The following is a 72,089-nucleotide window of genomic DNA, read 5'->3' as shown; positions in this document are numbered from 1 at the left end:
TGGCAATCCTGTCCAGAATAAACGTCTGGATTACAGATATTATTATTTTCTTTATTCTCTAATTTGTGATTTAGTATTAGCAGTTTAAGGGATGCGGTGGCTCAGTGGGTTAGGACGCTGAGCTTGTCGATCAGCGGGTCGAATCCTGAGTGCCGCGTAACAGAGTGAGCACCTGTTACTCATCCCAGCTTCTGCCAACCTAGCAGTTCGAAAGCACGTAAAAATGCAAGTAGAAAAATAGGGACCACTACGGTGGGAAGGTAACAGCGTTCCGTGCGCCTTTGGCATCTAGTCATGCTGGCCACATGACCACGGAGACATCCTCAGACAAGCGCTGGCTCTTTGGTTTTGAAACGGAGATGAGCACCGGCCCCTAGAGTCGAAAACGACTAGCACACATGTGTGGGGGAACCTTTACCTTTTCCTTTATTAGCAGTTTAAGAATCAGGAACTGAACAATCATGGAATCTGGAACAATATGTTTTATGCATTTCCTTCTGCTTGTTTGTTCTAGTTCCATCATCATATTTTCCTTTTGCATTTCTATTGATTTTCTTACCTAGGCTGCACTAGCAGCAACAACAAAAAGATTAAGACATTGAGATAAAGAGTGGTAGGACCTACATGTAATCCCATAAGATTTATCTGTTGATAAATTGGAAAAATGTCCTGAATTTCAATCAGGACATACAGGTGAAACTCAAAAAATTAGAATATCGTGCAAAAGTTTATTTATTTCAGTAATGCAACTTAAAAGGGGAAACTAGTATAAGAGATAGACTCATTACATGCAAAGCAAGATAGTTCAAGCCGTGATTTGTCATAATTGTGATGATTATGGCATACAGCTCATGAAAACCACAAATCCACAATCTCAGAAAATTAGAATATTACATGCAATCAATAAAAGGAGTGTACATATAACAATATTGGACCTCTGAAAAGTATAAGCATGCATATGTACTCAGTACTTGGTTTGGGCCCCTTTTGCAGCAATTACTGCCTCAATGAGGTGTGGCATGGAAGCTATCAGCCTGTGGCACTGCTGAGGTGTTATGGAAGACCAGGATGCTTCAATAGCGGCCTTCAGCTCTCCTGCATTGTTCGGTCTCATGTCTCTCATCTTTCTCTTGGCAATGCCCCATAGATTCTCTATGGTGTTCAGGCGAGTTTGCTGGCCAATCAAGCACAGTAATCCCATGGTCATTGAACCAGGTTTTGGTACTTTTGGCAGTGTGGCAGGTGCCAAGTCCTGCTGGAAAATGAAGTCAGCATCCCCATAAAGCTCGTCTGCGGAAGGAAGCATGAAGTGCTCCAAAATCTCCTGGTAGATGGCTGCATTGACCCTGGACTTAATGAAGCACAGTGGAGCAACACCAGCAGATGACATGGCTCCCCAAATCAACACAGACTGTGGAAACTTCACACTGGACTTAAAGCATCTTGCAGTGTGTGCCTCTCCATTCTTCCTCCAGACTTTGGGTCCTTGGTTTCCAAATGAGATGCAAAAGTTGCTCTCATCAGAAAAGAGGACTTTGGACCACTGAGCAAGACACCAGATCTGTTTGTCTTTAGCCCAGGTAAGATGCTTCTAACGTTGTTTGTTGTTCAGGAGCGGCTTGACAAGAGGAATACAACATTTGAAGCCCATGTCCAGGATCCGTCCGTGTGTGGTGGCTCTTGATGCACTGACTCCAGCCTCAGTCCACTCCTTGTGAAAATCCCCAACACTTTTGAATGGCCTTTTCCTGACAATCCTCTCCAGGCTGCGGTCATCCCTGCTGCTTGTGCACCTTTTTCTTCCACACTTTTCCCTTCCACATAACTTTCTATTAATGTGCTTTGATACAGCACTTTGGGAACATGCAACTTCTTTTGCAATTACCTTTTGAGGCTTTCCCTCCTTATGGAGGGTGTCAATGATGGTTTTCTGCACAACTGTCAGGTCAGCAGTCTTCCCCATGATTGTGATTCCTACTGAACCAGACTGAGAGACCATTTAAAGGCTCAGGAACCCTTTGCAGGTGTTATGGCTTAATTAGCTGATTAGAGTGGGACACTTTGAGCCTAGAATATTGCACCTTTTCACAATATTCTAATTTTCTGAGATTGTGGATTTGGGGTTTTCATGAGCTGTAAGCCATAATCATCAGAATTATGACAAATCACAGCTTGAACTATCTTGCTTTGCATGTAATGAGTCTATCTCATATATTAGTTTCCCCTTTTAAGTTGCATTACTGAAATAAATGAACTTTTGCACAATATTCTAATTTTTCGAGTTTTACCTGTAAACCCCCTCTACTTTTTTGTTTACTTTTTTAAAAAAAGTAATGCAATTCTTTGAAATTAGTCAATAGGAATATAGTAAAAAGCACTAAGAATCTCCTTTCTTAACTCACTGGACCAGCTAATAGGCAACTTTGTCAGATCTTTATAGAAGTTTCACCTGAGAGAGAGCAGATTATGACCTTGACAAATATCTATTGTTATGGTACTTGGAGACCAATCTAGACCACAAAGCTCAAAAGTATGCCTGGTGGTGCTTCTTGTCATCATTTTTAGAAACACAATACAGAATAATATCAAATGTTATCAATTGAAAAAAATACATAAACAGATGAAATATATTTTAGAGATGCTTGAAAAATTCAACTTTTGCCACTGTAGAATGAAATCGTGTTATTTTTGTTTCCTAGTTTAATATAATATCCCCCATGTGTCTGCCTGGTTAAATGAGCTGACAGCACTGGCACGCTTTGCAATCCTTCAATTAAACAGTGCCAATTTTGGGGAACCCAGTAGATGTATCTTCTTTGTTAGGTGCCTACCCTCTAGAATGAGGTTTCCTTTAAGATCTGGATGGACATCTCAATGTCTATGAGGCTCTTCATGACTTGCTGTTCTCCAGACAGCAAGGATCTTGCTGTTCTCCAGACATTGGACTAGAGTAGTTGAAGACTGTTGTGAGTTTCGTTGTTGACCAGATTTGCCATCTTTTAAAAAATCTACTTTGTTATCGTTCTGCAGATTTGTTTTTGAATTGTATTCTGTTTCATTCTTTAGTTGTATCATGAGCTGCCCAAGTTGTTTGGAGTCTGGTAACACCTAAATCACCTAAATCAAACTGAATTCAAATGAATATGCAGTCTGAAAATGTGTAGTGCATAGGCTTCTACTCTTTCCACTTTCAATATAGGCTTAAAAATGCTCCATTTAACCAAAAATAAATTTGCATATTTATATTCTATAAGAATTAGGCTGCGAAGTGCTTCTTTTGACAAAAAACAAGTAATTCATTTGAGATAAATTGGTTGGAAACAGATGGCTATTTTCCCCCCCTCAAAATGTATAGGTTAATGAGGAAGTGAGATAAAACAAATGTGAACAACCTGGGACAAAGTATGAGTGCCCTTATGTAAAAGTGACAGAGATTAAAAAATAGCCTAATTTTGCCAAAATAAATAAAGTAGACTCAAAAGCCACATACAAAAAAGGGACAAGTTATAATAGATTTCATTCCATTGTAAAATCTCAGAAAAAGATCTCTTTCCTATGATAGATCAAGATATTTTAATGTCTTTTCTTATCAGAAGCAATCTACAGCTAGTTCTTTAACACAACTCAGCCCAAACTCCTATTCTGAGAATTCGGGGCACAGTAGTTATTAATTATCAACCCAAGAGATACATATATTTATTAAATGTATTTATTTATTTATTACATTAGGATCCATCCAGCTCCCAACAACTCTGGCTGTTTCACAAGTAACAAAATCTACAAAACTATACAATATGCAGAGCAATAAAAGAAGGTGAGATAATAACTGAACAGGAACAAAAAAAATAGACTTACAGAATACAGAATTTTGTCTCCCAATCTTCTCTATGTTGTTTGTAGAAAATTATTCTTTATAGCCATACATCTGTGTACTCTTAGTAGAAAAAAAAGAAGCAATATTTTTTGTTATTCATAGACCTAATTTTGTATAGCTTTTCAATGATTCTACAAAGGTTAAAATTTTAGAAAACATACCACCCACTCAGTAATTACATTTATGCTATTAAGTGTAACTGTGTTAATACAGGTATAAGGTTATTATAGCAATATAATGTATGCTATTACTTAGGCAGCTGACAAAGGCAGGTTAGCAGTCTGTAAGAACAATGAAGGACAGAAAACTTTAGATGCTTGGAGTAGTCTTTAAGATGCAGATCTTGGCATATATCCAGTGATTCTTCCATTAATACTAGTCTGGCACTGGTTCTACATCATGGATGTTATTCTGCCAAAGAACAAAAATTCTGCCATTCAGTCATGCCGTTAGTTCTGTTGGCTTTGTTCTGTATTTTCTACTACTCACTGTCTTATTGAGATTTGAATTTTAGCTTGATTTAATAGTTTTAATTATGTTCTTAGTGTAAACTGTCCTTTGAGAAGAGTTATTGAAAAGCTCTATAAAATTATGTCTGTGAAAAACAAAAGAGCATTGTTTATCTTTTCCTGTTTGACACAGCCTGTGTGTAACAGCTGCATGGTATGAATAGACTTACAGATACACAATCATGTGAAGTAAATGTAAAATGGCTGCTGTTGTAATGCAAGGACTTGCTACATTGTTTATGGTATTTCCTCTGAATGGGGTCAATTGACTAAAGGCATATTTGTGGTAGGCATATCAATATATAAGGATGAATCTCTTTCAAAACATAAAAGGACAGGAGCAGAAGTTGTTCACCTAGTTTAGGAATAGCATTATCCACCATTCCTCCTGCCAGGCTGCAAATACAGCATAACCAGCAAGTTCAACATCAAGCATAGAGATGACCAAATGTTTTAGGACATTGGTCCTTGAATAATATGCTATAGATCACATTCTAAAAAGTAAACAGCACTAATTAGGCAATAAGTACATTTGATTTTATTTCAATAACCTTAAAGGCCATTAGTATAATTGTACTCCATGTATTTAGTAATTCTCCTTTCTGTCATATTAATTGCAATGTTGTCTCAACTTCTGGAATGCACATGGATATAGAAGGTCTTAAGTTGTATCTTCCTCTTTAACCAGAATATATTGAAGTCCAGAGAGAAGACTGCATAGCCAGCAAATTTAAAAAAAAACACCAGGAAATTTTACTGGTTGTTCATGTTTATATACTTCAATGGTACTCCTCACTTACTCCTTGTATTAAAGAGGGTTGTCTTCAGTGTATCTGTGAACTATTTTACTTGAGAATTTAAAATCTTTTTTTGTTACATTTCAAAATTTAGTCTTAGAAACTGTTTATTGGTATACACAAGAAAAGCTGAGTTGGCAAAGTAGATTGCATAGTTCTTTTTTAAAAAATCAAAATTCTTCATGTCATCTAATTAAATGTCTAATAAGACAAAATACAATCTAACATAACTTTTACTAACAATGTGAGTGATCTTAAATTTGCTAAAGCACAATGGATCTGATTCCTGTAGCACAAATTCCTAAAGTCTAACACTTACAATTCTAAGTATGCAATGCAATATTCATAGGTGTATGATTAATGAGGATTCATCTACTGGGCAGCCGCGATATCATCAATTTGAAATTACCTTTGATGTAATAATGTGTCCAGCTCATAATGTTCAATTGAATTATTAATTAAACACAATCTCACCAAGAAGTTATTTTATGGCTTGGAATGTTAAATAAGCTTCTGAACACACTAAATCAGAATTCTGCATGTATACTCACAATATCAGTTACTTTTGTGCTGCAAAGATTTTTTAATGGTAGGACTCTATTTTGGTGATTGGTTCTTATTGGTTCTTCTGAATTATATGACTATCACTTAAGCATTTGTTATGGATAGATATATGCAAATGTATATGTAATAATATTTTTTTTATTTAAATAAGCCACCTAAATCTTTTTAGTAATTTTTTTCATGGTACTTCTCCTATTCACTTCTTGTAGGAGAAGAAGAGATAGAGGCTGGGGGGGGGAGTCAAAAGAGCAATCAATATAGAGTCATTATATTGCCACATATGATCCAAATTCTTCCTTTGAATCATGTTGACTCTTATCTAGTGCCAATGTAGTGCTGACTGCTACTCGACTAGATTTTTGTGTATAGACATGAGCAACAAATCTTAACTGAAACTTAATGTGTAGTCTTGATTCCTCCCAACTAACAGATCTTCCCTATTAGCAGGTGTTGGAATACAGCATCCCTTTTCCAAGCGGTTTTCCATTGTAATAGGAGCTTTAAGAATAAATGGCACTGGGCATTTTAATCATCATTCTTATGGACAAATCAACAATAAACATGCATTATGGCATTACTACAACAATGCAGCAAGGTTAAAGCAAAAAGAACATTCTTGCAGACTGTCAAGAATGTTCTTTTTGCTAAAGAAAAGGAAAAAAGCAGTGCTTCAGAACTGCAAATATAAAGATCTATTTCTTGCTTTTCAAAGCTGTCCACTACACTCCACAAAATATCAATCCAAACAATTCCAAAAACATAGAGTGATTTATCTTTTGTAATGAAGAGGTATCTAGATTTGTGAACTAAGATATATATCCTCATTCCACTGGGTTTTGCTTCAGATTTCTACAAGCCAATAAAATACAGGAGAAGATAATTAAATAATGGAAACTGTATAGATATGTAAAGAGTCAAGATATATTTTCATAATCTTAAGTTGCTTATTTCAGAATAAAAATATAATGCATTTAATAGTAGGGTGATTTGTTTTTGGTTTTTCAACAGTGTCTTTACTTAAAGTTGTCCATTTCAAACAATTTCAATCAATCAGAGAACTTGTTGTCCATCCCCCTGCTCAAGCAGGAGACCCTATACCAGGGGTGTCAAACTCAATTTCATTGAGGGCCGCATCAGCATTGCGGTTGCCCTCAGGGGGCCGGGTGGGTTTGGCCTGGGTGGGCGTGGCTAAAGTGCAAATGGCCTACTGGGTGGGCATGGCCAGCTCTACATCATTCACATTAAGGGTGCGTATGGGGGCCTGGGTAGGAGTGGGACAGATCTGAGGGTCTCCAGCAGGAGGAGGGTCTCTGGGCCAGGGCCAAGGCAGTGGGGGCCGTTCCCTCACTGTTTCCAGGATGGCTTCACGGGCCACATGAAACCACTTCACGGGCCGCATCCGGCCCCCGGGCCTTGTGTTTGACATGTCTGCCCTATACCATTTCAGACAAGTGGCTATCCAAAATGGTATAGGTCTCCTGCTTGAGGAAGGGGCTGGGCTTTCAAAGTTTTAAACTCTTTTATTTGGGCATTGAAATTTAAAACAATATTTAATATTCATTTTAAAGGTAAAGGTTCTCCTGCACCTGCATGCTAGTTGTTTCTGATTCTAGGGGCCAGTGCTCATCTTTGTTTCAAAGCCGAAGAGCCAGCGCTTGTCTGAGGATGTCTCCGTGGTCATGTGGCTGGCACGACTAGATGCCAAAGGTGCACGGAACGCTGTTACCTTCCCACCGTAGTGGTCCCTATTTTTCTACTTGCATTTTTATGTGCTTTCAAACTGCTAGGTTGGTAGAAGCTGGGATGAGTAACAGGCACTCACTCTGTTACGCGGCATTTGGGATTCGACCCACCAAACTGCCAACCTTCTGATCGACAAGCTCAGCGTCCTAACCCACTGAGCCACCACATCCCTTATTCATTTTAGGAGGATATTAATCTTATAAGGATGCTAGCTAATATACAACTTCCCCAGTACACATCTCTGAAAAAAAAATCAAGTAATTTTCTCTGATGTACTTTGCTATATAAATTTTCTCAAGGTACATTTACAAATATAATTTCACCTAATGTAACATTTAGTTGGTTTGGTATTTCATGTACCTGCTTCAGTTCTTGTATACAACTTTCAGGGAAGTGCACAGACAATGTAACTTATTCAGATTTTTTTTTACTAAAAAAATGAGCATCAGCAGAAGTTATTAAATGTTACTGCCCATGTTATGGTAAAACTTGTATGTCTAGATTTCACAAACCTGTTCCTATAGAATCAGTTATAGTTTTTTGTATGTTTGTATCTTACCTGGTACATAATAGAACCAATCTGGTGTTTGATTCTGAGAATCATAATGTGAAACATATCCTAGTATCTAATTAAGGTTGCCTGATATAAAATTTAACAGCACTCACCTAGGGGGGGAAATATGTTGAGAATTTATCTGTAAGATAAACACTGCACTGCTTAAGTGCAGTGGACCTTTATGTCATCGACTCTCCTAGTGATTCTATCAATTCAGTTTTCTGATGCAAGTAGAGTTCTATTCTCCTGTCCCCTTGATAGGCAATATATGGAAAGAAAAAAAGAAAGATTTGAAAATTACTTTTTTTAGTTATTAGGGAAATAAAAAGTTTTTCTCTCCCATCACAAAGTCTACAAAAATAAACTATCCAAAATGTAATCAAGCTATGTCTTCTCTATGTATGAATGTGTGTGTATCATCTTTTGAATATTCATAACCATATGGCTGTGGATGGATATTTAACATGAGAGTCGTGTATTTTATCCATTGAAAGAAAAAAGGCTCATTTTTCATACTTTAGACTTATCCACACAGTTCTGCAAACAAAAGAACCACTTAATCTTAATTACATCCCTTAATTTCCTCTTGCTTTGTTCTCAACCAAAGATGTAGTCTACAGGGAGGTATACACTTCTGAATCTACAGTTGAAGAAATGAAGTCTTTGGAATGCTTTGTTGTAGTTGAAAATCAATATTTAATGACATGTAAGAAGCATTGTCTACATATCAGTCTTTATCATGTTCACAATTGGGATGGAGGGATGCCTAGCAAGTGAGAATTTAAAAAGGCATATTTTGCCTAAAGCAGAAAGAAGCGTTTTTGCTGCAGCATTTTCACAGAGAACCATGCACAGGAGATTGGGAGCAAATGTTTCTTGAAATGATGGAAGACTCCAGCAGAATTGCACAAATGGGTTTCTTAGAAAACGTCACTGAATTGGTAGAGAAAGAGTGAACTAATTGAAAGAGCATGGATCAGCTTGACTGACCAAAGTTGCAATACTGAGCAGAAATGGTACAGATTCAGATTAAGTGGCTTTAAAAGATGTATTGATTACAGCTAGGCAACTTAGCAAAGGGAATATGTTGTCTCTTGTTTCTTTTCAGATGTACTTTATAGATGCACATGGCCAAATGAAGGAAGTGCTTCTCTATTGCTTTTTCTTAAAAAAAAAAAAAATTAATCCCCATTTATATCCCACCCTTCTCTGAAGACTCAGGGCGGCTTACAATCTAAGAAGCACAAATCAATGTGCTTAGCAATAGCCTTCATTCTATGTATATGCCTGCTTATTAGGGCTTTCAGGGGGCCCCACGCGGCATTTTTACAAAGTCAGCTTATTGCCCCCAACAATCTGGGTCCTCATTTTACCTACCTCGGAAGGATGGAAGGCTGAGTCAACCTTGAGCCTGGTGGGACTCGAACCTGCACTAATTGCAGGCAGCTGGTGTTACTTAAGGAGGCATTAGCCCACTGCTCCACCAAGAAAAAAAGTAGAAAAGAAAAAATAGATTAAGATAATAACAAAATAACAGAGTTGGAAGGGACCTTGGAGGTCTTCTAGTCCAACCCCCTGCTCAAGCAGGAAACCCTAGAGCATTTCAGACAACTTGTTATCCAATCTCTTCTTAAAAACCTTCAGTGTTGGAACATCCACAACTTCTGGGAGGCAAGCCATTCTGCTGATTAATTTTTCTGTTAGGATATTTCTCCTTAGAAGAAAAGAATTATACTCACAACAGTACTCTAAAGGTTTGCTACATATCTTCCAAAATTTATTCTAATTGTATCTTAATATGATGCTCATTTGGAGGATTTGGCAAACAATAGTTTAATTATCTCTTATTATATGCATAGTAATTGAAAGCCCTACAAAACTGCCAACTTTGATAAGAAAGCTATTGGTGCAGAAACAAATGTATTTTTGACCGATAGAGAAAACTTCCTGGAATAAATTGGCTGACCAAAACGCATGTCTACTCATGATTTAAATGACAGGGAGTAAATGCCATCTTCAAATTTCCACAGTGAAAATAAGACTAGTATTAAAATGATTGACTGATCAATGGGTTTACATAACTTAATTTACTATCTTCTCATCAGTTAGGATAAGTTATATATAAATTATTATGGTAACTAATGCATTTCTCTCACACATTGCTTCAAGTTGATTATTTTTGGATATTTGCTGTTTTATGATGCCATCTTAAATGTTTCTTGACTATCCCTATTCAGTTTTATTTAGAACATGCCCTATGCCCTATGAATTATTATCTTCCACGATTGGCAGAAGAATTAAACATGTTTGAAATAAATGTAGATTACTCAATAGATAGGGAATAGAATTGTGATTTTTATAATTTTGAATGATAATCCATCATCAATGATATGATTGTGGTGTTGAATTCTAATATTACTATCTCAAATCTTTTTCTGTGAAGGAAATAAAAAATAATGATTGATCATAATGGAATATTGATTCCCCTCCTAGAAAAGTACCTACCAGTTAAAATTGCCATAATTTAAATATATTGTCATATCTTATATATCAGGTATTATACCAAGATAAAATGCAGAAATTACAGTAGAAATGGATTATCAAATATATTTGGGAATGCCCTTGGCAAAATTTTGATTAAAAAATTTAAGAAATTGTAGTAACTAAAATTAGAGAACAAAAATGTAGCTTTATACCTGGTATAGTATGCACCAAATAGATTTTGTTCTTTAAATAATCACTAAAAGATTTATCAATATGAAGGGAAAAAAGCCCTAACCCTTTGCTGATTTATAGAAAGTATATGAAAAAGCAAATACCGGTAAGTTTAAACTGTAGAATGCATGAATATGGAGTTGAAGATTAGTCATTAAAATAAGACTCATTGGAATACATTGTATACTTCAAAACACTGAAGTAAACACACATACATACATCAATATATGTATGTATTCGTGTATGCATGTACGTATGTACAACAGATTTTGTATTCAGTGGACATTGCTGAAATTTAGATCATCTGCATAATAATATGCATTACATCATTTACATAGCCTCCATCTGTGTGGTGAGGTCATTGCATAAATTCTGCAGCTCTCTGCAATGCTGTAGATAATGCTGTAGATAACTGTTAAAGTAAACTTCCAGTATATGTGAACAGTAATACATGGGATGGTACCATGTTGCACAAATTACACATGATTTTTTTGGGGGAAAAATAATGGATGTCTGCAACTCAGTGCTTTATTTGAAAATATAGGAACCTATGCACATGAAAAAAATGGATGGAATATCAATTCTGTGGGGACTACTTACGATAATAGAGAACAGTTTTACATGTTTATTGTTTGGTGAATCAGTATTTCCAGATTGGCCACACTCATTGTGATAGCCATTATGATGTTGTGTAATAGTGACAGTTAATAGGCAACCTCCATTGGAGTGACCAAACATGCACTCAGAATTTCAAATGTGCCCAGCCACTCAAAAATGTTGCTTACCTATGTTCAAAATTAAGCAAAACTAGTTCAAATATATATCTGGGAATTTATCTTCAGTATCAAGTAACCAGTGCTTTTTTTGTAAAAGAAAAAGGTGTCGGAACTCACACAGGTCATACAACCCGCCTTGCCTACCCTACAAGGTTCCAGCCAAAAAAGGTGCCAGAACTCCATTCTGGGCATTCTATGAGAAAAAAAGCCCTGCAAGTAACCATATTACTACTAATATGAAGTATTCATAAATGCATCTGCAGATATGTGATGATTTATTCAATCTGGTAGAGACATATTTAAGATTAGGAAAGTCATGAACGTTATATATGAGAAAGGACAAAATTCAGAACAGATCAATGATCTGGAAATTATGATTTAATTCATGAATTCAAGACAGTCATTTAGGAACAGTAAGGAGAAGTGTAATCAAGCAAGCATATATTCAAGTAAGAGGAAACCATGATGATTATCAGGAAATGCATTTTGTGAAAATTATGATCCTCTTAAGAAAACATTTAGAGTCCATTTCATACTAAATTTTCCCCAAAAATAAGTGAATAACATTTACTACAAATTAGTTATGTTATTATTATTTACCAGTATTTTACTGTAGAAACCTTGACTGTCTTTGACAGACATGAAGGGCAATAGGGTGGAGATTTTTGTCCTCTTTATCCAGAGAATTGTAGGATAATTGGTGCAATTCTCTGTCCAGTTCAAAAACAGCTTATTGAATAGAAAGTCTAAAATGTAGTCCATGCTTGATTTGGGAATACAGGTCCCAAAATATTTATCATGGCTACTTCAGCAGCTGCTCCAAGATCAGAGCCAAAGGAGGTGTAAGGTTTTTTCCTATATACAAACTTATGCCATGTTTTACAATTTGTACAGCTTTTTTCATTGAAGCTGTTCTCACTGTGTTTTAAGATAAGATAAACCAGAGTTTGCTACACGGGAATGTGTTCTGAAGCTGATAATTACAGCATAACTTCTTATTTTTATCTCTGAACTTATACATGAAAGGAAAAAAAAGCTGCAACAATAGAAAATAAGATTAGGAAGGTTAAGGCAGATAAAGACTGGAGAAAAGTTATGAAACATGGAGGTGGACTAAGGTAAGAAAGCTTTCAAGAAAGAAGAGTCTCAGGAGAAAATGGCTGTATGCACACAGAATCTTCTGCTTTTGGAAAAAAAATTGTGGACTTCCATGCAGCACCTATCCGGGAAAGAAGGTTGTTGGCTGAGACCTTGAGATGGTGCCTGTAGAACCAATTGAAGTCTAAATTTTGAAAGAGAGGCTAAAAGAGCCATGAAAGCTCACTTGAAAGGTGATAGAAAGCATGAAAGTTAAGTATTTTCTCAAATTCTTAAAGCACCCATATAATAAAGAGTTCTGAAAGTTGAGTATATCCCCCCCCAAAAAAAAACCCTCAACAACCTGCAGATGGAAAAATGTACTGGTTGAGTGAGATAGAACCAATGAACAGTGATAAGAAAGAGGACCTGAGGATCATGAACTATATAAAATAAGACTAATATTGAGCTGGGAAAGGGGAACAGGGACCCAAGGACAGAATCAATTTATTAATCTCTTTGAAACTCATAGTCCAGAGATGTGATTTTGGAGATGCCTCTCAGCTTCAGATTCTTGAGAATCACATTCCTGCTATATTAACCCCTGCTTTGCATTCTGTCTATTCCAGCTGATTTTCCTATGTTGTGATTACAATCAAAATTTTATTAAAAATAAATGTTTCTTGCAAATGCTACCCTGCATAGCTAACATTAAAAACACTAGAAAAATGCTTTTATTTATTTATATTTATTTATCTGTTTTAGGCATATGGTTATAGCCTACCTGGTTGGGTTGGAAATATATAAACCATGATGTTTTTTCCGACGGCCATAAGAGGGAGCTAGGAACGTGGCTTCTCTCTCTCTCTTTGCTCTCATTGTTTTTGCTTTTTGGCTTACTACTGTGTTGAACCTTAGGAACTGTGTACTTGACCTTCAGACCGGTAAGAAGACATTGTATTTTGGATACTCCCTGGACTGTTGCTGTTGCTTATCTGTTGTTATTCGTGTATGACCTGGACTGTTTATTCGGATAGTGTTTTTTTGTTTTTACACCTAATAGTAAAGTATTTTTCTGTTTATCACAACTCAGTGTATCTGTGTGGTTGCTGTGTGACTCTTACTATTCTCAGTACGCTTTTGCCTGTGAAGGTTCCTGATAACTCAAGAAGCACTTTGCTAACAATCTGTATGCCTTTATTATTTTTACGCATAATTCACATACTTTACAACATGCTTCTTCTTCCTCCTATTTTCCTCACAACAACAATCCCATGAGTGAGTTGGTTTGAGGGAGAGTAACTGGCCCAAAGTCAGCCAGCTGACTTCCATGGCTAATGCAGTACTTGAACTCACAGTCTCCTGCTTTCTAGCCCAGAGCTTAACCACTAGACAAAAACTGGCTCTATGATATCATTGGTATGAATACAACAACAAAAAGCCTTTAATGTTCACTAAGACTGAACATCTCAAGGAACATATAGCCTGCCAACCGTGCCCTGCTCTGGTTCATATCCAGATCTTCAATACTTCAGGAACAGCCAACAAAGTCAGGGCCAATCTAATCTCAGAAGGTATGTTGTTCCCCAGGGCAGGCGCTGGGACAGAAAAGATCCAGTCCATTAAATGACATTTATAATTGATGGCATCAGAACATGTTCTATCCATCAGACTTGCTGAGAAACAATCAAAGAGAGACAGTCTCAGAGATAACCTGGCTCACAGATAACTTGGTCCCGATGTATTTAATCTAAGATTGTTAGACCGCGTTCTTTATTTGCATTGTCTTACAAATGGCATTTGAATGCTTTTTACAAAGTCTACTTTAAATTCCACTTTAGGCCGCCTTTATTACAGTGTGTTTTCTTAGGATAACTGGAAATTGCTATTCCAGGATTAAAGATTTTTTCTATATAGCATAATTATTTTTCAAAGTTATTTTTATTATTAGAATAAGATACAAATGATAAAAAGGGGATGGTAATAGTTGAGTAACACAAAAAGAAACTACTAGTGAACATAATTAAGTAAGCATAAATAAAATCTTCCTAGAAAAACTTTTTAATATCATATTGTCTTCTTCCCTTCTTTTCACTTTCCCAACTGCGGATTACAGTGTGGATATTTAAAGTGTATACTAAACATTTTAAAAAAAATATTATGATGCATTCAGATGCTGAAAACAGACTAGAGACACATCAAGAGGTACTTAATAAAAGCAAAAATTTACCATGGCTGATGTATTTGCAAATTTCAGGAAGAATAAAAAGTGATCTCAAGAAAGATAAGAAAGATGTCAGAATTTTAAACAATTACACACTAAAGACCACTTATTAGGACTTACTGAAATATGACACAGAGATGGTACAAATATAATAAAATGGATGCAGAACTTCAAAGAAATAATCACACTTTTAGAAGAGCTATAGAAAAAAATCAATAAAATTTACTTCATGGCGTAATTTAAGACAAAATTTATATCAAATGTTGTACAGATTACATGTAACCCTGACAACAATTACCAAGATAGACAACAAAAAGGGAAGAATTTATTTTAAATTCCTTGAAATAAACAAAGAATTTCTTCCTCATCCATAAGCTTTCCAGGAAAGTGGTCTTATGAAGATACATGCTCATTTCGACTCTTAGACTCTCTGCAATCTTGCACTTCAAATGGCTATTTCAGTGTTGGGGTAGAATCATCATGGCATATTCAGAAGTCTTGTTCTGAAAACCACTTGTTCTGTACTCCTACTTTCAATATATTATAGCCTACTCAGCTTTACTATAGTATGCAAATGTGTTGTTTTCCCCTTTGGCATTTTACTACAGGGTTGATTTGTCCATTACTTTATCTATTCATTATTCTACCAGTTCAGTTTTCCACTTCTGATTTCTCCTCCTTCCCTATCATTGCCAGAAACAATGCAGTTGTGAACAGACCAGTCTCTTTCCTGTTGGGAAACATATAATATTTGGGGCCGAATAGCTCACATTTTAAGCCCTGAAATGGAATATTGTCACAATATAATCATCTCCCACTGTTGGTTAAATGCAAGATTTAACATGTATTGCATGGTACAAGAGATTGATTTAATTACTTTTAACTTCTTTGACTGAGACCCTGCTTCGTGATTTTTATGTCCTTGATATTTGATTACAGGAGGCCATGGATATGACCTGGAGAAGGAAATTGTTAAGATAACAACATATTCGGAAGAAGCCTTTATTAAGCATACGGACAAGAAAGAGATTCATATTAGTTCTCCCTTGATTCTCTGGGGAATAACAGAAAGGGAAGAAAAAAAACACATGTAGTATTTCCAGACTGAAGCCAGACTATGGGGTAGACAAGATAATGAAACTAAGCTCACAGGAAGAACTACGTATATTGAAATATGCTATAGTATCAGAATCTTGCAAAATTGCAAAATTGAGCTATCTGCTCTATGTTCTCAGGACCAATTCTATCATTGCATATCTTCAAAATCTTTTTTACGTATATTCTGACATTGCTTGGCTAAGTAAGGAAGTAAAGTATTAAGAAGAACATGAGCAGCACCCTGCTGGATCAAATTCCTGGATTATCAAATCTTGTAGTTTATTCTCACAATTGCCAGCCAACTGCATAAAGATGCCCACTACTTTCGCAGCATCTTAATTTCCATCAAGATTGCAATTAAAAGATTCAAAATATGTATTTAAAAGTAAAGCTTAGATATTCCTCTACTGAAATTACCATTTGTGATTCTTCCAATTCAAAGGTTTTAAAAAATGTTTTAGAACATACAAGATTTGGGCAAAATGTCTGTTTGCATTCCTTAAATTACTGAACTTTTCAATGTCTCGTATGAAATTTGTCTACAGTATTTTCAGACCCAAAAGCAAAATACTTTCCAGCAACATATGCAGAAAACTCTGAACAGAACTCTTATCCTTTTAGTTGAAAGAGGTAATTCTTTTAATTGGTTCTACTTATTTCTGTTCATTAAGCTAATGTTCACACAACATATTGAGTGGCAAGAGGTTTTTTTGGCACTTAAACACAAGCAAAATTAAAATATACTTTTTTAAAAAAAGAAGACAATAACTCTTCTATAAAATCTTTTGATCCATCATACTTGCCAAATCTCTTTGCTAATAGATTAATTAACTTTTAATTCTGATTCAGCATGAAGCAAAATAAACATTTTAATTGTAATTCAGCAGTTAAAAATAAATTAATCTAAATGAATCAGTAAGAATTGGCAGCTCTCAGTTATTTAACTTCCACAATTGTGAAAAAATGCTTTATTGTTTTTTTTCCATGATTGGAAAATAAATATGGCATTGTACCCAAGATGGATTTCTCGGATCAATTTTCTCCAAGCTACAAATTCTTTCTTGGCAGACATAATTAAATGACAGAAAGCTTGAAAGATCTTTATTGATGTCAAACAGTTTCCATCCTCTTCATGCAGATCATAGTTAATTTCCAAATAGTTCCCTCTACAGGCCACACATCTTAATGTTTATTAACATTTTTAATAAATGAAATTTAGGAATAGGAGAAAAAAATCAGACATGATACAAGTATTGAAAATTGAGCATTTCAATTCATATTTTCCATTTCTTAAATTACATTGCTATACATGAAACCGCTGGGTGAGATCATTCGCAGTTTTGGAGTAGGGTACCATCAGTATGCTGATGACACCCAGCTTTTTATCTCAACTCCTAACAATATCAGTGATGCCCTAGACGTGATGTCCCGCTGCCTGAAAGCGGTCCGGGAATGGATGGGGAGAAACAGGCTTCAACTGAACCCGGACAAGACTGAATGGCTGTACGTACCGGCAAGCCAGGAGATTCAGAACGTCCCACTGCTTAACATTGGGGACAAGTTACTTCCCCCTGCTGATAGGGCCCGCAACCTGGGTGTCCTCCTAGACTCGCAGCTCTCCCTGGAAGACCACATTGGAGCTGTGACCAAGGGGGCCTTCTCCCGGGTTCGACTAGTTCGCCAACTACGGCCTTATCTAGACCTGGATTCCTTACGTACAGTCACCCATGCCCTTGTGACATCTCGCCTGGAATATTGTAACGCTCTCTACATGGGGCTGCCCTTGAGATCCACTCGGAAGCTTCAACTGGTGCAAAGTGCGGCGGCACGGACACTCTTGGGAGCCTCCCGATACTCCCATATCACACCTCTCCTCCGTGCGCTGCACTGGCTTCCGGTTGCCTTCCGTGTGAAGTTCAAGGTGCTAACAATGACATTCAAAGCCCTACATGGCATGGGTCCGGACTACCTACGGGAGCACCTTCTGCCGATGTCAGCACCCCACCGTCCTGTGCGCTCCCACAGAGAGGGCCTCCTCAGGGTGCCACCGCTCAAGGAATGTCGGCTGGTGGCCCCCAGGGGGAGGGCATTCTCAGTGGGTGCGCCAGCCCTCTGGAACACCTTACCTACCGAAATCCGGATGGCCCCTGACCTCCGTACCTTCCGTCGCGACTTAAAAACTTTTTTGTTCCAGCAGGCTGGCCTGGCATGATAGCGTTAATTGGGGTCCCAGTTTGTGTTCATTAGTGTTTCTTATTATTTTATTGTTCGGTCTGTATACTTCGTCCTTCCTCTGTACACCGCCCCGAGTCCCTCGGGAGAAGGGCGGTTTATAAAAACTAATAAATAAATAAATAAATAAATAAATAAATATAATTCTTTGCCATTTTCTGTTATTCTGCCTATTTCTGTTATTCCCAATAATATCTTTCATAGAAAATAAATGTTTATAAATATGCAATAAATTAGATTAAATCGATAATAGTGCTTTCAAAGAACTGCCTGCCACATAAAAGTCTGTTTGTTTTTATTATATGAAAGAACCTTCTTTGCCAAGACATAACTCAAGCATAGAGATAATATACAGAACCTAACCTGGTTAATTGCACGTGTCATTATCAAAAGCTTCCATGCACAGCAATAATAGAAGAAAAGGAACAGATGGATGGGGAAATCTATCAATATTCAGAAACCTATGGATGTTCTGATTGTTCAGCTACAACTCCAAGTGACATCACCCTCTCTGACAAGTGCTGAAGAGGATGGGGAGTTAAGTTGAGCAACATTGGAAGTATTCCCAAAGCATGTATAATACTTAATTGGAATGTTCAAAGAATCTAGAATTTATAAAGTTCAATTATTCCTCCAAACTCTGTCAATATGGCTGTTTTATGGTAGTTGATCAGATTTCTGAAACATTCAATTTTCTACATCCCTAAGTTAGGTGAAATGATCAGTATGCTTCTGGGAAAAAATCAATTGCATCACCTCAAACGATTTCTAAATAATAAATGGGGCACATTCCTAAAAGTAATAATAATAAAAAATGAAAAATAGTTCAGCTGAGCTTCATTTTATTTTTTGCATGCATTATGCATCAATGTTTCTGATGCATTATTTAGACCACATAATATATAAAATTCCAGATTTAAATTAGGTTTGCAATAGTTTTCACCCTTAATTATTCAATATAGCTGAATCCTCTTATCTCTCAATTTTGTTTTGTATAATCACACATACCATTCTTTTACTGTATATGCATATTTATGAAGTGCACTATAAAATATGTACATCTTAATACATATCCAATTATATGTTTAATTTTTTGCTTAGGGCTTCCTTGAAATAAAAGTACTACATCAACTGAGGTAACTGAAGAATATCGTTTAGTACAGAGAACAAGCAGAAAAAACAATTTCCTTTCTATACTTTTGATAGATTATTTTTCTTCTTCAGGTCCAAGGCACGGGGATAAGATTTACACACTCTTTTGTGCCATTTTCAAAATCAGACACCTGCAGCTTTGTATTAGCAAAAACATGGTGGAGAGAAATCTCTTGTCCAGTCACTTGGTTTGCCTAAGAGATCACATTTTCATAGAGTTTCAAAATGATTTCAGTATACCCATACCCACACCCACACACACATGTATGTATGTATGTATGTATGTATGTATGTATGTATGTATACTACCTATTATTTATTCTTAGGTAAAGGTAAAGGTTCCCCCACACATGCGTGCCAGTCGTTTCCAACTCTAGGGGCTGGTGCTCATCTCTGTTTCAAAGCCGAAGAGCCAGCGCTTGTCCGAGGACGTCTCCGTGGTCATGTGGCCGGCATGACTAGATGCCAAAGGCACACGGAACGCTGTTACCTTCCCACCGTAGTGGTCCCTATTTTTCTACTTGCATTTTTTACGTGCTTTCGAACTGCTAGGTTGGCAGAAGCTGGGACGAGTAACAGGCGCTCACTCTGCTACGCGGCACTCGGGATTCGACCCGCCAAACTGCCGACCTTCTGATCGATAAGCTCAGCGTCCTAACCCACTGAGCCACCGCGGAACATTTACCATATTTACAATGCAATTTCACATTTATATCTCCTTTTGAAGATACCAAACCGTCTACACAATTTCGAAATGTCATTTTCAGTTTCAAATGATCAAACAAATATTAAAAGCACTTCATTTTGTCCAAGATTTTATTAGAAACCTATTCAGTTTTTTCATTTCAAAATCAAGGTACTACATTGTAATGTGGATTGTTCCAACTACTTCTTTCAGAGGAAACACAAAATCCTTTGAGGAAGTTTAAGAGAGCTAAGGCACCAGGAACTGGGAGACTATGTATTCTACCTTTACCTAAGGTACAAAGACAGCTGAGTGACCGTCAGATAGTTACTCTCCCTCAGTCCTAAGAAAGGCGATGGCAAATCATGTCTGAAATGTTGCCAAGGGACTCAATTAGACAATTACCAGGAGTCAGCACTGACTTGAAGTTATATACATACTGTACATGTCTATGAATTCTCTCTCTCTCTCTCTCTCTCTCTCTCTCTCTCTCTCTCTCTCTCTCTCTCTCTCTCTCTCTCTCTCTCTCTCTCTCTCTCTTTTTCTCTGTCTCATCTATCTATATACACACACATACATAAACACACACAGTATATATAATTAGATAATTAAAAGGATTATCTTCAATTTTATAGTGGCATAAAATTAAATCCTACTTATTTTTTTAAAAAAACAAGCCACTAAGACTTTTAAGAGTCTGAAGAGTTACCAGCTCTTCAAGGATGCCTCAGTTCTGACATCTCTACTCCTCTTGTTCCGAATTAAACACATGTAACCTTATTTTTTAAATAGTCCTTTGGTTTAGAAGCTTAAAAGATTAGAAAAAAAAATATTGTCCCACATGTGGTGGCATGGTATGACAACAAACAAGCAAACAAAAATGCAACCAATAAAGATAAGACAACATTGGAAAAGAAGGGGATAGTGATATAACAATATTCCAAAATTATGTTTACTCACTTTGCTCTGCTTAGACCAAAGTTTCAATGGAAAAAAAAGTCCAAAGCACAACCAAAAGGAAAAGGTTATTACAAGGAAACAGCTTCTCAGGCAAAGACAACAATTAAAAAGAGATGATCAGATCTCCTTTTCCTTCTATTTGTTGATAATGGAACAGACATAGCTTAAACTGAATGCTTTTAAAGTAAGTTTATTGGAGATACCCCAAGGCTCAATTGCAAGCAAAGGACCTTACTCCTGAATAAGTGTATTACTGGTATTCATAAAAGGTTCTGTTTGTCACATGGGCAATTTTTTGCACTGGCTTTGATTTTTTCAGTGCCCAGACTCTCTAGTAGTGACTTGATAGCAGAGAATTCATTAGCAGATAGGATACACTCTATAGGAGGGGTGTCAAACTGGCGGCCCACGGGCCGGATGTGTCACACCAAAACCATGCTCACCCCATTGCCAGCGAGTCTGACATCCCTGCTTTATAGATTGAGCAAGCTGGTCTGAAGCATTCTTAATTGGGGTATGGTAGAGCTCCATGTTTCACTTCAGAGGCCCCTTAGTGTTTGGAAATTTCTAACTCTAGAGAAGGGACTGAACACATTTAGATTTTTTTTTAGAGCCTAGGTACAGAGCCTGAATTTACATGCAAATTAACGGATTTGTTACCATGCTTACAAATATGTTCTTGAAAGCCTATAAAAGTTAATTAGGAACTTCATAAAGAGAATTTCCATGCTAACATATTCAATGCAATAGTAGCAGCAACTGGAGCTATTCTACTATTCTCCATGAGCAATGCCAATTTTCTTCATCTCTGAACATTGGTCATACTATCTGCAAATGAAGAGGGTTGTAGTCTAAGACAATTTTTTTCCAACTGGGCAACCTTAAGGTGTGTGGACTTCAGCTCCCAGAATTTCTCAGCCAGGGTGCTTTCTGGGGAATTCTGGAGTGGAAGACCACACAGCTTAAGGTTGCCAAATTTGAAAAACACTGGCTTAAGACAGTTGAAATGCTTCAGATTGGGAAATATTTCTATAATGACCTTTGGCCTGTTTATAAGTAGGAATAGATTTTGGAAGCAAAACCTGCTGGCCAAAATAACTGCTGAGTGGGATAGATTTAGATGAATGATAGCTGCATATATTGCAGGTAGTTGTATATTAGCATAGAGATGTGAACAAAGCATTCTGAACCTCAGTCATTCACACTGTAAGAGGTATTGATTGTGGTTTGCAGAACAGGCAAATAGTCCTAAGTTTAATATCAGATACAATTATCCCAGAGGATATATGGGTGATTGCACAGAAAAGCCATTTTTCTCAGCTTTCTTCCTAGCACTGATTGCTTTAATGGAAATATTATTTATTGGGTGGTTTCACCTATTTTGGACTTAACATGCTTTTCCTACTGAACTTTTTTAAAGCCAAAGCTGCCTTTTACTGTGTTCTTTATAGTTTCTTTATAGAAGGAAGTGGTTATAAAGGAAAACCTTGCAAAAACAAAAGCAATAAATCGGATTTTTTTTGTCTGTAAGCATCTCAAGGGTAGATGTTCTCAAATGGGATCATATTAAAAGAAATTATATCTGTGCCTATTAACCAAAGCAGAATCAATGATGTTTGCTCTAGCTAGACAATTCTGTTGAGGTTTAGGATGCAACCTTGTTTGGCTCTAGTTGCTGCTAGCTATTGATTCTTTTGGGGTAATGAAAAAAGGGTAAAGTAGACATACAAAAGTCCTGGGAATTTTTATACATACACAAACAAAACTCTTTCCCCATCTCTATTGAACAAACGTCATAATCATGCCAACTGTATCATTTTCTATACCACTATATTACTTAAACAGCTATACATATTTTTTATATATATAGACTTTTAACAAAGTGAATGTTTTAACATGTGATAGCATTAGAATCTTTTTTAAAATCATTTTCTGTGGCATAGAATCCCTGCCATCTAGCTCCTTCAATAAAATACTAAATGAAATTGTAGCAATTATTTATCCTATTAATTTGCGTCCTGTTTTAGTAAATTGAATTGTGGAATTGGAGGAGGAAGATATTTTGTAATGCTTTAAAAATATAGTAGTGATGAGTGTTTCAAAGTAATTAACAAATAAAGCCATAATAACACTGATATCAATGGTTAGTTAACATTCTTCACAGAAAGGTCTTCTAACTTGGTGAAGTTTATCATGATATCTATAAAAAGATTTCTTAGGTAGCCTCTGACATACACACAACACACCATAAATCTACTATTTATGGTGAAAAAAATTACACTTTCAACATAAAACAAAATGGCTAGATAGCCTCCTTCGACTCAAATAATATGTATTGGAGAGTAGGGAGACATATCTGGCAATTCAAAGGCCTTGGTCTGGAAACCTGATTGGCAAAAAAAGAAAGCCCGGGTTAGATTTGAAAAGTGAGTTCTTAGGGAACATTAAAGGTTATCCTTTTAGTAATCAGTGATCTATCAGGATCTAAAATAGAAAATGTGTATGAGATAGAACTAGAAGGTGTTTATGTATTTATTAGGCTTATTTTAGACATTATAATTTGTGCACTGACATAATGGAAATTTGGTTTATAGATCCCATGTTTGATGTTAAAAGATGTTTGATTATTCTATTCAAGAATTAAGAATTAGCTAAAATTTAAAACAGAATCTAGTTGTGTATAAATAGTTCTAGATTGATAAACATAGGCTGTGGTCCTGTCAACAACGTGTGACGTATTAGGATGTGAAACAGATGATATTTATTAGGTAGAACATACAGTAGCTACTCAGCCACTGTGTACATGTTAGATGCTATAGTTTTTGCTGTAATGAAATAAGGGAAATTTGGGTTGTGAGTATTATTTGGGATGTTAAAGGCTAAATTTGAATAATATAATTAAAATTAAAATTAGGTAAACTTTAATAACAGGACATAGATATATCTCAATGAAATTGAATTGACAAATTTTTCAACTGACCATGCTACTTCTAGAAATTTATTAGTTTAAACTGGTTGTATGAAATGTTAAGGGAAATTGAGAAGGATGTTTTGATAATGTAACCTGAATTATGTACTGAAAACTGTTACAAAATCTCTGATTACCCAGTCATCATGATGCTTTCTAAATATGTAGATTTTAACTGAAAAACCAATAAAACTTATTAAAAAATATGCAACTTAAGATTAAATTGTGGAATCGTCAATGCTTTCTGAGCTTGATTGTTTGCTTGCAGGCATTTAATTACCTAACAAGCTAACTTTGTCAGTGTTGGTGAGTGTGGAGTTTGCTTCTTCTTTATATAAAGTAGCCTATTTTGCTAGTATTGAAAGGGGGTTTTCTCCTTGACACTTCTTTGTTTACACTGTACCAAGCAGAAAACAATACCCAAAACATTTTAACAACCATTGTAGAACAGATGGGCACAAGATAGGCAGAAGACTAGCAAAGCACATCCATGAACACCAACTAGGTATCAGAAGACACAATGAAAAATCCCAGATTACACAATACATAGACTCATTGATGATTTCAATGGAGAAACTGTGACATCCTAGAACAGGGGTGTCAAACTCGCAATGTCACGTGACGTGTCGTGATGTATTGCAACTTTTTTGCCATTGCTGGCAATGGGGTGGGCGCTGTTTCCCTATGATGTATTCGGCTCATGGGCTGGCACTTTGACGCCCTTGTCCTAGAACAAGCCAAATGAAAAAATTCTAGGGAATTCCTGGAAGCTTGGCATTTAAATAAATCAGCTATAGACACATAGAAATAAATCATATTTACATGCTAAAAAAAGTTTAGAGGGAAATGAAAAGATCAGGACATATTTAGTAATCAATACCAGATAAGCAGCAAGTAACACCAGGCAAACAATAAAGCAGAAACCAGTACCTTACCTAATCAAGGAACTGCCAAATAGAAAACTACACACCCACCCTCACTGGCAGAACAAGCTACTCTATTTAAACAGGGGGCAAATCCCACAATCAACAGCACTAATGTTGTTAGCTAACTGGGTAATCAAACATCTGCAAGCAAATGATCAACCTCAGAGAACACCAAGGACTCCAATTTTTTTTCAACAATGTCCTTGTATTTGGGCCAGTAGCTTGATGGCCTTCTCCATAGACATTTTTGAGTGGGGGAGCAGATTTTACCTTTCTTCTTTCTCTCACTGTATAATGTGTTAATGCAGGGATCTGTGAGAATACAAAGATCAAACTGGATTGGCAGCAGGTTAATGGGAACTCTGCAGGCATATTTAACATCAAGGTTACTTCTAGAATCCTCGTCAAGGAACTGCAGCTTTGAAAGCTATACTGAGCCAGCAGCTATGTATAAAATCCCCCTTATAGCAGAAAATCAGCAGAAGCTTCCATTCTGAAGAAGCCAATACCTGGCTAAAAACACAATTGGAATTCTCATATTTTGGAATACAAAATGATACAAATGATGTATGTGGTAAGAATACTGTGAACTCTTTTAACTTTAGGTTTATCAAATCTGCAAACAGATCTTTAGATTACTTGATGTTTAATCAGTCAGAACCAATAGCTATGGAGCTTATTTTTCATTAATCTATGACATTAATCTGGATTACTCAATAAACTGACCAAGAACTCAAATACATTGGAGGGCTACTGCTTTTACATACCTTCATAGAATCAGCCTATATAAATATGTAAAAACATATCTCAGACACTTCTTAAATGCTACTTAAACTTCCTTTAAAAATCTCACTCTAATTGATGGGATGTTTATGATACAACACTACCACACTGAAACAAGTGTGACATGCCATTATCAGTTCCATATAAACAAACCACCTCTAATCCTAGCTGATTCATGTTGTATCCATTCTGAATATTTCTGGGCAAACATGCATATTGGTTTAGAAGTCCAAACCATGCCCATCTCTGAATTTCATAATAAGCAACTTTTAACTGACTTCCAAATAACTGTCCATAGCTGCAACTTTTATAATTGCTGTTGTTGAAACTTATAACACCATTAATCTATTATTAAAACCCTCAAGATATTTTATTTTATGAACAGACAGCTTCCATTATTTTCTTTTGGCTGGAAGGCAAAACTCTCACTTCCCCTAGTGAAATGTTACTTGCGTTGATTTATAGCTTTGCTGACCATTCTGTATCTGATTGCTGAATTTGCCATCCAAGGGGGACTGGTAATCTGTGTGTCTTGGTAAGGTTGTTCATCTTATATACTTCAACCCTCTCCCCCCACCCCCGCCGCTTTACATTATTCTTATGTTTATGAGAGTACAGTAACTGTAATCTTGGTACCTGAACATGGACACAGTGGTTAGGGTTTTTTCTTCATAAAAGAAAGAAAGATAGCCATTAATCATCTTTTTAAAGGTTTAAGCAATCAGGAGAGGAGGCCTTAATTTGAACATGCAAATGTTTTCAACATATAGATAGATTGCTATAGTTGAGACAGATATATGCTTTAAGTTAAAGCTAGATTTATATTCGAATTTGTATGATTTCACAGAATTGTCCAATAACTCTATAGTGGCTACAAGGGTGAAGGAGGACAGTGGTGGATGCAGAAACGAGCTTATGAAAGGTTAATTTTCAACATCAGAATTTACATTTCAGCAAGAATTGTGTATCAATTAAAAATTGTTTATGGCTATATGTAGAAATTAAATACTTGTTTTGTCAAATAATAGAGGATAAATACTTTAACAGTAATTTCACACAGTTCTCTTCTTTCTTGGAGGTTCTCACTGTGCTTCAACTTTGGTTTGTGACTCTGTCTGTCTACAGTTTAGTACAATTCAACTTTTCAACTTCACATTCTCATATTTCATTTCTTGTTCTTTCATTTTTGTCTGGACCTCTTGTTCTCTATCACACTGGAAGTTTTTAAGAAGAGACTGGCCAGCCACTTGTCTGAAATGGTATAGGGTTTCCTGCCTGAGCAGGAGGTTGGACTAGATGACCTCCAAGGTCCCTTCCAACTACTTCTTCTTCTTCTTCTTCTTCTTCTTCTTCTTCTTCTTCTTCTTCTTCTTCTTCTTCTTCTTCTTCTTCTTCTTCTTCTTCTTCTTCTTATTCTTATTATTATTATTATTATTATTATTATTATTATTATTATTATTATTATTATTATCAATCATACTGTTTCCTTCCCCACCTATAGTCATCTCCTTTCTTCTTCTCTCTCTCAACTTGTTTTATATATTTGGATGTTGCAAATAAACTTTTCTGTAACTTGTTAAATGAATCATAAAAGATAAACAATGTTTTGGACAATAGCTGTGCCAACATGGACACTAAAACAGATTTATAGCCCTATTCATCTCTAGAGGAGAATTGGAAGGATCTCAGCAGGCATATCTGTCCCTTGTTAAAAGTTTTCAGTCAAGATGTTAATAAAAAAAATTATATGAAGGAAGGTTTTCCTCTATTTACAGCTGAGTGAATTTCAAAGACCAATATGTAATAATATCTAACAAAAAGGGTATGAATAACTATATGATAAAGGTTCTGTTTATAGATTCTACTGTATATATACTACTGTATATGTACAGCTGAAAATATATGTATAGTATAGGTCCTGAACAGACCACCTAGGAATATAAAAAGGTATATAAGGTAATTACAGAATTATTGAATATTTACATGTGATAAAGGTGCTTCCTTGGTAAAAAGCTAATGCCCAGTCTCACAGTTTAGAGAATGTACAACTCTAGTAGCAGAATTGGTTGGAACACAGAAGAATTGAGGAGCTGTCTCTGCAATGAGATCCTGTAATTGATTTCATTTTTTTTCTTTCAACATGTGGGGGAGTATGAATTCTTCTTCATATCTATCATGAAGTTAAGTGATGTATAAAATGTGAGAGTACAACTTCACTATGAAATATAAGATAAAGCAAGACAGCAGAATGTATATTAATAATGTTGTACTGACCTTAACAGGATGAATATTAATAATGTTGAACTGACTTGAATAATATTGCACAGGCTATTGGACTTCATAGTTAAAACAGATGCTTGAAGATATTAAGCATTCAGGCAGAGTATGAATGAACCTGAATAATTCTAAGCCAGGCCAGGGAACCTGTTGCCCTCTGCATGTTATTTAGTTACAACTCCCAGCAGTTTCAACCAGTATAATTAGTGGTAAAGAGTACAGAGTGTTTTAGATTAACAGTATTGGAAAGGAAACAGATTCCTTGCCTTTCCTTGAACTAATCAACTTGTTCTAGCAAAACTGAAGTGAAGCTTTGTATTATTCTTGAATCAGTTTACATTTCCTACATTCCATATATTTCTCTAAATATGCAAATGTAGAAATTTTCTTGACTGGGATGCCTGGTTCCATCATCTCCTTGAAATTGTATCTTCGCATTATCTGTGCTAGTGAATAAGAAGCAGGAGGTAATCTGACTCAAATGTGTTTCGCTGAAGATCCCAAATCAAGGAATTATAACTCTGTTTTAAGCTTACTGATAGATTCTTGACTGGCTTAGCTTTTTTATATGTGGGGCTTTCTAATCTAGCTGTCATCATGGGATTATGATGTAAACTACTTAAAAAATCAGTGCAGTTAATATGGCAATAATATGAGGACATTCAGGATACTGATTCAGTGGTATATCAACAGATGTGAAAGGCAGATCTAATAACCATCTTTTGAAGGTAATATTAAAAGGAGACACCGGTCAGATTTTAGCTTTGGAAAAAATGAAGGCATTAGTAGTTCAACTTCATTTTTATGTTTGTAAATAGTTTAGGTATGCTTTCAGATCAAGCCTCTTATTATACATTTGTAAAAATGTAGCATACTGGCTAGGACAGACAAAAAAATGAAACAAGATAAATTGGATTAAACTGATAGAAGAGCAGCAAAAAAATGATACAGGCTTTCGGAAAAGGAGTCTGCAGAAAAAGATAAAGATGAGTAGGCATATTGAATTTGGAAAAGAGCAACTATACCTGTCCAAAGGTACATAAATGAAAATTATAAAGAGGAAAGGGACTACTTATCATTTTCAGTCAGCAAGGACAAGACAAAAATTAATAGTCTTTGGATGCACTTGGGAAAAATATATCTAACATTACTAAATAATTTCATGACTGCAAAAGTAATTAGAATGGTGGATGGCACTTTAAAAAGAAGGTATGACATTTATATTATTGGTAACATTCATTCTATAATGTTACTAGTTTATCAAGGAAAGCTGGAAAGGGAAAGAACCTGAGTTTGAATTCTTTTCCAATGAAAAAGAAAATCATTGATATTTCAAAATGAAACCATTTTTGTTCCTACAAGGTCATCATTATTCATATTTCTCACCCATGACATTCCAGCTCTTTTTCCCTTGGTAAATTCTAAGAACGTTTGTGAATATGGTATCTTTTCCACTGATGAAGAGAAACTTGTGGTCTTCTCATGAAAATGGCTTTAAACTGTTGAAAATAATATAGAGGTGGAATCTGACAAAGACAGAAGCAAAATAATCACTGGCTCTTTTTGCATATTGTGTTGAATCATGGGGTTTGGGTTTTAGCTTAGTATGTTGGATGATCATAGCCATATGGGTTATAAATAACAGGGAATACTTTAGCTTGTTGGATGAACTCATCAGATTGTGGTGACTGCACAAATTAGAATTTAGTATGTAAAACTCATCACTATTCATATATGACCTATAGAGTCTAATTAAATTAGTGCTCAGTTTTCTTTCTCCTTAATAAAACTTTATTTAGTTTCAACAAAATATAAAAATATAACAAAACAGAAAGAAGAGAATTAGAAAAAGAAAAGATTAAAAGAGAGCAAAATTAGTGAAACAAGGAAAAGAAAAGAAAAGAAGCAGAAAAAAGAATAACAACAGATTTTCTTGCTTTATACCTCTTGCTCAATATGGCACACCTAACAAAAATGGCTTTTAAAATCCGTATTAACTTTAACTTTGTCATCCTGTAAGTAGTCATGTTACCAAAATATCCTCTTCTGTCTTTCCAATACAATAAACACCTCTTTCTCAAAGTCACCCAGTCTTTCATCCACAACAGGAAACAAGCAGAAAAATACACTTTTATGTGAGGTAATCCTAGACCATCTTTTTCTTTATTGCCTTGAAACAATTTACATTTAATACTTGGTTGTTTACCTTGCCATACAAAATTAGAATTATTATTTTTATTACTGTTGCATCAAGATACATCAGTTGTCAATACTGGTATTTCTGAAATAGAAATAACATTCTAGGTAAAATATTCATCTTAATTATTGAAATTCTACCCAACAAAGACAATTGCAATTTGTTCCATCTCAATAAATATTTTTAATATCATTCCACATCTCAACATAATTGTTCTGAAATGACATAAAATTCATATTATTCATGTGACTCCCTAAAACCAATCTTTACCATCAGTGACTATGACCTCAGCTTCTTGTCTAATATCTAATTCAACACTTCCAAAACTAAAATAAGAAACAAATGTGAAAAAGGATATCCTTCTCATTTTCCCTTTTGTATCTCACATGGTTTAGTTAAATCACCATTAATCCATAAAAATCAATGTGGTTTGCTTCTAGTTCTCTTTTATAGCCAATACAATTGTCTTAGTTATGTTTTGGTTAAAAAACGGTCATCATGAATAAAGTCCTATAAAATCTTTTTTAATCTATCAGCCAATATTGATATCAATATTTAATAGTTATTTTTCAGTAATGAAATCAGTCTAGAATTCTCAGTTGGAGTTAAATCTTGTCCTTTGGTAATAAAACAATACGAGCTTCTTTCCAAAACTGTGTCATAGCAAATTTCTGAAAAATAAAATTTGCCACCCTTTTAAGAGATTACAAAAGTTGGTCTTCAAAATAGTGGTGAAAGAAAAATCTTCATCAGGGTCCAGTCCAAGAAGGGAATAAACAAAATGGAGACTGCTTTAGAAAGAAGGTTGTGGTTTATTGAAGAGCAAAGCCAGACAGAAGCATGGCTCTTGGAAAACTGACTGCATGTAGCTGGGAGTGGTGGGCTTTTATACCTTCTGGGGCCTTTGAGGTTGTCTCCTGTTCCTGTTTGAGACTTTGTATTTCCTGTGTCATGTACTTTGACCCGAGTCTGAGTGTGCCCCTTTGGTATTGGTGGGTTAATCCTACTATGTTTCCTGTCCTTAGAGTTTGGGTGAGGTATGTAGATTTTAGGGGTCTTTGTCTTCCTAATCTCATCAGCTTTTAGCTTTCTGGCTCAAACCTTTCTGAAAGGATTAGCATATCTGCATTTCTAAAAGCTAGCCTCTGCCTAGTTTCTGCTTGGGGGAGAGGGACTGGGGCTGGTTTATGGGGCCTGGTTTCTGTCTTTAAAAGATCTTTAAAAATCTTCTCCATTATTCCTTTGGGAAAATATATTCTGCCTTTTTCATATTCCCCAAAATATTTCTTCCTCTGGATTCTTCCCACAATAGCTATAATATAAATTTGGTAGTTTATCAGGCCCTGGTGCTTTCCCTTTTTTAAAAAAAGTTGTTATAGAGAATGAGAAGTAAATTTTGTTTCTTCAAATATAAATCAATCTTATCCAGGGAAACTTCCTGTGATTTTAGCAATTGGAATAAAAAAATTAGAAGGATTTCTGCATTGTTACATAATGGTCAGTTTTCTAAGATGAACAAGGCTGGTTGGGGTTAACACTAATCTGATTATGGAATATGAGAACATGAATTCATTATGTACCGTAGTTATCTTTTTTGTTTACTGAGCATTTCAGACATTTCTTAGTTGTGGTTATTTGTATATTCTTTGTCTCAACCGCACTCTGTCTGCTTCCCAATCACAAACTATGTTTTAGAGTTGCACTTTAAAATGCCCTTTTGGTTTCTGTTAGATCATTGTTCTGCTATTTTCACCTCATTTTCTTGGCAGTTCAGACTGTGGAATTAATTACCTCTTGCAGGTGCTTGAAACAGAAAAAGCCTTAGAAAATTGGCTAAGTGGTCTTGTCAGCTGCCAAAGGCCAATTTTACACTGTATTCTCATTTAAAACTCATTTTTTACTTATGGAATTCTAAATAGCTTATCTGATCATTCAGCTTAAGTGGACCAGCTGAAGACGAGCAGATAGTGTTAGGAAAGATGACAAAAAACTTAATGAAATGAGGAATATAGATTTTGATTTGCATTATGGAAAAATGGGTTGGGGAATTAAGTACAAACAAGTGTAAGTTAGTGGATTCTTTTGTTCCTGTAAATTGGAAGGCACTTTTGGAAACATTCTCTAGGTTATCTTTCGAATTTTGAACATTTTTAAAAGATAAGATGGAACACAGATGATTATCTTATGACTGAAGTCTCTACCTAATTTAACCGAATAACATTTCCCCATTTCCTTTCTTGTCCAGCATGAATCTTTGCATAGTCCAGAAACAATATTTATGAAATTGTTCTATTAATAGATCTATGTGGCTCTATTTTGCCTTTTTTTAAATGCTGGTTTTGTTAACTGATCAGAGTAATGAACCTGAGATGCACAGTCATATAAATTGAAATAAATTAATAAATACACATTTTGCTTTCAGTCAGAAGTGTGGGGCAATTAAAAATGGGAATGGATTAGCCTTTATATTCTTTTAAAGGACATCTAATACCGCTTCCAGAGAAAAAGAAACATCAGCAAATATAATAGAAATTACACTAATTTTTTTAAATTTTCATGTGTGAATTCTGTCTCCTCCTCAATGAAGTCTTGAAATGATTTACAATTAAAACAGGATAAAACTTTAAAAAGCTGAATGTTGTATGCAAAAAAGAGACAGAATGAATAATTTGTAGTACTAGAAAGAGAATGTTACACCCAAAGAATGACACCCACAGAATGACATATGTTGTTGTTGTTAGTTACAAAGTCGTGTCCAACCCATCGTGACCCCATGGACAATGTTCCTCCAGGCCTTCCTGTCCTCTACCATCTTCTGGAGTCCATTTAAGCTCACGCCTACTGCTTCAGTGACTCCATCCAGCCACCTCATTCTCTGTCGTCCCCTTCTTCTATTGCCCTCAATCTTTCCCAGCATTAGGCTCTTCTCCAGGGAGTCCTTCCTTGTCATTAGGTGACCAAAGTATTTGAGTTTCAACTTCAGGATCTGACCTTCTAAAGAGCAGTCAGGGTTGATCTCCTCTAGGACTGACCGGTTTGATCACCTTGCAGTCCAAGGGACTTGCAGGAGTCTTCTCCAGCACCATAGTTCAAAGGCCTCAATTCTTTGGTGCTCAGCCTTTCTTATGGTCCAACGTTCACAGCCATACATTGCAACTGGGAAGACCATCGCCTTGAATATGCACACTTTTGTTGGCAGGGTGATGTCTCTGCTTTTTAGTGTGCTGTCTAAATTTTCCATGGCTTTCCTCCCCAGGAGCAAGCATCATATCTTTTCCAACAGGCTGACCTGGACTGATAATAATGGGGTTTCTAATTATGATTTTAAATGTTTTATTGGTTTTAGTGGGACTTTGACACAATTTAATTCTTTTTTAATATTTATATTTAATTGTATTTTATTGTTGTTAGCCGCCCTGAGTCCTTCGGGAGATAGGGCGGCATGCAAGTCTCATTATAAAGAAATAAATAAATCTTTTAATTTCTTGGCTGCAGTCCCCATCTGTGGTGATCTTGGAGCCCAGGAAAATAAAATCTGTCACTACCTCCATTTCTTCCCCATCTCTTTGCCAGGAATTGAGAGGGCTGGATGCCATGATCTTGGTTTTCTTGGTTGTTAAGTTTCAAGCCAACATTTGCACTCTCCTTCTTCACCTGCAACAAGAGGCTCTTTAGTTCCTCTTCACTTTCTGCCATTAGAGTGGTATCATCTGCATATCTTAGGTTGTTGATATTTCTCCCGGCAATCTTAATTCCAACTTTTGATTCATCTAGCCCTGTCTTTCTCATGATGTGCTCTGCATATAAGTTAAATAGGCAGGACGACAGTATACAGCCTTGCCGGACTCCTTTCCCAATTTTGAACCAATCAGTAGTTCTGTGTCCAGTTCTCACTGTTGCTTCTTGACCCGCATATAGGTTTCTCAAGAGACAAATAAGATGGTCTGGTACTCCCATCTCTTTAAGAACTTGCCACAGTTTGTTGTGATCCACACAATCAAAGGCTTTAGCATAGTCAATGAAGCAGAAGTACGGTAGATGTTTTTCTGGAACTCCCTAGCTTTCTCCATGATCCAGAGTATGTTGGCAATTTGATCTCTAGTTCCTTTGCCTCTTCGAAATCCTGCCTATACTTCTGGTAGTTCTCGATCCACATACTGTTGGAGTCTAGCTTGTAGGATTTTAAGCATAACTTTACTAGCATGTGAAATGAGTGCAATGGTGCGATAGTTTGAACATTCTTTGGCCCTGCCTTTCTTTGGAATTGGAATGTAAACTGATCTTTTCCGATCCTGTGGCCACAGTTCAGTTTTCCAAATTTACTGGCAAATTGAGTGTAGCACTTTTACTGCATCATCTTTTGAGATTTTGAATAGCTCAGCTGGAATACTGTCACCTCCACTAGCTTTGTTGTTGATCAGCTTTTCTAAGGCCCACTTCACTTCACATTCTAGGATGTCTGGCTCGAGGTCAGTGACCACCTCATTGTGGTTATCAGGGACGTTAAGCTCGGTCTTGTATAGTTCTTCTGTGTAATTTTGCCACCTCTTCTTAATCTCTTCTGCCTCTGTTAGGTCCCTGGCATTTTGGTCCTTTATCATGCCCATTTTTGCATTAAATGTTCCCTTCATCTCTCCAATTTTCTTGAAGAGATCTCTGGTTCTCCCTATTCTATTGTTTTCTTCTATTTCTTTGCACTGATCATTTAAGAAGGCATTCTTATCTCTTCTAGCTATTCTCTGGAATTCTGCATTCAATTGGGTGTATCTTTCTTTTTCTCCCTTGCCTTTTGCTTCCCTCCTTTCCTCAGCTATTTGCAAAGCTTCCTCAGACAACCATTTTGCTTTCTTTTTTTTATTGAAAAGTTTTACAATACATTTTATCTTTAACAATCCCTCCCCCTCCCTCCACCCAACCCTTCCTAACCCTTCCTAACCCTCCCCCCTTCCCCCCTCCCCCCTCCCCGACTTCCCAGAGCTAAATACAATGTATAAAAGTAAAAACAATCATAAACAACCATATGTTAACAGCAATAAACTATTAAGTCTATCGCACTCTAGCTCATATGAAATGACTACAAGCAATACTAATATCACATAAAAAAAACTTATACAAATGCTAAATGAAACTTTTTGGTCCCATATTTGTTCTGGATATAATCAATCCACTTTTTCCACTCCATAATATAACATTGTTGCGAATGGTCTTTCAAATAAGCTGAAATCTTTGCCATTTCCGCCAGGTCAGAAACTTTTAGAGTCCATTCTTCTATAGTCGGCAGTTCCTCCTTCTTCCAATATTGACCTACTAAAAGTCTTGCTGCCGTAATTAAGTTCAGCATCAACTTAGTGTCCACAACAGTAGTATCTGTAATTATGCCCAATAAGAACAATTGCGGACAAAACTTTATCCTTTGCTTAAATATCTTCTGCATATTCCACCAGATTTTAATCCAAAAAGCTTTAACCTTTTTACAGGTCCACCATATATGAAAATACGTTGCGTCTTCGCCACCACATCTCCAACATTTAGGTTGGTAGTTCGGATACATACTTGCAAGCTTTTTATGATCTAAATGCCACCTATAAAACATTTTGTAAAAGTTCTCTCTTAAATTTTGAGCTTGTGTAAATTTTACATTCCTCACCCAAATCTTTTCCCAAGTGTCCATTGTGATAACTTCTTGAATATTCTGAGCCCACTTTATCATACAATCTTTAACAAGTTCTGTTTCTGAGTCAATTTCTATCAATGCATGATATATCCGTTTGATATGTGCTGGACCCTGATTTCTAATTTGCTTTACCAAATTTTCATCAGTCATTGAGAAACCAATTTTCTGGTCTTCTTTCCACCTGGCCCGTAATTGACCATATTGAAACCAAGTTTGAACAATCTTCTCATCTCGTAAAAAATTATACGGCTTCAAACACCATTCGTTCCTCTCCAAACTTAAGATCTCCTTGTATGTAGTCACATCATGTTTGAAGCCAACATTTATGTTTTCTATTGCATGTTTCGGAATTGCCCATAAAGGTATCTTGTAGTTTAACTTATGTCTATACTTTTTCCAAACTCTCAGCAATGCCTGTCTTAGAATATGCACTTTAAACACATTATCTACCTTCTTATCATACAATAAATATGCATGCCAGCCAAATAACAAGTCGTGGCCCTCAAGATTTAATAATCTCCCTTGTGTTAAATTAATCCAATCACTTATCGCTGACAATGCAGCAGCTTCATAATATAATTTAAAGTTGGGCATTTTAAGACCACCTCTTTCACGCGTATCCTGCATAATCTTAAATTTAACTCGTGGCCTTTTCCCTGCTCATACAAATTTATTGATACCCTTTTGCCATTCCTCCAAATTTAAGTCTTTTTTAAGAATAGGTATCATTTGAAATAAAAATAGAAATTTAGGCAAAACATTCATTTTCACTGCTGCAATTCTTCCCAGTAAAGACAACTGCAATTTTTCCCAGCTCTCCAATTCTTTTTGAATTTTTCCCCATAACCTTTCCATATTGCATTATTATCTCCATCAGGTCCACAACAGAATTTTTTGGCTGGGTCACCGTAACAACCAGATCGTCTGCAAACACCCTCAGTCTATAATCCTGATCTCTAATTTGAATTCCCTTATTTTTTTCCGAATTCCGTATTTTAATCAATAATATCTCCAATGTTAAGATAAATAATAAAGGTGACAATGGACACCCTTGTCTTGAGCCCTTTTCAATATTACATACTTCAGTCAAACTATTATTTACTATTATTCGGGCTGTTTGTTTTTGATATAATGCCCTAATTGGTTGTAAGAATTTATCCCCAAAATTCATTTTATCTAAAACTTTCATCAAAAATTGCCAATCCAATTGATCAAAGGCTTTTTCGGCGTCTAAAAAGATCAGCGCCGCAGGGATCTGGTTGTTCCTTTCCAAAAATTCCAACAAGTCTACTATATGCCTCACATTATTTTTCATTTGTCTACCACTGATAAACCCAGTTTGGTCCCCATGAATTATCTGTTGCAGAACCCTCATCAATCTGTTAGCTAGAACCTTAGCAAATATCTTGTAGTCCGTATTCAAAAGTGATATTGGTCTATAATTTGTTACTTGAGTGACGTCCTGATCTTCCTTCGGAATCAAAAAAATAAAGGCTGTTCTCCAAGACGGAGGCACCCTTCCTCCCCTTTGAATTGTCTGAAACAATTCCCTTAGTGGCTTTATCATCTCCAATTGTAGGTTTTTGTAGTACACCGCAGTCAGTCCATCTGTGCCTGGCGCTTTATCCACCTTCAATTGTTTAATTGCTAAAAGAATTTCTTCTTCTGTTATCAGTTGATTAATCTCTTCATTTTGTTCTTGTGTAAGAACCGGGATGTTGGCATTCCTCAAATATACATCAATATCTACTTCATTAATCTTATCTTTAGCATATAATTTGGAATAAAAGTCCAGAAAGGCTTCCTTAATAAGGTCCTGTTGATACACAACCTTACCCTTATGTTCTATTTTATCTATGTTAGAAGCCCTTTGCTTCTTCCTTAACCTATAAGCTAACCATCTGCCTGGTTTATTGGCGTTGCAAAAAGTATTGTGCCTAGCAAACCATAAATTAGTTGCCACCTGATCAGCCATCAACTTATCAAATTGTCCTCTTAACAAATTAATAACCTCTTTGATCTTCACATCCGATGGATTCCGAATTAGGGCCTTTTCTTTTTCTCTAATTTCATTCTCCAATTCCAGCCATTTTGCTTTCTTGCATTTCTTTTTCTTTGGGATGGTTTTAGTTGCTACCTCTTGTACAATGTTGTGAACCTCCATCCATACTTCTTCAGGCACTCTGTCTATCAGATCTAATTCCTTAAAATCTATTTGTCACCTCTGCTGTATATTCAACAGGGATATGATTTAATTCATACCTGACTGGCCTAGTGCTTTTCCCTATTTTATTCAGTTTAAGCCTAAACTTTGCAATGAGAAGCTCATGGTCTGAGCCACAGTCAGCTCCTGGTCTTGTTTTTACTGTCTGTATAGAGCTTCTCCATCTTTGGCTGCAAAGCACATAGTCAATCTGATTTCTATGTTGACTGTCTGGTGATGTCCATGTGAAGAGCCGTCTCTTGGGTTGTTGGAAAAGTGTGTTTGCTATGGCCATCGTATTCTCTTGACAAAATTCTGTCAGCCTGTATGCTGCTTCATTTTGTACTCCAAGTCCAAACCTGCCTGTTATTCTGATTATCTTTTGGCTTCCTTCTTTAGCATTCCAATCCCCCATGATGATAAGGACATCATTTTTTGGTGTTAGTTCTGTAAGGTGCTGTAGGACTTCATAGAACCATCAATTTCATCCTCTTCAACACTGGTGGTTGGGGCGTAGACTTGGACTACTGTGATATTGAATGGTTTGCCTTGGATTCGAACTGAGATCATTCTGTCATTTTGAGGATTGTATCCCAGTATTGCTTTTCCTACTCTTTTATTGACTATGAAGGCTACCACATTTCTTCTGAGGGATTCTTGCCCACAGTAGTATACCTGATGGTCATCTGAATTAAATTCACCCATTTCTGTCCATTTTAGTTAGCTGATTCCTAATATGTCAATGTTCAGTCTTGTCATCTCTTGTTTGACCACATCCAGGTTGCCTTGATTCATGGATCTTACATTCCAGGTTCCTATGGAGAAAAAATATTTACAGCATCGGACTTTCCTTTCACCACCAGATACATCCACAGCTGAGCGTCCTTTTGGCTTTGGCCCAGTTGCTTCATTCTTTCTGGCACTACTAGTACTAGCCCTCTGCTCTTCCCCAGTAGCATATTGGACACTTTCCGACCTGAGGGGCTCATCTTCCAGCGTCATATCTTTTTGCCTTTTGGTACTGTCCATGGAGGTTTCATGGCAAAGATACTGGAGTGGTTTGCCATTTCCTTCTCCAGTGGATCACATTTGCTATCACTTTGCTATCACTACCTGTCCGTCTTGGGTAGCCCTGCATGGCATAGCTCATAGTTTCATTGAATTACACAAGCCCCTTTGCCATGACAAGGCAGTAATCCATGAAGGGGGAATGACACATAGAGACATACAAAAACATGCACAGACACACACACACACACACACACACACACACACCAATCCTCTACTCATTATAGATATGTGGCCTAAATCTATTTGTATTGAGTGAAAAGAAAATAATGATCTTTTGCAATCAGTGTATAGTATACAGTACTTTATAATGATACAATTTTCTCAGATACAGTATCTGACCATATGGTTATTTTTACAACATGAAGAATTCAAATTAATTATTTCTGAATTTTAAATTTGTATTTGTAGGATTCTCATATCTTATAGTTCCCCCATCATCTTTCCCAACGTGATGTTCCTGTATATGCTATATGTGGCCATAGAGTCGGAAGGTGTCATTCAGCCCAATTAGTATAATCTCCTACTCATTATAGATATACCAATCATTATATCATCCTGGACAAATGGCTATCTAGCCTCCCTTTCAACTGAAGAAGAGGCTACCATCCATGTAGGTAAATGGTTCCATTGGTCTTATTCATACCTTTCTGTTAGTTCAGCTGTAAGTTCTTGCTCCCAGAGCAAGAGAGAACATTTTGTATAATTTATTTCAGCTTATTGTTCCACCCTATCAATATCATTTTCAATGATAGGAATCTCATTTTAAATCTTCTCATCTCATTTTATATCTTTTTCAATCAGGCTAGCGGATCAAATTGTCATGGGTACTTTTCAGAGTTTTTCTAAAATCAAGGTATGCTATGTCTACTGCATTCCCACAATCTACTAAGAAGAAGAAAATGAGATAAGATTTGTCTGCAAGCCTTATTCTTGACAAGTTGATTATCACATTGTTTTCAGAGAGCTAAAATATTGTTCTCTTTATAATCATCTGTAGTATCTTCCCAGGAATTGATGTTTGGGTGACTTTTTGAAGATGACAATTGTTGTTCTCTTCCACTCATCCAGTACTTAATCATTTTTCTAGCAAGTCACAAGCTAGAGACAGAGCATCAGCTTATTCCTTCAAAATCTAGAATGCAGTTCATCTCACTATAGAGATTTAGATTCATTCAAATAAAGAACCATTTCCTGACCATTTTACTATTCAATTTCAAGCTTGTTTTACCCTTCTGAAATCAGTTATATTATCTCTTAGAGGTACAGCAATGGACGGAGGAATTAATGATTGCTTGGAATCCAGTCCAAAGAAGGTTTGATCAATAGAGCCTTGGTGGGGCAGTGGGCTAATGCCTCCTTAACTAACACCAGCTGCCTGCAATTAGTGCAGGTTCGCATCCCACCAGGCTCAAGGTTGACTCAGCCTTCCATCCTTTCGAGGTAGGTAAAATGAGGACCCAGATTGTTGGGGGCAATTAAGCTGACTTTGTAATAATGCCGCTTGGGGGGGGGGTGAAAGCCCTAATAAGCAGGCATATACATAGAATGAAGGCTACTGCTAAGCTGAGTCTTCGGAGAAGGGCGGGATATAAATGGAATTTAAAAAAATAATAATAAAAAAATTACTTTGTTCATACTGAAATTATACACTGTACTTTCTATATATTTCTCATCAGGTGAAAAAGTTGTAATAATTCATTAGATGCAATAAAGCATTTCCTGTCAGATTTGAAGGATTGAATTAGAAATTTGCTTTTTCTGTTGTTAAAAAAAGATTTTCCACTTGATCACAAAACCACTACTTGAGAAAGTGATCCAAATAAAAAGATTTTTTCCCATTTGAGCTAATTCTTATGGAAGAATTCATTACATTTAATTTATAACTCTATACTTAACCTAACATTTGTTATATTATAATGCAATGTCCTATAATATAGTATGTTTCCTTAACCCTGAAAATTAATTATGACACAATTGTGTAACATAACATTGTTTTCTTGAAAGATTATCAAAGCTAATGTCATAGATGTCATATGTTAAGAATGATTTGTATATTATATAGTCATTATTTGATTACTTCAGCATCCAATGATAACTTGCACATATTCTTCATCTACAAACTGATCATAATCCTAGAATAAATTGTCACATTAAAGGGTGATATAGTGACTAGAAGGTCAGGCTTGAATCAGGGTAATCTGGATCCATGCTATAAAACTCAGCTCACTAATTACTTGATCTAGTTATTATCTTTCTGGCTAATCTACTTCACATAGTAATTTTTTTAGATGGAATTACTATGAATGCTATGGATATTCCTCTGAGGTCCTTAACAGAATAGTATAATGTAAACCAATTTGGGGGAAGGGATGTGAGATTAAAATACAAAAAGGAATACGCACTTTATGACAGGTCTGTTCACTGTTCTTAGATTACTTACCCAAGTAAGGTATGATATATGAGAAAATGAGCATGAATCAAATGATGCATATATGTGTGTGAATTTGTCCTTGAAAATACAGATCAAGAAGACTATGCATTCTGGAAGAAGCACCTTTCAATTGTTCTAGTTAAACTAGATGCATAAGAAAAATACCCATGTAAAAGGGGAAAAGTTGAAGGAAGCATGATAATATCTTCATGATGAATGAGTTACAAAAATATTCTTATTATGAGGAGAAAAATAAATACAGGTAACTTAATTTAATTCTTACTTGACAATTATTAATGAACCCATACGCATACAAAGATGTTGCTATTGATGAGATGTGCTAATGTCAATATAGATAAGAATGAATTGGATTCATTTATACAACTATACCAATGCACATTTGTCATTGATACATATCTAATAAAGTATGTAGAGACATTTTGATAACTTGTTTTCAAGAAAGAGTTTTAATATCAGAGCTTTTGGAAATTATAGCCTATGTTTGATTTTATTCCTCATTGTTCTTTCATAATTTATAGCCAAAGTGCTCTAATCTGTTAAATCCTAAACAGAAAGATGATGAAGTAAATTCAGTGTCTATGGATGCATACCAGTCTAATTTATCATATTGCATCCTTTCCTGGAATGAAGGTAATAATGTGATTTTTTTTTCCTTTGGTGTGTATATATTATAGAAATACATCAATGGAGAGCACATTTTTTAATAAATTATAATATCTTACTGCAGAGCATGAATTCCTAAATGTGAATCCTTTCCAAGTACTGTAAGTGTGTATTTTCATGGAGATTTTGCAGATTCTTCCAAATTTCCATTTCTAGGTTTATTTATTTGTTTGTTTGTTTGTTTATATCATATTTTTATAAAATCCCACCTCATAGATTCATGACTCTGGATGGTGTGCAATAAAAAGCAATTATAAAAAAGTTAACAATTTTTAAAAATATCAGAATTTAAATCACCAATCATTATTACCAATATTAGAATACCAGAGAGTCTTATTGTTATGGGTGATAAAGCCATCTCAATAATTCACCACCTCCTTCAGATTCCCAAGAATGTTGGCGACCTGATGGTGCCGTGGTTAGAATGCAGTATTGCAGGTTCCTTCTGATGACTCCCGGCTGCCAGCAGTTTGGCAGTTCAATCCTGACCAGCTCAAGGTTGACTCACCCTTCCATCCTTGTGAGGTTCAATATGCTGACTCTGTAAACCACTAAGAGAGGACTGTAAAGCACTGTGAAGTTAGATATAATTCTAAGTGCTATTGTTATTGCTACATATTTCAAGGGCCTTTCTGAAGGATATCAAAGATGGGGCCAATGCTCACTTTGTAGGTGTCATGAGACCAGTAAAAAAGAACTCCAAGGCAAAAAGGTTTCCTCAAAGAACATATTTATTTGGCTGCATAGTATCAGCATGATCAAAAGTGAACCCAAGACTGAAATCCCTTCCCAGAGGTTACAATGTTCCAAAGTTGAACTTCCCACCCCCGTAAAGTGTCATGAATCACATTCCGCAATTAACCACTTGTGCTGGCTTTCTAACAGAAGCTTTATCCCGCCAAAATGCAATCAGCAATGACCTTGTTTCCCACAGAACAATTCATTGTTTTGACTAACTAAAAAACACTCACCCCACCTCCCAATTCTGTGGCAACCGAAAATGAAGGGAAAATGGCTTCAGCCAAATTCGTTTGTAGAATTGACAGTAGGGGCTGGGGTGGGGATTAGCAGCATATCTTTGTTTTCAACTCTGGTAGGATGGGCAGATGTAATTAGGTGGAGGCAATCGCTCAAATAACCCAGTCCCATGCCATGGAAGACTTTAAAGGTCAAAACCAGAATCTTGAACTGAACCCAGAAGCAAACTGGCAACCAATGTTGTATTTTTGACAAGAAAAGTACATGGACACCAAGTGTAAAGCTAATAATTGCACATAATATATTTACCCAAACATTAACTTTGGTCTGATAGTAAATCAGCAGAGTATTTTATATTAGCTTCAACTGATCAAAATAACTCTGGAATAACATGTTACAGTAACTGGGATGTAAGGTGACCAATGATCATTTCAGTCAGCATAATTTTGTATGTATAAAACCTAGCTTGAAGGTACTGTAAATAGATACTAAATAATAAATAAATGACAACAGTGTTATATATTCTTTTAAAGAAAGGCATTATACAGTAATTCTATGTTCAGCAACCTAAATCTGAAAATAAGTCAGCCTTAGCTTCTTGTATGTTTATAGTAACATTTACTTATTTATTTATCATATTTGCATGGCTTCCAATTTGATAGTACATGTCTCTGGGTGGTATACAATAAAAACACATTTAAAAAGTAACAATTAAAAAGGATTCTACAATTAAAAACACCAGAGTTATCCACAACAGAGTAGCAGAGAGAACTATCATGATAAGCAACGTTATTTTATTGGATGTCATATTATTAATTTTAGCATTATTTTTAATAAACGCTCCTGTAAATGCAGATGAAGGGTGGCACATGAAGTCAGCCAAGCAAAAAGAGAAGAATTTGTTTTGTTTAAAAGAAGAAGAGCTTGCTGTTACTGTGGTCCAGGAAATGCATTGTGGAATAAAGATCTACTCATATAAAAATGGTGATCAAGAGGAAAACCTTGGCAATGTTAACTAACAGCTGCTTTGTCCTGTGGCAATGGAATCATATTTATTGGTTGCTATAGCTACACAGAGGATTCAGCCCACTTTTAGCTTTGGCATGTACTGCCAAAACTTAAAAACAAAATCCTGGTGTGAGATGTTTGTTGTTTACTTACAACAAGGAATTTTGGAAAGTAACCCCTGTATTGCTTTGCCCCCTACCCAGCAAAGTTGGGACACAAGTTCTTTTGGCCTGAAAAGCAATGACCACACAGTATGAATACTAAACACTTTATTCCAAGGCAGTAAAATAAAATATCATAATAAGATGAGACAGCAATCAAAGAATATTTAAGAAAACCAGAGAATTAAATAAGGCAAAGAGAGTTATGCCTTCTTCTGGAAGTATAAAGACAGGATAGCAAGCAAATATTTGGCACCCTCTTGATTAGGTCTGTACTGGGTCCATCATGACTAGCTTACATAGGCTCTGAACCACAATTAAGCACACCTGCTTTTAGGGATCTCAATTTACTGGATTTTACAAAGAACTAATCAGCATAAATCTGTCTTATCTTGGAATATTTTGCCTCATGCAAAAAATGAAACCATCAAGCTAAGGTGTCTTTATTTATATGAGACTATCTCAAAGATAAAGAGTATCTGTTTCTCAAGTTAGTTGGATTAAAGATGAGAAGGTGTTGCACCAAGGATAAGCCATAACAAAGTACGACCTTTTAGTGACTAAAATAAATGCTTGCTTAATTCTGCATTACAAATCATCATGATTACTTCAAAATATAAAGTCATATGGAGTTCTGTATATCATGCATCTAAGAGAAAGAGGTTCACAACACTATCCAGTTCCTCTTCACCAGTCTTCCAGTGGAACCATGAGCACCTGAGCATAAGTAGTTAACTTATTTATTTTGCCACAGTGTTTATTATGCCATGCAGATCAATGATTTTAGACTCGTAAATTAATAGTCTTGTGGTCTGGGGACCCATTCTTTAATGAGAATTGTATTCAATCAATCATGGTGAACTGCTTGTACATCATAACTTACATAAAATATATAATAATAATTCTAATAACATTCAATACCTTATTAAAATCCTATGCATCTCATTACTTCTGTTTCACGAAACTATGGATGCAACAGTAGAAAAATGTTAATACTTTGAACATAAGATCATCACAAAGCCATCATAAGCAACTCAAAACCCAATTATGAATTTATGGTAATCTGGATTTGAAAGAATAAAAGCAGGGATATGCAGCTTTTTCAACTGATATAAAGACCCCCATTTTATTCACTGCATAATATAGTCTTCAACCCATTCACCTCCAGCTTGCCATAGTTGCAAGCCCCATCCATGTTTTTTCTCATTCTGTGTCCAACATGGTAGTGTCTCACTTCTGCTGGCAAAACGATGCTGTGTGCTCTGTCTGCTGTGTTTCATTTCATTGTAAGCAATATCTCCTCTATAACTGGCTGTTGTAATCATGACCCTCCTCCCATTCAGACCATGATAGTTGTCCTTTAAAGGATTTCATCTTCAGTTGCTGAGATGCGGGGCTCTTTTAAGAAGGAACTTTCCCAATGAAGCTTGACTTCATTTCACTTTGTGAGGCACATCTCAGCTTTACACTGAGTCTTAATATACCTTAATATATAAAATACAGTATTTTGGAAGTCCAGTATAGCAGGTGAGGATATGGTAACTGCTTTAATCTGCTTCTCTCTGCATGTAATCCTACAAAGGAATATTTACAAAACTGAGGCTGTGATATTTTGCTTATGCTAAAGCTACTGACTACTTTGTTTTGACACATACTGTATGCTGGTGCAACAAATTGCTGTCAATATTTCCTAGCAATGCTTACATTTGGCATATTTAGGAGATGGGGAAAATGGCATGAGTTCTGTTAATTATTTCTTCTAACCCAAGTGATCGGAAGAATGGCACTCTTGTCTACCACTCTGCTTTACACTCAATTAACCTCTGTCCAAAACAGTTCAACTGATAGGTCATTGTGTGGGAAGAAATCTGGAAGATTTACCCTCACAGCCTTCCTCTGACCTATTGTCCTATCAACTGAGCTACTTTTCGACTTACAGATAACAGGTAGATGGGCTTATTACTTTTCCTATCAGTTCAACTTTCAGAAGACTATAGATCAAAATTGAGAAATAGACCATATTTTGGTGTGGGAGCACCAACCTTCAGGTTCTCGTGCACACTTGCACAAGCCCACCTATCATACTTTAATAAAAATAACTGATTCCCCCACACACACATATGCACTGGTAGTTGACATTAGATGGGGGGGGGGAAATAAAGCTGGGAAAACTAGTCAAGGATGACAGGAAGAGAGAGAAAAGAAGGAGAATGGCTACAGTGGTGTCAATTCTCTGATTCCACTGAGTGATTACTCAGGATGATGGAAACTGCCACCAGTAATTGACATCTAGGAAGGGATTCCCTGCCCCCTTATTTCCTCCTTATGGGTTCTTGTCAGGTCAGAGCCCCTATTCTGCTTCATTACTGAGACAGAATATGGGCTGGAAGCAGCAATTTGTTAAACCAACACACTTTAAGCTGACTCCCAGCTTGAATAATTGCAGTGTAGTTTTGCATGGAGAAGAACCCGTGCTCTTCAATGTAGCCCTCTATCTGTTTTACTTGCTTGATCTTTTTTAAAGAAAAGAAAAGAAAACAGTAAAGCAGGAAGAAAAAAAACAAGCCAACTTTCTTATTTTAAGAGCAGAAAACAAAATTGCTATTCTTTCTTTATGGCCTACCAATGACTCCTAACAGGTTTGGAGGTCTGAGGGCTTTCTCTCCCCAAATAACAACTAGAGTGAAACCTGAGTGTCAGAACCTATGCACTTTGCAAGGCATGAAAGCAGTTATTTAAAAAGAAAAAAAGGAAGAATAGAAGAAGCTCTGAAACCTTGTAAAGTATACTGTATGGTGTGGTTAGGTTATTGCTCCATTGTGAAACTCAAACAGTAACTTTGGAGCATTCATTAACTCTTTTTTTAATAACAAGTAAACAAACAAGAAAAAAAGTCAAAGAATCAGATAAAAAGCAAGATAAAGTGTGAAGGGAAAAAGGTTAAAAAGGAAGAAGAATGACTTCTGACTTTATTTGGTATAGATATAGATAAAAAATGTATACAACTCTTACTCTAAAATTAACAATAATCTACATCACTTCTATGCTTCCCTATAATTCTAATCATCAATCCCAAAATCAAAATTTTATTTCTCTAAGTTTCTCTCAGAAAGGCCAGAAATAGCTTCTAAGCAGTAAGTAAAATTAGGCAAAGGCTTTTCTTTAATCAAAATTGTCCATTTCGCCATCTATTATGTCTCAGCCGAGGTTACAAATCTGTAAAATAAAAAAGAAACTTCACTAATGCCATGACTTGACATCCTAGAAGATTATAGAATATAAATGTATTTACAGGATTGTTGTTGAGTATTTATCGAATTGGATCATACATAACTGTGACTAATTGTGCGAAATCTTTGAGACTGTGAGGTCTTGATTCAGGGTCACTATAAATAATTTCTTCCCTCTGTGTGTCATGTAATTTATTCTCTTTATTTATATCATTGCTTTCATTTCAAATGCTTTTCATTTGAGAAAATTCAAAATACTGAAATCACTCTCGAGATAACCTAACAGAGGTAGTCAATCATTTGAAGCACAGAAGTACATTTAATCAAACCCTTATTAGGACAATGGGGTGCAAAAAAATTTAAAAAGTATAAATGAGACAATAAAATAAAAAAACTATGCATAAAAAACTAAAAAGTATAAAATCAAAAATCTGAAAGAAATCTAAAAAGAATATAAGAAGTAGGAACAAGGGAGCTTGATAAACTAAATCCATCATAATGCAAAGCATTCTAGATTGAGAAACTATGGCACGTGGTCATTAAACCTGGCTGGTGGCACAGGTTGTCTTCTGATGGATTTTAGTGCTGCTGTGTAGGAATAGATAACATTGTTGTGGGATTGGTATCTGAGAACAGCGGGGAGGAGTAGACTTGTCCTATGTACCCTAGGCATTCATACAGTAGTGCTGTATAAAGATGAGGCTAGTACAAATGTCAATCAATCAGAATAGAGCTGAAAAGGACCTTGGAGGTCTTTTTGTCCAACCCCTTGCTCAAGCAGGAGACCCTATACCATTTCACATAGGTGGCTGTCCAGTCTCTTCTTAAAAACCTCCAGTGATGAAGCACCCACAATGTCTGAAGGCAAGCTGTTCCACTGGTTAATTGTGCTCACTGTCAAGAAGTTTCTCCTTAATAATCCAGGTTGTTTCACTCCTTGATTAGTTTCCATCCACTGTTTCTTGTCTTGCCTTCTGGTATTGATAAATAAGTTGATCCCTCTTTTTTTGTGGCAGCCCCTCAAATACTGGAATACTGCTGTCATATCACCCCTAGTAAGTGCTTTTTTTCTAAAAAAAAAAGTGCCTGAACTCTCATCTTGGCGGGCACAGGAGGTGGGGTGTGTGGGGGGTGGCGCTGCGAGGGGTGTTGGTGGTGGGCTGCCCCTTGGGCCGGAGCCGGTGTGGCTGGTGCTGTGGGAGCAGTGGGGCCTGCTCTATATGGCAGGGCTGCACGGGTGGGCGGCAGAGGCGTTGTGGGCCAGGCAATGCAGGGTGGCCACTTAGGCACACAGGGCGAGGCGATGGTGGCACAGGTCCAGCACCAGGTAGGCCACCAGCCTGGCTGACACGGGTGAGCACAAGGAAGGAGTGCACATGGACTCTGCAGAACACACCTCCCATTCCTTGTCCTCTCTTACTTACCTAGTTGAGATGGTGTAGTTGGGCAGCAGGGAGGGATGCAAACTTCCTGCCAACTCACCCTTGCTGCAGATAACTTGCCAGTGCAATGTTTGCCGACCAGGTCTTTTGGCACACTCAGCAGCAATTCCTATTGGCTTTCGAAAGCCAATAGGCTTTCGAAAGTCAATAGAGGGAGTAGCATAGCTTGTGCAAAAGGTTTTTTGTGTGTGTGTAAAAAAGGGTGCCGGAACGCCATTCTGAGCATTCTGTGAGAAAAAAAGCCCTGCTTTTATGTTTTAATCTAATGATTTTAAAACTATTGTAAGTTGCCCCAAACCTCACCATGTGGATTGCATACAAATATTATATAATCAATAAATAAAGGTAGAACATATGTTAAATATACATCAATTGATAATATGCTTCCCTACAAAGTCAATTCTTGCTCAATGACAGACCAAGGAGTTAACTCAGAAAGGCAAGAGGAAAATCTAGAAGAGGTCTGTGCAACTTGTAGAAGGGAAAGGCCCACACTGATAAATTAAAAATCTTTGTGGTCTGCAAAGGAATGCTGGTGGGCTAATCAATGATTTGGCGATTAGAGGAGCATCTACAGTGTTGGAGTTCATGGTCATGGTAAGCCATGGAGGCACTAGGCAACATGACTTTCAGGGCAGTGGTGGTGATTTTATTACTTTTTTTTAAAGTCTGTGCTCTGTCCAAGGGTGCTTGGTAGGCTGCATGTACAGGCCTGGTCTAGAATTTATTTCGGAGCATTCAACTATCTAGAGCAGGCATGTCAAACTCATTTTGTTTGAGGCAACTTCTTATAAAAGAATTACCATTAATTTGTTTTAATAAAATAATTTAAACTAATTTTTCACTTGATTTCAAATTAAATTAATTATATTGGCTGACAATGAGATTTTTTTAGTACAATTGCCAAATGCAATAAACTGGTTTTAGGTATATGTGTGCACTAATTATTTCAACACCAATACATTTTAACAACATATTCTATTTGTAAATGAATGCAAATTATACAATATTTTTGTGCAAAAATAAAACAAAACAAGAGATTTAAGAGTTGTTATCATTAGTTATCCTTAGATAAAAAAAATAATTCCATCATCCAAAACTTTGTTATACTGTATTTAATGAACAGATGCTTTGGGATTAAAAAAAAAGACTGACTACATTTGATTGTGTATCACCATGGCATTAAAACAAAATTTGAACAGTGTATGAAAAATAAAGGTTCCCTAGATGTCTGCTGGCTATATCTATACATTTTCCTTGATAGCACTCTATTGCCTTCTTTTTAGCCTTTTTTTCAACTTCCCAGCTTAAAAAAGGTAAGGCACCGGGAGCTGAAAGTTACAGAGACTGTTTAAGCAGGTTGCTAAGCAACCTGTTCACACTCGGCCCTTCTTACCCTCCCACTTTTAAATTAGCCTGTACGGATCACATTTTCTTCAATTTGAGCCATCTGAAGGCCTGTTGCTGCAATGCATTCTGCTGCTCTGCAACCTGGCTGCCTGAGGAGAATTTGGCTCTCCGGAACAGTTTCCTTCAGCTTTTTTTGTGCAAAAAAAGGTGCTGGAACGCCGTTCTGAGAGTTCTATGGGGAAAAAAAGTCCTGAATATATCACATATAATTAAAGATTGTAATTAGTTGTGTGTGCACATTCAGCAAGTGTGATGTATTTGTGCTGGCATTTCTAGGCCTCTTTCCAACCACATCCAGAAAAATTTGTAACAAACATTGGAATACTTAAGGCCATGTTTGGTATTTCCCAGCAATCTGTTACTGGAAGGAAAAAGCAATCCCTGCTGTGTTACTGATCCCAGAGAAGCATTTGCATGTATGCAGGTATCCTTAGGGTGGCATAGTTATGGATGAGAAATATTGGTTGCAAAGTTGGCATTTCTGGATGTAATACAGATATTTTGGACTTATTTTTGTTTCTTTGCATGTTTGATATTTTTAAAAAGGCATATGCTACTGACTACACTTATGCACATATGTAACATCTTTTGCTAGGATACATGACCACTGCTTTTCCAGAATGTGAAAAGTGAAAGATTGTGACTAAGCAAAATTTTAATGTACAGATATTACCACCAGAAATTATTTTAGCCTTTTTGATAAATGTTGTTATTGATGTTAAGCTCACCATGGGAAACATCATATATTGTTATGTATAAGGTAAAGGTAAAGTTTCCCCCACACATGCGTGCTAGTCGTTTCCGACTCTAGGGGCCGGTGCTCATCTCCGTTTCAAAGCCGAAAAGCCAGCACTTGTCCGAGGACGTCTCTGTGGTCATGTGGCCGGCATGACTAGACGCCAAAGGCACACGGAAGGCTGTTACCTTCCCACCGTAGTGGTCCCTATTTTTCTACTTGCATTTTTACGTGCTTTCGAACTGCTAGGTTGGCAGAAGGTGGGACGAGTAACAGGCACTCACTCTGCTATGCAGCACTTGGGATTTGACTCACAAAACTGCTGACCTTCTGATCGACAAGCTCAGCATCCTAACCCACTGAGCCATCATATCCCTTTCTCTAGATTGGCCATACCCAATTCCTGCAACGATTCTTAATATGTTTTTAACTCCAGGCTCTTAATCATCTTAGTTTTTCTTCTTTGCATTTTTTACAAAGTCTTGACAACTTTTTTTGGAATGTGGTGACCAAAACTGGATGTAGTATTCCAAGTGTGGTCTTACTAAGGATTTATAAAGCAGTACTAATACTTCACATGAATTTGATTCTATTCCTCTGTTATATACAAGGATTGTATTAGCTTTTTTGGCTGCTGCCACACACAGCTGGCTCATGTTTAAATGATTGTCCACTAGGAATACAAGGTCCCTTTCATTGTTAGTGTTTTTGAGCCAGGTTCCACCTAGTTTGTACTTGTACCTTTGTTTTTTCTTGCCTAGATATAAAACCTTGCTTTTCTTCACTTTAAATTTCATATTGTTGGACTTGACCTATTATTCAAGTCTGTCAAGATCATATGGAAGTATAACTACCCCTTTGCCTCATTCCTTAAAAAACTGTTTTAAAGAAGGGATATATAAGAGACAGAGAAAATGGAAGATTAAATAGCATTCTGGACAGGAATAGATGTCTATCAGCAAGTATGAAAGGAGAAGATGAGATAAATAGAGGAATTTGATAGCAGGAGAACTTGAGCAGAGCAAACAGATAAAGATTTAAGGAGCTAAATACGGTAGGCTTCTTTTAAACATTTTAAAGAAAATATAAAATGTCAAATAGAATACTATGAATAAAGGGATCAGATTTGGGTCAAATGAAGAATTACAATAGAAAACGAATACTACTTTATCAAGGATATTTTTTATTATCACTCTTTTAATTATCTCCCATTTCTTTTCTTAATTTTATTAAATAAAATAAATCAATAATAGAAATCTTCATAAGGAAATAACATTTTAAAGCCTATTCATATATATTTTAAGAATCTGGATAAAAATGGATGTTAGAATAGAAAGTTTATAATACTTTTCTTTAAAGCTCAGAGCTAGTAATGAGTTTGCAGATGGTACGGCAAATAATCTCAAATCTACAATACCATTAACACTCTCCAAACATTGCAGATGATTATTTTTTCATGAATGAGTGCTGTTTGAGTAATGAAATTTGTCCAGGCTTCTCTCTGAATTATGTCCAAGCATATTAAAATGTGAACTTAAAGTGTAGTTAAAAAGTAAAAGAACAGCTGTCATTTTTCTGTTATAATTTGTTACCTGGATGTTACCTATGGATCAAAATGGTATTTTAGACACATTTATGCTGTATGAAGAACTGGTGACTTGAAAACAGTCAGTGTATTTCTAAATTGGATGTTGACATTTTTGTTCTCAGTAAATCATATCAGGATACTGCCCAACTAAACTTTTACAAGAGATATTCTACAGGTAACCCCAAATTTGATTAATAAGGTGTTGATATTTAAATATTTATTTAATTTTAGCATTTATGAAACTATCTAAACATTTATCTTTGCTTTTCTGCTTGCAGGAAAATAACAATTCAGAAGGAGAGAAGTTGAACAAGAAAAAGGAAAAAGGTAAATGTCAATATCTACAAGGAAGAGCAAGGATCCACAGTTTGTGGGAACTAAAAGGCCCTTATAGGGATTAAAAGGACAAAAGAACCCATATGTTACTCAGTAGCTGTTTGAACTCTGGCTGAATGACTGTTGCAGTGAGGAGAAAATGTAACACTCATAGAGGGAAGAGATGGGATAGGAAGGGCACTAGAGATATGCATTCTGAAAAGAGTATCAGTCTCTGAGTAAAATCCTAAGTAATACCATTCTCTTCTCTTTGAAGGAGAAGAGCAAAAAAAGGTTGGGGGTGGGGTTAAATGTGTCATTAGCTGAGAATCTTTACATCCCCACAAATAGTTTAAGTCCAGTTGCTCTTGAATTCCATTGACTCCTATTTGGTGCCAATTTGAACTTTAGTTGACTAAATTCTTGTTTATAAATCTTCTCTGCTGAAACTTAACATGTGGTCCTGATCCTTTGCATCTGATCTTCTTTGGCTTCTACTTTGTTCCTTTTAAATTTCTTTCTAGACTTTTCCCAGATTTTTTCCATCTCCTTCCTTTCAGTTTTTATTTTTTCAGCCTTGTCATGAAATCAGTCACACCCTTGAAGATTTTACCCCAACTTCTTGTACCATTTCTTAAAGTATTTAAAATGCATGATTTCTTTCTTGACTTTTTGTATTATTTCTGAGGCCTTTTTCAAACCTTTTAATCAATCCATTTCTGAAACAAAACTTTCTTTTATGCCATGATTTTCTTCTCACCCCCTATTTCTTCTCCCAGTGTTGTCTTACTTCATAAAGATCATTGAATTTCCCTAAGATATAATGCTAAACTTATTAAGTTTAACTTTACACTTGCTTTGCCCAAGGAGAAACACTCCAGTCTGCTATGAATTTATTTTCAGGCATTACCCCAGTGGCAGCTCTGACTCCAATGAACATATACTATATCAAGAATTTCTTTTCAGACTCTGTTTCTTTACTAGTTCTGACTTTGGCCTTGTTGTTGTTGTTGTTAGCTGCGAAGTCGTGTCCGACCCGTCGTGACCCTATGGACAACATTCCTCCAGGCCTTCCTGTCCTCTACCATCTTCTGGAATCCATTTAAGCTCACGCCTACTGCTTCAGTCACTCCATCCAGCCACCTCATTCTCTGTCGTCCCCTTCTTCTCTTGCCCTCAATCTTTCCCAGCATTAGGCTCTTCTCCAGTGAGTCCTTCCTTCTCATTAGGTGGCCAAAGTATTTGAGTTTTAGCTTCAGGATCTGGCCTTCTAAAGAGCAGTCAGGGTTGATCTCCTCTAGGACTGACCGGTTTGATCGCCTTGCAGTCCAAGGGACTCGCAGGAGTCTTCTCCATCACCATAGTTCAAAGGCCTCAATTCTTTGGTGCTCAGCCAACTTTCACTGCCATACATTGCAACTTGGAAGACCATAGCCTTGACTATACACACTTTTGCTGACAGGGTGAGGTCTCTGCTTTTTAGTGTGCTGTCTAGATTTGTCATGGCTTTCCTCCCGAGGAGCAAGCATCTTTTAATTTCTTGGCTACAGTCCCCATCTGGAACTCCCTAGCTTTCTCCATGATCCAGCGTATGTTGGCAATTTGATCTCTAGTTCCTCTGCCTCTTCGAAATCCTGCCTGTACTTCTGGTAGTTCTCGATCCACATACTGCTGGAGTCTAGCTTGTAGGATTTTAAGCATAACTTTACTAGCATGAGAAATGAGTGCAATGGTGCGATAGTTTGAACATTCTTTGGCACTGCCTTTCTTTGGAATTGGAATGTAAACTGATCTTTTCTAATCCTGTGGCCACTGTTGAGTTTTCCAAATTTGCTGGCAAATTGAGTGTAGCACTTTTACTGCATCGTCTTTTGAGATTTTGAATAGCTCAGCTGGAATACTATCACCTCCACTAGCTTTGTTGTTGCTCAACTTTTCTAAGGCCCACTTCACTTCACATTCTAGAATGTCTGGCTCGAGGTCACCTCGTTGTGATTATCAGGGACGTTAAGCTCGGTCTTGTATAGTTCTTCTGTGTAATTTTGCCACCTCTTTTTAATCTCTTCTGCCTCTGTTAGGTCCCTGCCATTTTGGTCCTTTATCATGCTCATTTTTGCATTAAACGTTCCCTTCATCTCTCCAATTTTCTTGAAAAGATCTCTGGTCCTCCCTATTCTATTGTTTTCTTCTATTTCTTTGCACTGTTCATTTAAGAAGGCATTCTTATCTCTTCTAGCTATTCTCTGGAATTCTGCATTCAATTGGGCGTATCTTTCTTTTTCTCCCTTGCCTTTCGCTTCCCTCCTTTCCTCAGCTATTTGCAAAGCTCCCTCAGACAGCCATTTTGCTTTCTTGCATTTCTGACTTTGGCCTTACCCCAGTTCTAATTATTGAGGAACATTATGTTGTTGTTGTTGTTTTGCTTCATTCCTGTTTCCATGGTAGATCTAGGAAATCCTGAATCTACAAGCCATCAACTGGTGTCTCAGATTCTAATATTTTTCAGATTTTATTAACACCATCCAAGCACAAATTCTTATATTTCCTTTGGTAATTGTTAGGCAAAGGTTGTTGAAACTGTGAGACTGATTTAGAAACAGCATTACAACAGTCACAAGTGGTATAAGAACACAAGAAAATCCTATAAAATCTAACCAGGGACTTTCACTTATCTCAACATTTGCATCTTTAAGAAAATCTGATGGAGAGACATGAAACAAATATCCTACTTCTATTTGTAGCTTGTTTTCAGAAATTCTGCTTTTGAACTTGTATCACATCAATTTGATGACTTCCCCCACATTCTATCCCCACTGTCCATTATCCAGGTTCATTAGCAAGTTCCACACTTTGTGAAAAAGACATCTTACCATTTGGTTTGTTGTTGTTGTTGTTGTTGTTACACTTTTCATTTAAAAACTTCAAGACATTGGAGTCCTTGGTTCTCTCTGAGTTTTCTTGCAGATATTTTGTTACCAGATTAGGTAACATCTTCAGTATTTTTATATAGCAGATCTCTTCAGAACTGAAGAAGCTTCTTAGATGAAAAGTAAAATGTTTTCAAGGAAAAGAAAAAACCAAGAAAGTCCAGTTGCCTTTTTGAAAAACACCTTTGGGACAACCGTGACCTGGATGATCGAGAATTCCATAGACGGTCAAGGATGTTTATGGACTTACCTCTTATTTTATACTCACAAAGGTTAAACTGAAAAACAGTAGGCATTTCCCACATGCACTTGACCATATCACACACATCCCCTGACAATACCAATTTTCATCCTTGATTGTAAAAACAAAATGTTTTATCTCATGCATTCAGGTCATGAATAAGATAATATTAATTTTGTTACATGTACCAGTATAAAAGTAGGATTTCTGCTCCCTTCCCCCCTCCCCCCACCTGTGACATTGTCCAAAGACAGCCATGAAATATGTAAAAATACCCTGGAGGCAACATCAGTGACAATGACGGGTAAGATCAGAAGAGTGTTGGTAGACATGGGTATGTAATCTCCAATCTTGTCAGACCACACTGCAAACATTTCTCTACCTGTTTTTGCCTCTCCAATCTTTCCTGAATTTCTTTCAAAGTGTCACCTTCCCCATAAACTGCTCTGTTTTTATCACAACATCTCTCCAAAACAAGATAGAGGAGATCAAGGCATTTATCCACTGTTTCATTTAATAATAATAATAAGAATATACAGTTAACAGTATTCTTAAATGCAGCATTTTTTAAAGATGCAATAGCCCTGCTTTTCACAACTGCAGTGATCCTGCCAGATAATTCTTCTTTTCTTGGAAACTACAAATAAATGATTACTAAATCTGGGTTCTCCAGGGAGATGCTGGTATACCAGGAACAAGGTCAGACAATGCTAGTTCTTAAACAAAGAGTCTTTGACAGAATTACAAAAAGAGTATACCAAGATAATAATAATAATAATAATAATAATAATAATAATAATAATAATAATAATAATAAGAAGAAGAAGAAGAAGAAGAAGAAGAAGAAGAAGAAGAAGAAGAAGAAGAAGAAGAAGAAGAAGAAGAAGAAGAAGAAGTTGGAAGGGACCTTGGAGGTCATCTAGTCCAACTCCCTGCTCAGGCAGGAAACCCTATACCATTTCAGACAAATGGCTGTACAGTCTCTTCTTAAAAACTTCCAGTGTTGGCGCATTCACTACTTCTGGAGGCAGGTTGTTCCTCTGGTTAGTTGTTCTAACTGTCAGGAAGTTTCTCCTTAGTTCTAGGTTGCTTCTCTCCTTGACTAGTTTCCATCCGTTGCTTCTTGTCCTGCTTTCAGGTGCTTTGGAGAATAGCTTGACTCCCTCTTCTTTGTGGCAGCCCCTGAGGTATTGGAACACTGCTATCATGTCACCCCTCACCCTTTTCTTCATTAAAATACACATACCCAATTCCAGCAACCGTTCCCTATATGTTTTAGCCTCCAGTCCCCCAATCATCTTTGTTGCTCCTCTCTGTACCCTTTCTAGAGTCTCAACATTTTTTACATAGTGGTGACCAAAACTGGATGCAGTATTCCAGTTGGCTTTTTTGGCAGCTGCACCACAATGCTGGCTCATATTGAAGTGATTGTCCACTAGGACTCCGAGATCCCTCTCACAGTTACTACTATTGAGCAAGGTACCCCCTATACTATACCTGTACATTTGGGTTTTCTTGCCTAAATGTAGAACCTTGCTTTTTTCACCATTGAATTTCATTTTGTTAGATAGCACCCAGTGTTCAAGTCTGTCCAGATCCTCCTGTATTTTAAGCCTATATTCTGGAGTATTGGCTATTCCTGCCAGCTTGGTGTCATCTGCAAATTTGATGAGTTCCCCATCTATCCCCTCATATCTATCCCCTCATACAAATCATTAATGAAGATGTTGAAGAGCACTGGGCTCAGAACAGAGCCCTGGGGCACCCCACTACACACTTCCTTCCATGTAGATGCAGTTCCATTGAGGACCACACACTGAGTACGGCCTGTCAGTCAGGTATGAATCCATCTGGTGGTGATGCTATCTAACCCACATTTTTCTATCTTATCAAGAAGTAGGTTGTGATCTACTTTATCAAATGCCTTACTGAAGTCCAAGTAAATTATATCTACAGCATTCCTCTAATTTTGTCAGCTGGGGCCCAGTAGATTTTATTTTAAATCATCTTTATACTTGATTCAATTTATATTAAAAAAAAAACCTCCAGAAATCTTAATAACCATTAAAGCATTGTTGCAGTTTAATGTATTTCTATTGGCTGTGTTGGAAGGTCCTCAATGTTGAAAGTATTGTAGCATGCATAGGACAACTCAATATGGCCAGCTTGGTGTGGCCAGCTCACTGCCGCCAATTCATTACTGCCATATTGCCTCTGCCAACCCATTGCTGCCAAGTCGTAATGCTGAAAGACTTTGTCTCTGCAGAGACGGAATCACTGATTCATGAGATTATATCCTGCTGTACTACATTTTTTCCAAAGACATCCACAATGAGTTACTTACCCCTATTCTTAACTTATTTCCAGACCAGGCAAAATAATTCTATGTACAGCTTCCTGACAAATAAAAATCCAAAGGTAACACTGTTGATAGCAAAGTTGACTATATATGAATGCATGACTTTGCATGCTACATTGTAATATGTGTAGCATGTTACTCTTTTTCCTTCCTTCCTTCCTTCCTTCCTTCCTTCCTTCCTTCCTTCCTTCCTTCCTTCCTTCCTTCCTTTCTTTCTTTCTTTCTTTCTTTCTTTCTTTCCTCTTTCCCAAATTAATTAATTACTGAAATATGTAGAAAACAAGAATTTTAAACTGGCCTTTTCTTTTTATTTACCAGCTCACTTATATTGGCCAATTACAGTCACTCATTTTTCTTCCTTTAGGTTTCCAGCATCTAGTTATTTTCAGTTGTCAAACTCTACAGGGACTGTCAAGGTTGGTAAACATGGCAAGGTCGGTCTCATTTTCCTCTATAACTATTTCTGCCCCAGTGTTTTTTCATATATCCTTTTATTTTACATTTTTGTGACTTGAAAATTCCAAGTTATGGTTTATGGAAGGATGGGGAAATCAAACAGACTATATAATCCTAGGCAGAGTATTGAACTTGGACCTGCTTCATCCCTGCTGCTGTGCTGTGATTGATAGATGTTCTGTTGTTGGCTGATAACATGCTGAAAATAGTTGTCAGCAGCGTTAGAGAAGAACACAAATTCCACACTTACAAATTAGTACAATATTATCTGGCAATGTCTCGACACAATAGAACATGATTGTGATTGGCAATCTGGACAGTAAATATTATGGCGGTATAATTTTATGTTGCTTTAATGATAGGGGCATAGCATTAACTCAGTAGTAGGGAGATGACTGACTCAAAATCACCCAGGATGCACTGTGATTGAGTAAGTACCTGAGTTTGGGTCTTTCCAATGCCGTATCATATTCTAATCACTGTGCTACATCATAAAGTAGCAACATGAGATATGGAGGGGAAAAAAACCCCTTATGTTCACTTTCTCTGCACAGCATTATGAACTTTCTTTTTTAAATTGCTTTTTCCAAAGAAGCAGCATTCCATAATGCTACCACCTTATTGGATTTCTTTCAGTCCTTTTATATCTGCATATGCATGCATTTTAACATGAGATAATTGAATGTTTTGGCGGATGTATATAATTACTTTTTTTCCCTCCCATCCATCATAAACTAAAGATTATTTTCAATTTGTATAGAAACTGTATCTACTAAATCTCATCTTTATTTGATCAAATACTTGGCTTCTTAAAGAGTATCTAAAAATAAAAGGCATACTACTGAAAGTTGCATGCAAACAGCTTAGTTACATTTCATAAACAGCTCACGTAGAAATATGAATATACATTGTCAAAGCCTGTATCAGGGTAATGTCCATGTCAAAGAACAAAAATGGAGGAAATTACATTAAAGTAAAGATTTTTCAGCAATTTATATTGTTATTTAAATTAGTAAAAGGTGCACTGAAAACTTTTGCATGCTACAAAAATTAAAATTTAAAGTTATGACACTTTTTAAAAAAATCTGCAAAGATTGGGAAAAATGCTGATGTTCAATACTGATAGATAAAGAGAACAGATTTTTAAATGACTGACACATTCTTAGCCACTTTTGATGAAATTAACTGCACACCTTTTTTAACCTTCCATATAACTTCTAGCTCTTTAGCACTAGCACGTCTAGAGGACATGTCATAGTAGCTGTTTTGGTGTGTGTTATTTTTCTCCTCAAATTAATGAGTTCTGAGCTTGTACCTTCCTCCCTTGATGTTTGTTTAACCTCTTCCTTGCTGGCAAGTCTGACAGATTTATTGCTTTTGGGGGGGGTGTTTTTATGGCTCTTATCTGTAGGGTCATGAGCACTTATTACCTTTCTGGTGATGAGATCAGGGACAAAGTCATCCTTAAAGACTCTCAGTTTGAATGTGATGAGTTTGCCACAAGAGTTTTCTCATTTTAATAAGTCTGGGAGAGAGAAATGGCTGATATTTTTTTTAAAAAAAATGTGCTTAGCATTTGTTGAGCTGGATAAATACTGAAAATCTTTTAAATCAATTGTTCAACTTTGGCAGTTTAGGAGCTGAAGCAAGAAGGTCAAAATAAACTTGTGATTGTTACATTTGTGACCATTCTGATGGATTTCCAGGAAAAGATGTTTTTTTTCCTATAGCACATGACAGTGCTTAGCTAAATTAACTGATTTTCAATGTCTAAAGGAACAATCTACCAGAATGTGAATATGACTAGCCTTTACTCTTATATTAACCACTGATTGTATTTGCAGATCAAGGGCTTGTAGAAAGCTATCCACTTTGGCTGAAATTTCATTTAGCGGTTGCAAATTTAAAGATCAGTATTTCTGCAGACAGAAGGCAAACCTGCTGGAAAGGGTTGGTAATATAATTGTGGTTTTTTTTGGGGGGGGGCAGTTAACTTGTTCCAAGAGGTTTTCTCCCTGTTATGGAAGGGTGAATCTTTGAAGGTTCAAGGAGGTTGTCTGTGTTGTGGCTGGATTCTATCTTGTCTTAATCGTTGGAGGCAAAAGCTGAATGAAATGGAAGTTCTCCTATTCACATGTTTAGTTGCCTCTGTAGTGGGGAGACACAATAAGAGTCAATTCTTATTTGTTTTTCCATTTTAGTTGATTAATTGGTCCTATAATTATTGCTGTTGCTGAACTGGGTTCTTTTCTTACCCTTGGATAGTAACTTTGGGACACAGAGCCTAGCTTGAAAGGGTAAGGACTGTCAAAAGCTGAGAACTTATTTCAGAAGCTACTAGTATGTCACCATCTTGACCTCTTCACTACCAATCCTACAGATTCATAAATTTAAGCTTCTGATCATCAGAATCACTCAGCTACAGGATTTTTTTTTTCATTTCAAATGCTATGACTAAGAAGAAAGAAATATAAATATTTAAGCATATGTAGTCGGATAAGGTTTAATTTCTCCTCTGCGATGCACACAAACATATCCATAAAGAGCAGAAATTGAACTGTTGTTAGAAATACATTTGAAAGATGAAATTGTCAGCTATTACACCAGCAGTTTTCTATTAACTTCAAATGTTATTTTTGCTTCAATATCTTTCAAAGTAAATTGATATTTTAAAAGCAGAATATGTGTTTGTGCCTAACCTTTAGAAACAACATCAGAGTAACCAACTTTTTTTCTGATTTGCTTCCTTTTGCTGTGTTTTTTTCTGATTCATAGATATTCTACTGGTATTTTTTACCCCTCCTTGCTAAAAAGCTAGTGAAGTTTTGTTTACTGGGCACATACATACTTTCTAATGTATTTCATTTCTCAAAATGTAATGGAAAGTATTTTGAGGAAGTGTTAATTGAAGTGATTTCTTATCCTGGACACTGAAAGAACACACACACACACATTGTTATATTATAAACAAAATGTCCATCATTAACTGTCTATAAAGGCCATGACCCTATAGATTCCATATCACTGGATGCTGTCAATGAGTTGTGTTATTTTATTCTTTAAATTAATTGACTATGTGGAAAAGTATATATACTTAATAGTAGCAGGCTAATCAGGCCCTGTTTCAACTGATTAACTAGATAAATCACATATTACTGTGTTCTGACTGCCAATGGATGAATTTTGCATGCAAAATACCAAGAGAGAAATGGATGGAGAGAAGGAATATTTTAATAATAATATTCCTTCCTATCATGATTCTCAAAGAAAAACAATAAGACTGCAAATGTGGCTACATGCATTTCATGTTTCTTTTTGTCATCAGGATTAAAGTCTGGTCCTGGAAATCTCAACAAACTAAATATTTGCTCATAGAACTATCATCCTAATGTATAAATTGTTTTGTTTTATTTCTAGGAAAATGAATAGATTCATTAATCAGTACTGACTCTTTTAAAAATTATTTTTAAATCTTTTAAATCTTTTAAATTGCTAATAGGTCCCAGGAAAATGTTTATATTCTTTTTTATTTTATATTCATTAATGATTGATTTGGAAGATGCCAGTCAAAATACTGATTGCTGGATGATCAAATTTCTTTGGGAATGAAAAGATGGAGGACCACATTTTAATTACAGCTTTAGTCAGAGGTTCTGTATTCCCTAAGGAACTGAATTCATTGGAACAACCTTATGTTTCAGAGTTGTTTCATAGGTTAAAGGAGTGTTATGTGTGTTAACTTATAAAGTAATAAAGTTGGGGTACAAATCTAATAAATAAATAAATACTTTGCTTAGGTGCTGAGTCTCTCCCAAGTTATGGCAATTTAGGGTATGCACAAGAAGGAGAAAAAGAAGAGGTCAACATGGTCATTTTTCTCCACTGCTGCCATAGCAGTCAGCCTTAGCCTTAGGGAGAGTTAGAAGAAATAGAGAATGGGTAGCACTGGGTAAATTTCCAAGACATTTGAGGACTCTATGGCACCTTCTTGGCCAACTCCCACTAAGATCCCATAGGTCACGGGTCGGCAACCCGCGGCTCCGGAGCTGCATGCGGCTCTTTGAGCCATCTCCTGCGGCTCCCAGCCACCCGGTGCACGCGCACCTCTTCGAACAGGCAGTGGTGCGCGCGCACCTCTCCAAATGGAGAGTGGCACTGCCCATTCCGAGAGGTGCGCGCGCACCTTTCCGAAGGGCGGAGGTGCGCACGCACCTCTCCAAGCCACCGCCGTCCCGTCTGGAAACCTGCCGCGTTCATCAAACATTGACGAACACGGCAGCTGTGCAAACGGGATGGCGGTGGTTTGGAGAGTACGCGCACAGTCGCCAAACCGCCGCCATCCCGTCCAGAGACCTGCCGCGTTCGTCAAACATTGACAAACACGGCAGCTGTGCAAACAGGATGGCGGCGGTTTGGACAGTGCGCACGAACCTCTCCCAAGCCGCCGCCGTCCGGAGACCTGCCGACGTTTGGGGAGGTTTGGGGAGGTGCGTGCTATGCAGACGGGCTGCGGCAGCTTTCCCAAGAAGCGGGGACGCTGCCCGTTCGTGCAGAGGTACGGAGACCTGCCAACATTTGGGGAGGTTTGGGGAGGTGCGCGCGCACCTACGGTCGTTCGGAGAGGTGCGCGCGCACCTCTCGGAATGGGTAGTGGCGCTGCTTCTTGCGAAAGCTGCCGCGGCACGTTTGCAGGCTGCCGAAAGCGGCAGCTTTGCAGACGGGCCGTCGCCGTCGCACAACCGGGAACCAGTTCCATCACACATTAAAAAAAAGGCAACCGCGCGCGTCCACGCATGCGCAAGAAAAATGTTTTTTGCACATGCGCGTGCATGGACGCACACACGCAGCTCCCACTTTTTTTTATGTGTGATGGAACCGGTTCCCAGTGGCTCTTTTCCTTTTTCGGGTTGCCGACCCCTGCCATAGGTGATTTGAGTTGTAGCTGTGTCTTTTCAGTCTGTTCAGGTCTCTGGAGAGTGTGATTTCTCATGCAAGCACAGGGCTCTCCCCAAAGGTGAAGTGGCACTGATGGTTGATGCATCAGGAGAATTTTTCACTTGCCATTCTTCCATTCTTTATTGTATTTCTCTAAACCAGTGTTTATTAACTTTGGCAAGTTTAAGATGCGGAGACTTACTTTCCAAATTCTCCAGCCACCTTTTTAAGAGTGAAGGCTTGGTCAAGCCCAGTGGTGGTATTCAGCCAGTTTGCACCACTTCGGCAGAACCAGTAGCTAGTTTTTTGTTGTCCAGGCTCAGAATGGACTTCCAGAAGTGGCATCCACACAGAGAACTGGTTGTTCACATATTTGAATCCCATCACTGGTCAAGCCCCTTGCATATCTTTGTTTCCAGAAGTTGTGAATGCTTCAGCACCAGATGTTTTTAAGAAGAGATTGCACAACCATTTGTTTGAAATAGTATCGGGTTTCCTGCCTGAGCAGGGGGTTGGACTAGAAGACCTCTATCTCTGTTATTCTTTTATTCTGTTATTCCCTTATTTGTTTCAAGAGATGATTGCCTGTCTCACCTTTACTACTGTATATTTATAACAAGAGTTATACAAAGCAGATTTTCAATGCAACACAGCTACCATTAAATTTATTATAAGTTTAAAATATTATGGTTGCATAATAAAAAATCAGATTTTTTTTTAAAATTCCATTTTGCAGATTAAAGCTCTAGAGCTGCATATCAAATTTTCTGCCACAAGTTTATTTCCCACCAAGACAATTTCCTATATGATCTATTATTCCTAAATTATGTGCCCATTTCGCTTGCCCTAAATTTAATTGATCAAAACCCTCTCCTCATCTGCCACTTTGTATGAAAAATGTATCTAATGCTTGGATCTATATGCAGAATTATTGCTTCTAGAATCAAGATTATTTATTTATTATTATTATTTTTATTTTAATTCCATTTATATCCCGCCCTTCTCCGAAGACTCAGGGCGGCTTACAAGCTTAGATGATGGTGGCAGGGGATTAGGTAGTGGGGTTTTTATGCTTTAATAATTTATTTTGGAGCTAATTGCTTTAAAATGTAATTAATGTTTATATTAAACCATAAGTGATCAGGTGATCAATGCAATTAGCTGCTCAGAGTCACAAGCTGCAAGTTGAGTGGTCACATAAATTGGTTAATTATTTTTCTTTTCTTCTTAGTATTTTCCTGCAAGACAGGGATCTGCTTTTATAGAATCAACTGAATATTAATACATTTTATTGCATATGGAATTGACTGACAAATTTGTCACCAGAGCCTGAGTTTGTCAACTAACAGAGAATGACTTGCCCAGAAGACTAAGGTAAGACTAGAACTCACAGGTTCCTGGTTTCTAGTCTAAAAAGTAAACATCTATTTTTTTCATTTTACATATTTGAGATTCATCTATTAATATATAATATTGGGCTACTCTGCATTTCTGTATGCCACCTGGAGTCTCTGTGAGTTGGGCAGTCATATAAATTTGTTAACTAGCTAGCTAACTAACTAACTATCTGATTGACTGACTGACTAACTAACTGATATTACACTATAAATAATATTTTACATGATAAATCAAAATTTTCTCTTATTTTGCTCATCCCCAAAGTAATCTCCTTACGTTGATTTTCTTCTGCTCCTCCAAGAAGGTGAATCAGTTCCATATTCTGAATTTACTGAATTTCTGAATTATTTCACTCCATTTTTACACTCACAAAAGGAAACCTGATGATCTTCAGAAATGAAGGGAAGGATATTAAAGAAAAATTTTGCATGGGAGAGGGTCTTTGTAACTCCATGTCAAGGAATGTAGAAATTGTTTTCAGTTCCAAGGACCACAGTGGAGTTAAGCTGGATTTTTCAACCAAGTTTGACATGATAATACCACTGCTTCTGGCAATTGCTGAGGAACAGTAATTACTCTGACAACATTTTATTCTCTGTGAGGTAGGGAAGTGCTATAGACAATGTGTGGTTTTTTGATCAGGTATTATAAGTAATTGACTTTAATTATCATGAGAAATGTTCAGTGTTAGTTGACCCTTCCTCAGAACTTCAGAACAAGGGCAGTTCTTTTATTATTATGGAAGGACACATTTTTTTAAAAAAATATTATTTATATGATTCTGCATTTGCTCCTCTCTTTACTTCTATTTTACGGGCTATTCTACTAGCAAAATGCCTGCATTATTGGCTATGTTACTGTATGAAAATGGCATAAATGGCATTTCTATGGGCTCTCTGGTAGATGGCCAGATTTAAAATGAAATAGATTTTTGACTTAAAGTCAATAACCTTTTCAAGCCTGAGGTGAGACAAATAAAAGAATTGGCACTTCAGACAGCATCTATTCATGGGGGTTTCATTTTCTCCCTTCTGAAGATTATTTAAAACACCCATCAAATCATTATCAGTTCTAATCCTAAATCTTGGGCAGAAGTCATCTTAAAAATGGGGGAGGGACACATATCATCCAGAAGTGCCTAGACCACAAACATTCTAAGAAAAGGGATTTAGGAACTAATCACTAGTTATTTATATACACTTCTACCTACCTTTCAGACAAAGTAAGAACAGTTCAAGCGGGTAGGATCTGGCACAGATTTAATAAGCAGCCATTCTTTGTTTTCAACAATTTAAGCTTAATAAAATCTGATAAGGGTGTATACATACTTCTGTAAAAGAATCTATTTCTGCAGCAGTTGTATCCTTATTTCAGACACTGGCTAGCATAAAAAAATGCTCTGGGATAAAATTATAGCCATCTCACTGCAATAGTAGTCTAGTCTATTTTGAAAAATCAGTATCATTTGAGTTACTAGAACAAAATATAGTATCATGAGGGCAATATTGCTAAAATTTTAGGATTAATATTATGTAGATGGGAATGAGTATGGCACAGTATAGATTTATGTAATTTGAATGCTAATATAAAACTATGGTATTCTAGCTAAAATAATTAGAATATGTAACATGAAATATAAAATCACCATTTCACTAAAATCAACAATTTAAAATCAATTTAATATGATAATATAAAAACTATACAGTATGAAATTGTTATAGAAAAAGAACAGCAATAATCCTAAAAGACTAAACAATACCAATAGAATAAAACTTGATGGGCATAGTCCTTTTTATAGCCCTTGAATGGCTATGAATAAATGAATTAAATGGTGGAAGTCATGAGCCGTATATAATAAATACCTTCATTCAAATACACTTCATTAACTGTTACTATCTGTGGACACAATTTATACATAAATGTTGCTACATTTAGGGAGGTAAATTATTTCGATCATCTAGTAAGTAGTGTAAATAAAATTTATCAGAGCACCCTGGAAATATAAATGAGGTGTACTCAGCTGAAAATCAGTGTCCCTGTAAAAATAATCATGAAAGTGACATGGACCATAGGTTCTATGACAGCTGTGCTACAGGAACAGTGTTGTCCTTCAAAAGGGACATTTTTTGGATTTCCCTGCCAAAACTGCTTTAGTGAACAGACTTGAGATAGAGTATAGGTTGAGTTTTTAAATTTGAGTGTTGAATTTTGATACAATTAAACTGTATCTAAATCTAAAAAATATTTATGAAGATATTCTTTGAGGCAACAGCAAATTCTAATGGACCTTTTGTGTCCAAAATCCTTTGTTTTAATGCCTAGTTTATTTGGTCTAACTAGCACCACAGAAAAAGCCATAAAAATACATTTCCTTAGGATTACTTTTCCCCCCATGAAATTATCTAAGGAATTGTCTCCAGAATTAAGCAGACAATCCTGCTAATTATAGAGTAGTTTTAGGCAACAAATAAAATTATTTATCCAGAGATCTAAATTTCACTAACTCCTGCTTCTAGTCAGAGCACATGTATGGAACACAGTGCATAACAGAAAATATTTTAAAAAATCAGTTTTGACTGCCTCTGGAATAGCTATTTGTAGTCCTCATTGAGCCTCTTATAGTAGCAGTGATTATGTTTAATTACAAATAGTTTAATATTAGTCAAAATAAGGCAGGTGCCTTGAGCATATGATTGCTCTTAGTATGCCCGCACTATTCAGCATGGAGTATGGAAAGGACTGTTTCCCTCTGCCTCAAGACAAATACCAAAGTCATAAAGATCTCTAGCACAACAATGCCCAAGAGTTCTCCCCTTCCTATGCAATTTTTAAAATTTGACTTTTATCACAGTTGTTTTGGTATGTTCAAAGAGGCACACATGACCTAATGTACTAATAAAAGAGAATGATTGTAGTTCAGGGTTGAAATGAGGAGTCCTTGGTACTCTCTGAACTTGGTTGTTTTCTTGCAGGCATTTCATTACCCAAAGAAGGTAACAACATCAATGCTAGTAAGGAATGGGGTTTGCTCTCAACTAAAATTCAATTCAAACTGAGAGCAAATCTTTGCTAGCACTAATGATGTTACCCAGTTTGGGGAATGAAACATCCGCAAGAAAACAATATCAGAGAGCACTAAGGACACCTCATAACCTAATGTTCTTATTTCCCATTTTTCCCATAACAACCAGAAGAGGTAACTGGCCTAAAGGTACCCCACCCACTTTATGCCTAAAGAAGGAGCACAACTCATAATCTCCTGGTTTCTAGCCAATCAGTGTAGCCACTACATCAAACTGGCAACTCCAGTACTTCAATAGGCTTAAACAATGCAATCAGTTTTTATTAAAGTTCCATACCAGCTTGCAGCCTCAAACAAAATAATTTGGCCTGCCTCTCTGCAATCAGTATAGATAACATGACTCCCACAGCTACGTATATGTAATTTCCTGTCTTTGGCTTTGAATATGTATCACATTATCCTTCTTTTCTTCCCCATTTCATACAGAGAATATGCTGTAACAACTATAGTACATCTTCGTAGCATGCTAGCTGGAATTGAAATAACATTAGCAAAGGACCATTAGGATGTTTTATTATTTATGTAATAGCACCTGAGAGTTCTGGCTCATTTCACCAACATTACAGAATTGAGAAAATAGCAATTTCTAATCTGCCTTCAAATATGCTATAATATATAGTGTGCATAAATAATTGATTGAAATTTAATTGCCCGAGCTCTAATTTTATAGGTCTCTCTTTGTTTCATTGTTATATAAGAACAAATCTATTAATTTTATTTTCCCCCTCATTCAGTCTTTTCAAGTCCGAAATATTTCCTTTTCATAAAGGAGGAAACTGGTAATTCTGGTGAAAATGGAACAAAATTTTCAACTGTCTGTCATTACAGCTTGCGGAATATGAGGTTTTCAGCAGGGACAAAAGTGAGGCAGAACAGTAGTTTCTGAGTACAACTCCTCAAAGATTGCTCATGCCTTCTTTTCTAATTAAAGTACAACGTATTTATTAAAAACCACCAAGAGAGCCCAGCAATATATAAAACCAAATAAATAAAAACCTGCAAACAGGAAGGATAAAATATGGAAGAGCTAGTATTTTCTAGGCTTATTGCCAAAATATTGTTTTTGCATGAATTATAATGAACTCCACTCCATCATCATCTGCTTCAGCTGCACAATTTTACTACCAAATACCAGGCCTCCAAGAATTGGGGGTGCTAACCTACATCACTGGAGGTTTTTAAGAAAAGATTGGACAGTCATTTATCCGACATTTTATTTAATTTAATTTAATATTTGCATTTGTATACCGCCCTTTCCCTGAGGACTCAGGGCGGTTTACAGGGAATTAAAATCGAAACATACAAAAGTTAAAACCAATTAAAAAAGCATTAAATTCACCCTGTAGATTAAAACCCCAGTTAAAATTTTCTCCTCAGCCTGGGCCCGAGAGCTCAAAGAGCCAGGTCTTCAGGCCCCGGCGGAATGATCGGAGGTCAGGAGCAGTCCTCAGCTCTACCGGCAGCTGGTTCCAGAGGGCAGGCGCTCCCACTGAGAAGGCCCTATCCCTGGGTGTCACCCGCCGGCAATCTCTCACCAGCGGAACCCTGAGCAGACCCTCCCTGTGGGAGCGCACTGGGCGAAGGGCGTTTGATGCCGGCAGCAGGTGTTCCCTCAAATAACCCGGACCCAGGCCATGTAGGGCTTTATAGGTGATAACCAGCACCTTGAATTTCACCCGGAGGGCAACCGGAAGACAATGCAGCTCGCGGAGTAGAGGTGTTACATGGGAGTATCGGGAAACCCCCATTACAACTCGCGCGGCCGCATTCTGCACCAGTTGAAGCCTCCGAGTGGTCTTCAAGGGCAGCCCCATGTAGAGAGCGTTGCAGTAGTCCAAACGGGAGGTCACAAGCGCATGAGTGACTGTGCGTAGGGCGTCTCGGTCCAGATAGGTCACGGCTCCTATGTGATCTTCAAAATTGAGCCGTGAATCCAGGAGGACGCCCAAGTTGCGAGCCCTATCAACGGGGGTAACACCTCACCCCCCATCGTTAGAGGTGGAATAACTTGGTTAACCCGAGACGCCGATATGCACAGCCACTCAGTCTTGGCGGGATTGAGACGAAGCCTGTTTCTCCCCATCCAGACCTGAACCGCCTCCAGGCACCGGGACATCACGGAGAGGGCATCACTGGGTTGGTTCGGGGTGGAAAGAAAAAGTTGGGTATCATCAGCGTACTGGTGATACCCCACCCCAAAACCACGAATGATCTCGCCCAGGGGCTTCATGTAGATGTTGAACAGGAGGGGCGAGAGAACCGACCCCTGAGGGACTCCACAAATGAGAGACCTCGGGGCGGATCTCTGCCCTCCTGTCAACACCGACTGCGAGCGGCCCTGGAGGTAGGAGGAGAACCACCGTAAAACGGTGCCTCCCACTCCCAGCCCCCTGAGACGCCGCAGCAGGATACCATGGTCGATGGTATCGAAAGCCGCTGAGAGATCTAATAGGACCAGGACAGAGGAGCAACCCCTGTCCCTAGCCCTCCAGAGATCATTCACCAGCGCGACCAATGCCGTCTCCGTGCTGTGTCCAGGCCTGAAGCCCGATTGGTACGGGTCCAGATAATCAGTTTCCTCCAGGAACAGAGGGAGCTGATGCGCCACCACACTCTCAACAACCTTCGCCAGGAAGCGAAGGTTGGAGACTGGACGATAGTTGTTTAAAACAGCCGGGTCCAAAGCAGGCTTCTTGAGGAGGGGTCTCACCACCGCCTCCTTCAAGGCGGCAGGGAAGACACCCTCCTTCAAAGAAGCAGTTATTACTGCATGGAACCAGCCTCGTGTTCCCTCCCGAGCCGCATAAGCTAGCCAGGAGGGGCACGGATCCAACAAACAGGTGGTGGAGCTCAGTCTCCCCATGATCCTGTCCACATCATCAGGGGAAACAGGGTCGAACTCAGTCCAGATAATGTGCTCAAGACCGCCTGATTCCTCCACATCAGACTCTGCCCAGTCAGAGTCCAAGCCGGTCCGGATCCGAGCGATTTTGTCCGTCAGATGATGACTAAACTCCTCGGCTCGTCCCTGCAAGGGATCCTCCCTCACCTCCTGGTTAAGGAGGGAGCGAGTCACCCTAAACAGGGCGGCCGGGCGATTATCTGCGGACGCGACAAGGGCGGCAAAGTAGTTAGACTTCGCCGTCCTTATCGCCGCAAGATAAGACCTTATGAAGGTTCTTAACTGCAATCAGTCGGATTCGGATCGGCTGGATCTCCAACCGCTCTCTAGACCTCGTCTTCGACGCTTCATCTCCCGGAACTCCACAGAGAACCATGGAGCCCAACGGGATCTGCGCCGAGTCAGAGGTCGCATGGGTACAACACAGTCGAGTGCCCTGGTGGCAGCCGTTTCCCAGGCCTCCACCAGAGCATCGACTGGGCTGTGGGTAAGGGTGATAGGTATCGGCCCAAGCGCCCTCTGGAACCGGTCCGGGTCCATTAGGCGCCTGGGGCGGAACCACCTGGTCGGTTCCGCCGCCCAGCGGCGGGGGATGGCATGACGGAAAACCAGCCTCAGGAGGTGATGATCTGACCATGACAGAGGGGTGATGGACGGAGAACCCCCTCCCAGATCATCCAACCATTGTCCAGACAGGAACACCAGGTCGAGAGTATGATCCCCCTCGTGAGTAGGGCCCTCAATA

Source organism: Vipera ursinii, assembly GCF_947247035.1.
Source record: "Vipera ursinii genome assembly, chromosome: 5".
In the NCBI taxonomy this organism is placed as follows: Eukaryota; Metazoa; Chordata; class Lepidosauria; order Squamata; family Viperidae; genus Vipera; species Vipera ursinii.
The sequence above is the reverse complement of the archived record's forward strand: the minus strand, read 5'-3'. Positions refer to the sequence as shown.